The sequence below is a fragment of the Bidens hawaiensis genome, unplaced genomic scaffold (assembly GCF_021521415.1).
Source record: "Bidens hawaiensis isolate Kalapana, Puna unplaced genomic scaffold, B.hawaiensis_p1.1 tig00035436_1, whole genome shotgun sequence".
NCBI lineage: Eukaryota > Viridiplantae > Streptophyta > Magnoliopsida > Asterales > Asteraceae > Bidens > Bidens hawaiensis.
The window spans coordinates 81914-148782 of record NW_027496155.1 but is presented as its reverse complement, the minus strand read 5'-3'; the positions used below and the strand labels follow the sequence as shown (position 1 = coordinate 148782).

The following is a 66869-nucleotide window of genomic DNA, read 5'->3' as shown; positions in this document are numbered from 1 at the left end:
GCCTAAAAATGACTAAAATTATTATAGGATAGTAATGCGTCAAATAAACTTGTTGAAGGAACTGAAAGTCTAAGTGAGGGGTATGACAAGTACACAAGGAGGATATGTTTAACCTGACCCTTTATTTTAATACTTTATTAGTTTATTTGGTGACAGTATGTGACAATTAAATGGTTGTGAGTTTAATTCTCACATAAGACATGAGGGTGGGAAAAAATTTAGCTGTTAAAAAAGAAAAATATTAAACATATGATTGGTTGCTAACTAAAATAGACGGATTTATCATATTAAAAAGGGTAATATGTTTTATTATTTTTCTTCTCTTTATCATAAGTTTTTGAAAGTATAATATTTTGGGTTATTAAAGTGTAGATAGCATATAATACTTTAACGTTTCTCTCTTACGTACATAAACATAACATACATTGATTGTGTTTTTGATGAATGACATGACCCAAAGATGACAACTTTAGTTGATGATATTGTAACAATTCGGTTTCTTTTTTCTACTTTATCATTTGTAACCGTTACCAGACCCACTTTCGAGTCCAGGCTTTATCATTAATAATATCCGTATTTATCGAGTTATAAATTATTATTATTATAACTATTTAATTGTGACGGTTTTAACCCAAAGTATAAGTTCCAACCATTTTGTGTCCATCTCCAAACTTGAAGGGCCTGTATGTAAACTTTGTTATAATCCATTTCTTAAAGTGGGTATCCATCACCAAAACCCGACCCATATTCAAGATCTTTGTGACCCGAATGCAATCAATCAATTAATTGGCTGTCCAAGATCGTTTATAACAAACTTTTGATTTTGGAAATCGTTTATTTATGTTAGGCGCAACTCACCGACACTAATCGTCAACCATTGACCGCGTAAACGTTGTTATTATTCCAATTAATTGTGAGGATACATTCCTTATATCGTGACTGACAAAACTCCTATAAATAATTGAATTCTCTTGACCTGTAATTGCTCATTCAGTTCGTCTCTTTGGCCGGCCCTGTTTCCCTCTCGTTCTCCCTCTCCTGTTCATCATACCAGGTAATTAACTGTCACACCCCGACTAGGTAGTTGCGGAAGCGTAATACGGGAATGTAACAGAACACTGGTATCAACCACATTGTTTATAAAGAAAATTCAACAGCTAAATTACATCATATTACATTGGTAGGTACTATGTTTACAAACTAGGTGAAAAACACATAACCGGTTTACGAGCTTCTTATTCAGTATTATATCAGCGTCTATTCACAGCTATTCAACTTTCTTTCTAACACCAAGCATGTAAGCAAATCATTCCACTTTTGCTTTACCTGAAAAACATGTTAAAACGGGTCAACTACGTCTAGTTGGTGAGTTTCAAGTTTCACGAGTATCAATGAAATCAGTACACGAGTTCGTAAAGTTTACAGTGTGTATGTATATATGTATGTGTATGATGTATTATACTAAGCCACAAGTGAAACCGAAACGAGCTAAAACACATGGCCTCCACTGCCCATGCACTCCCGTTGGCATTTAACAGCCACTTTGCCCCAAGTATGTACTATGTCTAACACCACATAGCAGTATGTAAAAATATAATGACAATGTGCAACTGGGTTTACATATGTTCCGGCATACCCCTCCGGCTCTGTCAGTTGGGTTTGTCAAACCGATAGTACTATCCACACGTCACCGGCACGAAGTTAATCACTTGTGTTTGTGGTGACTTGTCAAGTGTTAGTACTTAGATAATCCACATCATCACACGTTTTCAAGTATATCAGTATATGTAAACATGCTTTTCACCCCAAAAGTTCGTAAAACAGTTTAGAAAGTGGGGGTCGTGAAACTCACCTTATCGTAGTTCGCACGGAAATTACGTATCAATAAGTCAGATGCCTCGTTTATAGCCTGATTCCTATAAACGGTATCGTATCGTTAATACTAGTACATTGTTCAAGCTAAGTCGGGCTGTATAGATAATCTGGGTATAGCTGTTAGGCCCAGAACATGACCATAGTCTTAGATTGTGACGTTGTATACTATGAAATGTTTAAAACTGGATTTGGCTCAGTTTCACCGTTTCCCGAGCCTAGCCCAGTTGATTGTTTATACGCTTCGGGATTAGGTAAGATCACATAAACTTAAGTAAATATATTGATTAATAAAATGATTTGATTTATGAAATAATTTTAAGGTTTCGGTGTCTGGTTTGATCGCAGGGTTCGTTTCCGTTTTCATACGGGTTTGATTATACAAAACGCGCATAATTCACCCGAATTTTCCGGAATTCTCGTAAAAAGTTCGTTTTTATCAATATCATTCAAAAATATGATATTTGACCACTTTTGACATTTTGACATACCAGTCAGTCCGTTAAACACAAAACTGCCGGTTTCGTTAAAACAATTATAATTTAAATCTTTAATTAATCATAACTAAATATGTACTTATATATAAATTATGTAAATTTTTGTAAAAATACATTAAGACATGGAGAATTTTATAAAAATATTTTCAGAAATTTTATGATTAATTATTTATTTATAAAAATTCATTTAATAGGTTATAATCGTGTAATAAATGGCCCGTTTATATCAAACGACCTCCGAAAAATCCGATAATTTTTACAAATGGCCTCAGTGTTATTACATAGCCCCTGCAAAATCTCCAGAACCTAACTCTTTTGACAAAATGCCTTTTTGTGCGTTTTTTGGCTGTTAAAATTCGGTTAAACCATGATTGCACAAACCATACTTAGGCATTTCCAATGATTCCCAAACTTTACCAGTTATCTTACCATCACATATTAAACTCCAAAACCAAGTTTCAGAATTTTTCAATATGTTTAGCTATTTTTCCAAATAAACGCTCATAAACGGAAATAAATTCACCAAATATTCTCCGTTTATCGAAAAATTACCAAATTTGAACAGGGACTCACTAATATGATCCATAATGTCCCTGAAAGTTTTCACAAGCTAACAATAAGCACGTCACAACCTAATACTAAACAGCCCCTAAACGAGTGTTACGGGTTTACCTTGTCGGTTTTCGATGAATTTTGCTAGCTTAAACGACTCTCCGGGTCTCGGGTTGCAAACTCAGTATATCTACATATCATATAACATCAAACCAAGCATAAATCATCCATGTAACAGCCTTGATAATTAGGGTTTCGGTTTTGGGTTCAAACCGAACTTTCTAACCGTAAAAACGTTGTATTCATGTTCTAATCCGCGTTTTTGACCAAAAAAGTATATGTTCCTGGTTTGTAAACATGTTTAACATCAAAACATGATTTTACTTGATTTTTAAAGGTTTTGGATAGTTAAACATGATTATCTCAAATCAAAGTATGATTTTATGATTATAACTAGCCTTAAACTTGATTAAAAACTCATTAAAAATAATAGTTTACCTTAATGTTTGGCTGGAAGAAAGAAATAACACTGCTACTTTTGAGTTGGTTTGGTTAAATTGTGATAAAGATCAAGAAAAAAAACAATATATACACAACAAAATATCTAGGGGTAATTCCCATATATGGCGGCCACAAGTTATGGGGGGCCTATGGGGCCCTCTTTTGGCCCAACTTTCCTTGTTTTGCATGCCTGATGTTCGGTCTCAGTTCCAAGTTTAGTTCGGGTTCGTTTTTTCCCGAGAAAAATAGTTCGAGTTTGATAAACAACGCGGAAACGGACGTTTTTCGACTCATTTTTGCAAAATAATAAAAATATATTAAATGGTTGTAAAAACCCAAAATATTTGCACGCATTGCTTAAAACATGCCATATAAGTGTTTTATAAATCTTTTTCGGCTTGACGGATGCTACAATGCTCGTTTTGATGTTAACGATTGCGTTTAAACACATAGCGTATCAATAAATGAAACCTTTTTCGTTTAAAGAGTTTTAAACGTACTGGGGCCTAAATATCAATATGTTAGCCTCTATAATATATATATAACTCGTATATGACCCCTCAGTATGTATACGGGTCATATTAGTATCGGTCGGTTACTCGTTTAAGCACTACGAATTAACCGATTTATCGTTTACTTGTTACGTAATGAATATAGTGTACCTCGTTTTATCGCGAATGTCACATTAACCACTTGGTTCATTTCGTGAGATCATGTTTATCAGTAACCCTATGATGGATTTGATCAATTACATCATATTAGATCAAATCCAATTCTAGGGTTTGTTTAATCAGTTTGGGGATAAACTGTGTATGTATTTCCTTGGAAACTGATTAAGTTTCCACTCGTCTAAGCTGGTCTACTGGGTAAAGCTAATGGGTTGGGACTGGAGGTTGCGGGTTTGACCCTCCTGCAACCCGTTTTGTTATTTTCTTTTTGTTATTTGTTTTATTATTTACAAGTAAATAATATTAATGTTTAAAAATGATTAAACAAGATCGTTTAACTAAAAACCGGTTCTATAATGCTCGTTAATCCATGTTTTCATCCAAGTATATATATTTTTAATACACGTGTTCACATATATATAAAGAAGATTTCTACGTAAAGATAAATATATAAAGAAGAATTTTTACTTAAAAACTAACATTTTTATATATACGCATATAAATCGAGTAGTTTTAGTTATAAAATTAAAAATAAAATTTTATTAAGTTATGTTTTCTTAAATCAAGAATATTAGTTTAATTAATAAATCCCTAAATAAAATTACAATATTAAATGGTTGTCGTTTGACTCGTATCGTGATTAAGATCCTCATTTCAAGTATATTCCTTTACTCTCTTAGGCGTTAACGTTCGCGCGTGATCCTCTTATTTCATTCTCGCTACTTTAACAATCCTCGTTCATCTTTGAGGTGAGTACCACATTCCCCCTTTTTACTCGTTTTCATACTGTTTTGGGGACATATGCGTAACTTATTATATTTTCACATTTATCTATACACAAAACTGCAATTGTTGTCTTATGTGTTAACTAATTCATGCCATATTTGCTATATGTTTACGTGCTCAATGTGAACCGCATTCGGAGAGGTCCAGCATAATCTCAGAAAATAGTATGATCATACGCTAGTCGATTTAGCTTTGTGCTTTTCGACATCTCATTTTATTTGCTCATTGGTTGATTTGTTAATCTCATTTGACGCGTTGCAGCTACGTATTTTATTATATATGTATAACCGAACTGGTGTGTTGCTCACTCAACCTCGTGTTGACAAACTATATTATTTTCAACGCATATGCAGGTTGTTTTGGACAAAAATCTGCTAAGGATCAAGTATCCAAATCTGATATGTGAGGTAAGGTGCTAACTCGATAATGACAAGTGTATAAGCGTAATATTTATGAACACAAAGGTTTGTTCACGAAGGAAAAAGCCCTTAACCAAGATAGTCTTACTTCGGTCAAAACTTATCAAGGTAATATTTGGTAAAATAACTCCGGTCAAGGATTAATAAGATAATCTTTGGTCGGATTACTTTAGTCAATGATCAACAAGGTAACCTTTGGTCGACGAGTATATGATTATCGTGATCTCCGGCACAAAAAACCCCCGGACGGTGAAAACTATCAACGTCGATTATATTGATAATAAAAGGTGGTTACAAGTGTTGTGGAGTTGTTGATCAACGAATACTATGTGTGTGAGTACAAGATATCTTAGCAGCTAGAATACGTGTGAATGTGTGTGTTCTAAATGTTAATCACAGCCTCTATTTATACAAAAACATAATCACTCAATGGAATTATTAATAATAAAGACTATTAACTAATAATCCCTAAAAATCCGCCATTGCCTTCAATATAATCGTAACTGCCATTTTGACCACGTGCTCCATCACTCAGGCTGCGAAATATGGGGTAGACCAGGTATTGGAGCCGTTATACTTGATAAATATCAGCCTTCATATAAGAAATAACCGTTAACAGCACCAAATACCGAGGATCCATGATCCTGACATAGCTCTGGAACTCTTCAGAAGGATAATAATCCAGACACGTCTTCAAGAATAACATATCCTCAGTACTCAGTTATTTGTGACACAACAAGAAGTCCTATAAATCCGCCACTTCTCCCACTAAACGTGTTACAGCCATTTGACCACTTGTTTAACAAGTCCAATAGCGAGATATCCGGTGGAATAAGTCTTGGCGCTGTTATACTTATTAAATAACAACCTACACACAAGAAACAGTTGTTAATAATACCAAGTACTGAGGACCACTGATCCTGACATGATCTGTCTAAGGATAACTGATCCTAGAACATATGTCAGGATAACGTATCCACAGTGTCAAATTTCCGTGCCCTAACACAGGTCATCGTTTAATGTGAAGTGTATGGACTTAGAAGACTTGTTTAAGGACTATGCTAGAAGATTTTGTTTTGAGACTTTAAATGTTCATTTGAATTATTTGATGATTTATTTATTTTGAATTTCTTTTTGTAATGAATAATGGTGTTACTTGAATTAAATAAATAGATATTTAAATATATAATTGTGCGTGATAGTAACCTTGCGAGCTGTGACAATCAGTCCACGCCCCGGCATTTTCGCCGTAGGTTGGGGTGTGACAGATATACTCAAAGTTGACCGCATATTAATTGTTTTTCAAAATTGTTTCAAAAAAGTGAAATTAATTCGAAGAAAATTATACTTTAGTTGATATACAAATTCAATCAACTCACAAGCTAGCAAAGCTTGAGCTTTGCATATAAAGCTCATAACGAATAGTGCTTAGATCGCGAGCTCAGGCTTAACATTGTGCCACCAATTCTTCACAATTAGACTGTAGTGTGAAATGAAGTACACTAAAGCTAGATCTTTTAATTCGAGCTTTAAAGTAACAATCTCGATCTTGTTGGACGTAATTTCCGAGTTATAGAAGTTGATTTAACTAATCAAATCAATTAGGGATAAGTTAAACAAGCTATATTTAATATATAACAACTAATTAGATTAGTAGGTCGAGTCCATCTCTAATTGTACTGAGTTATAGTCTATTTTATAAACTAATTAAAGTTGTGAATCTAGTTATAACTATGTAATTAATTTTAGAGTTATATTTTTCAGGTTTTAAGATTGAGAGTTATTCAATCCAAATTCATCATTTATTGACAAGTTATGTCAATTAATTTTTGAATTGATAGTGCATCGTAAATTTGTCAATTGTCGAAGATATACCAAAAAGATGTTAAGCATTGTTATAAATTTATTCCACACATGCTTATTCCTTCAAATGGAGATAAATACAATTATACAAACAAAAACATAGCGTAGTCTCATGGTACCAAATAGTGGTGTAGATACAGGCCAGATGAAACTTGGAAGTAGAGTGCATAAACTGGGTATTTTGAACCGGTTTCGGATATGGTCAACAAAGCAAAAAACAGGCCGGGTAGGACCCGGTTCCGGGTATAGTCGGGTATTTGACCGGGCTTTTCGGGATTTTTTTTTTCGGGTTTTAGGTAGGTTCCGGTCGGGTTTTGACACGGTAAAGGTGGAACCGGTTCCGCGAGTCCGGGTCGGATTCAGTTCCGGTTACAGGCCCGTAGAGAAATGCAATACCAAATTGTACTCACGGGTTAGGTACGGATATGAACCGTTTCCAGATATTTTGTGCACCTCTATTTGGAGGTGGTGACAGTGAAACAGTTATATAATCCTTTCCAACAAAACCAAATGTTTTAGCTCTAACGGGCTGCTTAGGCCCAGATGTATTGTCTGTGGTTAAGTCCAATAGTCTATGATGGCTAATAGACTGTAATGGGCTGCTTAGGCCCATATGTATTGTCTGTAGTTTTATTATTCGGTTTTAAAGTTAGGGCTGGGCTAATTGTTTGGATGCATCTTAGGCCCGTAGCCGAGCCCGAGCTCGTTTTAACTTACGAGGGTTCAAGCTAGAGATTGGCTAGTTTTTTCTAAAACTCAAGCCCGGCTCTTGAGTTGTTGTTTCAATCTCAATCTCAGCCTCACCTCATATATTATTTATTAATTATTTTAAATACTTGTTTTTATGACTAATTTTATATATTTTGAAAAAAAAAACCCCTTAAAACGAGCCATTGATCGGCTCGTTCATTATTTATTAATCAATTTCAATACCTTTTTATTACTTTTATGTATTTTGATAAAAACCTTAAACGAGTCTAAACTAGGCTCAAACTCCTCTAGTATCATAAACAAGGCATAGCTCGGTTTGAGCTTGAGAGCAGTGGCGGACCCATATTTTTGGTCAATGGGGTCCTATTTTTTCGGTGTGTAGATTTTTCGGGTCGGTTGTTATTCGGGTCGGCCAAACGCGATTGGGTCGGGTCGAGGCGATGGACATAATAAAAACAATATAATGAAATACGATCAATCCTCATTAGAAAACGCACAAAATTATCAACAAATACAATGTAGATAACTTCAAAATCAATGTAAAATTATTAACAAAAAGTACATGTTACATTCTATGTAAGGCCCCGAACCGGTAGCCCTACTTTAGCGTCGGATTTACTCATAAACACAGTTCTTGCAATCAAAGTTACTTAAAACTTTCGCGGAAACGTTTACTTGAAGCATTCGTTACAAAACATTCAATCTCTTCTTTGATACTATAAAACAAATCATTACATTTAAAACATCTTTTCTTCCATCTTAAGATGCCAGCCGTTCAATCCATGCCATGTGCCATCCTCATGCTAGTTCTTTGGTCTGATCACCTGCGTGCATACTAAAAGTCAGCTACGCTGAGTGAGTTATAGTTAATCAAGCAACTTATCATACAACCACTACATGCATCATATACGTATCCGAAGACACGTAGTCCACTATCTAACCTGCTTACCTTACCACTTAGCCTCATATTTACACCTACCACCTTACCACTTTGCCACTTTAATAACGTATAACGTTGTGCCACTTTGCCACTTTGCCACTTTAATAACGTTTAACGTTATGCCACTTTGCCACTTTGCCACTTTAATGACGTAGTCACGTATAGGCTTACCCTACCACGTACTATCGTCACGCCACTATCACTCATACTACACCCTTGCAACTTCTAACACGCTCTACCTCTACTTATCTACAACATGCTTCATATCATTTACATAATAAGCAAGTCACATCATAGCATACATACACACTAATAACCACTTGGCAATCACTGTCCTTGGCGATGCGTGCAATATCCGAAGATCGTTCACGCACCAACAAGTATTATATAATAGTTACCTCGTATAACAGTTATAGCATACACTTACCAATTAAGGTAAGTGTATTCACACTTCACATCGAGTATGCACACAGCCCCGAAAACATAACAAGGAAATGGGGCTAGAAACTCACCTGAACTCTGCCTCTTCCTCCGATAGTTGTAAATCCCTTCTTTAACTGAGCTCGGCTGACTGTATAAGTTACACGTATCAATACTCGCCTGATCTAATCTGGCGGCCTAGTACTAGCTTACTTTTACTTATCGCTTATAATTTATTTTCTAATCGAACTCGACTTTAGGCGAAGTTAAACCTTAGGCGAACTTAGCTTTAGGCGAAGTTAAACCTTAGGCGAACTTAGCTTTAGGCGAAGTTAACCCTTAGGCGAACTTAGCTTTTAGGCGAAGTTGTCATCAGGCGAACTTAGCTTTTAGGCGAAGTTGTCATCAGGCGAACTTAGCTTTTAGGCGAAGTTGTCATCAGGCGAACTTAAGCTTGCAGGCGTAGTTCATCAGGCGAACTTAGCTTGCAGGCGAAGTTGTCGGCTGTAGCTACTGTTCGTCCTTAATCATCTCGTTTCTTAACCAAATAACTCGATTTAGGTATCCACGTAATCGTCTGACCAGCGCCTACAAACCCCAACCATCAAATCGGCCTAACATCGATGTTTAAGGGGTGCGATTTAGGCATATAGGTTACGGGTTCTTTTAGGTTAACAATTAACCTATCAAATGCTAATCAATTCCAGTAATATTTGTTGTTTTAGGTTCGTTTATAACAAACTAACACATATCTATGATTTCCCAAATCAAACCGAACCTATACGAACGATTTCTAACTATAAACGTACCTTGAACGAGTCGAACTACGAACCCGGTTAAGCCTTGATGTTGTTTTGGTCCGTCACGACGTTCCAGCACCAACAAGCTCGGGTTTTCGCCTTCGGATCTTGGTTCGGGTTATAAGATGGTGTTGTGTGTGTTTTGGTGGTGTATGGAATATGTGAGAATGAGGATTAAATGGTGATTAATGGTATTTATATTTAGGGATCATGGGCTTAAGCCCATGGACTCTCCTTCCTTCTTTCATAACCCAAGTCCATAACCCATATCCATTACCCAACACTAGCCCGACCCATACCAACTCATACTCTATTTATTTATTTTCCGATAACCCGAGTAAACTTTCCCTCTATTATTAAGTAATACAATCAATATTATATTGAAAATTTCGGGATGTTACAAGTTTTTCCTCCTTAAAGAGGTTTCGTCCCCGAAACCTAACTTATTCCCTATAAAAGGAAAACTTCTTATATTTACACACTTTATTGAATCGCCTTTGCTTTCTGGGTTATCCCTCTTACTCCTGACTTGTAGTCATCGAGCGGTGATCATGTGTTTTAGCTATTACGGTAGCTTGTCCATGAAGCCCTCGATGTACCAAGTCTCGTATCGCCTTCCCGAGGAACCTTGTTTTATATAATAACGCTAACTCCTAAGGCGACGCTTTACCATCACACAACTATTTATCATAACCAACATGCATTCAAGATAAATTCATAGGTCGTTCATACAAAATCACAAGAAGTCACAAGTACTTCATAACATAAAAGGAAATCATTCAAGCTTGCTAAACAAACATAGGTTCAATGTAACATAAAACACTCTTCAACTACTAAACATAAAACAACTGTGACATGCCACTTATTCTTCGGCAACCTCCTCAGCAGCTAATAGACCATCCTTTCACGCGTCTCCTCTTCCTTCCCCCACTGCCACGGCTTCTCCACACTCCTTAGCTATGTGACCTGACTTACCACACTTGTAACACTTCTGGTCCTCGGTGCATTCACGGGAGATGTGCCCCTTCCTCCCACATCGGTAGCACTGATTTGGACCAGCCTTGCATTCCCCCAAGTGCATCTTCCCGCACACCTTACATGCTTACTTTCCTGTCATCTTCTGTGTTTTTCTCCCTGCACGCTCCACGACATCCCTAGCTCTTTTAGTTCCTTTCCCTTCTTCCTCATCTTCCACTTCCACATCATCCGCCGCCAGATCAACATAGACCATCTCTGCCAACTCGACCGCAGACTCAAAGGTAACAGGTTTGTTGGCCCTGACTAACATGCGGACCTTCTGGGGAAGTCCTCTAACGTAGCACTTGATCCGTTTCGCCTCGGTGTTCACCATGTCAGGACCAGCCTAGACATGCGGTTGAATTCAGTGGTGTACTCACGATGTGTCATCTTGTCCGCCTTCAGATTCAGAAATTTCATCTCGGCCCTCTCAACCTCAGCATCAGCACAGAACATTTTCATCACTAACTCCTTAAGGTCATCCCATCTCATGGCCTTAATCTCCTCTCGGGTCTTCCTTTGTTCCACAGTTTCCCACCAGTACATGGCCTCATCTTCAAATGACTGAGTGGCATAACCCACTGCTTGGTCGGGACGGCATTCGCTAATTCGGATTTTCTTGTCCATTGTGGTTATCCACTGGAGAGTAGCGATTGCGTCTCCCAACCCAGTCAGCTTTGGCGGGTCGCATCCTTTGAAGGACTTATAGTTGCACCCATCTTGGCCTCTTTTCCTGTCACCGACCTCCACAGACTTATCCTCACTCGAAGCCTCTCTTTCTCATTCCCCATCCTTCCTACCATCACCACCCGCCCCTTCAGCAGTTCGTTCACGGCTTCCAGCAGATCTTTCGGGATTCAGGTTCTTCACAGCAGCAACTACAGCTTGAACAATGGCTGCTTGAACTGCAGGGCTAAGTTGAAGCTCTTTGTTGTTGTTCTGGTCTCTTCCAGCTGCGCTTCCTTCATCTTCGGTGTTGGAAGCTTCTTCTACCGAGGGTTGCCGGACAGGACGAGGCCTGCCACGACGTCCAGTGCGACCTCCAGTTCCAACAATTTCTCCAGCTCCAGCCATTAGTATTCTAAAAGGGAAAACACAAACGTCATCACTTTAGGAATTATTTAGCACATGATTTGTAAAGTAAGTAGTTAATGACGTTGATCAAGTGTAATTAACTATTTGCGTTACTCCTCAAGTTCTACATACTTCCCTTCATGATTTCACTTGTGCTTGTTTATACTCTTAAACAGTTAATCAGTTAAGATCAATTAATCCTATCCCTAACCTGCACTCATTCTTCATTTAGCAATTAAGCCAACATTAACATACACCATTTACCATACACTTTACCTTTACTGAGCTTGTTTGAGTGACACATGGCTATCTTGAACTAGCATCTTCTTTCTTTCTCATTTTAAATCTCATTCTCTGTTCGAGTCTAAGCATGTAGGATGCTTAAATCTCTCGAACTTATGCTCTGATACCAACTTGTAAGGCCCCGAACCGGTAGCCCTACTTTAGCGTCGGATTTACTCATAAACACAGTTCTTGCAATCAGAGTTAATTAAAACTTTCGCGGAAACGTTTACTTGAAGCATTCGTTACAAAACATTCAATCTCTTCTTTGATACTATAAAACAAATCATTACATTTAAAACATCTTTTCTTCCATCTTAAGATGCCAGCCGTTCAATCCATGCCATGTGCCATCCTCATGCTAGTTCTTTGGTCTGATCACCTGCGTGCATACTAAAAGTCAGCTACGCTGAGTGAGTTCTAGTTAATCAAGCAACTTATCATACAACCACTACATGCATCATATACGTATCCGAAGGCACGTAGTCCACTATCTAACCTGCTTACCTTACCACTTAGCCTCTTATTTACACCTACCACCTTACCACTTTGCCACTTTAATAACGTATAACGTTATGCCACTTTGCCACTTTAATAACGTTTAACGTTATGCCACTTTGCCACTTTAATGACGTGGTCACGTATAGGCTTACCCTACCACGTACTATCGTCACGCCACTATCACTCATACTACACCCTTGCAACTTCTAACACGCTCTACCTCTACTTATCTACAACATGCTTCATATCATTTACATAATAAGCAAGTCACATCATAGCATACATACACACTAATAACCACTTGGCAATCACTGTCCTTGGCGATGCGTGCAATATCCGAAGATCGTTCACGCACCAACAAGTATTATATAATAGCTACCTCGTATAACATCTATAGCATACACTTACCACTTAAGGTAAGTGTATTCACACTTCACATCGAGTATGCACACAGCCCCGAAAACATAACAAGGAAATGGGGCTAGAAACTCACCTGAACTCTGCCTCTTCCTCCGATAGTTGTAAATCCCTTCTTTAACTGAGCTCGGCTGACTGTATAAGTTACACGTATCAATACTCGCCTGATCTAATCTGGCGGCCTAGTACTAGCTTACTTTTACTTATCGCTTATAATTTATTTTCTAATCGAACTCGACTTTAGGCGAAGTTAAACCTTAGGCGAACTTAGCTTTAGGCGAAGTTAACCCTTAGGCGAACTTAGCTTTAGGCGAAGTTAACCCTTAGGCGAACTTAGCTTTTAGGCGAAGTTGTCATCAGGCGAACTTAGCTTTTAGGCGAAGTTGTCATCAGGCGAACTTAGCTTGCAGGCGAAGTTCATCAGGCGAACTTAGCTTGCAGGCGAAGTTGTCGGCTGCAGCTACTGTTCGTCCTTAATCATCTTCGTTTCTTAACCAAATAACTCGATTTAGGTATCCACGTAATCGTCTGACCAGCGCCTACAAACCCCAACCATCAAATCGGCCTAACATCGATGTTTAAGGGGTGCGATTTAGGCATATAGGTTACGGGTTCTTTTAGGTTAACAATTAACCTATCAAATGCTAATCAATTCCAGTAATATTTGTTGTTTTAGGTTCGTTTATAACAAACTAACACAGATCTATGATTTCCCAAATCAAACCGAACCTATACGAACGATTTCTAACTATAAACGTACCTTGAACGAGTCGAACTACGAACCCGGTTAAGCCTTGATGTTGTTTTGGTCCGTCACGACGTTCCAGCACCAACAAGCTCGGGTTTTCGCCTTCGGATCTTGGTTCGGGTTATAAGATGGTGTTGTGTGTGTTTTGGTGGTGTATGGAATATGTGAGAATGAGATTTAGGGATCATGGGCTTAAGCCCATGGACTCTCCTTCCTTCTTTCATAACCCAAGTCCATAACCCATATCCATTACCCAACACTAGCCCGACCCATACCAACTCATACTCTATTTATTTATTTTCCGATAACCCGAGTAAACTTTCCCTCTATTATTAAGTAATACAATTAATATTATTTTGGAAATTTCGGGATGTTACATTCTACAAATCACAAACATAAATAATCAAAGAATGGACTTTGATATACTTATTTTTTTCCAAATCATCCCTTAGGATATGGATGTTAGTGCCTATTTTATTCACAGCTTTACGTTGTGTTCGCGCAACCACTTTGAGATTTGTTTTGTCTAAAACTGTGTAAAATCATACAACTCTAGTTGCTTCATAGGCCCATATATACGCAGACAATTCAATTGATAAATGCTATATGGAAGACTGCTTATGACCAACCTTCAATATCTGACACTTCTAATCTTTCTAAACTCCAAAACTCCTTTAGCAATTTCATAATACAATAACAAAAAGTGAGCTCTAAATGAAAAAAAAGGGTAAACCCCAAAGCTCATGTGCTGGATCCAACAAAAGGTCTTCTATCTCTATGTCTGAATGTTGGTTATTTTAAAACCCTAACTAGTAACTAATATTGAGTAGGATTTAAAAAAGGATGAAAAAATCACAGAAAACGGAGTGTTAAAAGGCTTGAACTAGTGACCTTTGGGATACAAAGTTACCACCACACCACATTAGTATTGATTTTATGGGTTCCAACTCTTAATTTTTATGGTGTCCATAAACAAATTAATATACAACCTCTAGAAAATTTCTAAAAAACATTGGTGTACCGGGACCCCGATTTACTCTACGTGGGTCCGCCCCTGCTCGAGAGTGAAGTGTTAACTTAATAGATAGAATTCTAAAAGAGGAAAAACTTGAAGATACACAAGGATCGTTAAGGTTTGACGAATTGACGAGTCTCGCCGTCATGTTATCAGCGAATTCGTTGGACAGGTTCAAAATTTCAAATGTCATGAATAATTTAAAAACCTAAAATATATAATTCTAATTCAAAACAGATTATGTAAATAGTTTATGGTTGTACTTATCCACTTGTAAATATTAAGTTAACGTATCATTATCTTGCACCTAAGTTTGATTTGTGGTGGGACGCAGTTGCATTATAAGTCGTTAATTAGTTGTACGATAATGACACTAACGTAACTTGATAGAAAATTTAAGGATCTTCATTTATTGAGGAAGTGTTTAAATATTTACATAAAAGTTATTAATCTAAGTTATATTTATAACTTTAAATCATTATTTTGTATCAAGTGTGGCCCGACTGTATATAAAATAAACTATCATTGAGACGTATTTATTATATCTACGTGCCAACATAAAGCTTGTTTAAAACGGAGCTTGGTCAGTCTGAAGAAAACCCTAAGAGGAAGCTCTTACATCAGTGCAATCGTCACCATCAAGTCACCAAGTTTGGGAGGAAAACCACACAACCATGATAAGAACCCCCGGAGTTGGCATCAAACATGACAACATGTGACCACAAAGGCCGCAAGCTCTACCCTTCATTCCCCAAACCCCGAGTTTTACTGTTAAATTTGTGAATAGTTAAGCAGGCTGTAAAATACGATTAAAACATATTTTTACGAATCATAATTCAATTTAACCTTTTACTATTGAAGATTATAATCATACACACACTCAAACCACAACTTTTTCCATTGGGCCACTATGTTTATAGTTGATTGTTTGTGTTTGTTTAACTCTACCTTTGCAACACCAAACCATAAAGGAAAAGACTCTCCAACTAATGTTTTTTGGTTCTAAGTACATAATTAATCTCGTATATATTTGTCCTGGTACGTCTTTAATAACATGTTCGTTGTGACTAGTTAAATCAGATACAGTAAGTGTGTACGTACGTAATTAATAAGTTTCTGTAGCTTGTAGCAATGTTTTAATTATCAAAACATGACAGCTTGTAATTAGACCTTGCAACTAAACTTGTATAAATTTAGGCATAGATTGGGATATACATTTCCTATAATTTAACTTTTATACAATATATATATATAATTTGATAATTAGTTAAAAAGAAGCTGACAAATTAACACCCGCAAGATTGAGACTTTCTAACAAGACTTAATTCACTCTTATCAAATGATATACACGAAGACAATTACTATTTGTGCATGTATAATTATATATATTTTTATTATGAATACTTTTAGTGATTTATTTTCTTTTTAAATAACATTTCATTGTAATAAATTAACAGTCATAAAGTAAAGCTTTTGAATTTGATAATATCTAGTTTTTGAACCTTTCAAACTGCACATAATTATTCTAATGGCTCAAGATATGTATATATATGTTTAATTTATATATTCATATATATCTATTCTAATAAAAGACTATCTATTTTTGTCACTTGTCAATCTCAAAGCCCTCATATTCTTTTCACTTATTTCAATATTTGGTCTTTATCTTTTAGTCATTTCAATATATGAATTTAAGTTTGTTTTTATTATATGTAATCCTAATCGATTCATTCATTAATATTAATGGTGAATAAGAAAATAAGGAAATGTTAAAATTAAAGTTGTATGTTTGTTAGAATAAAATTTTAAAATTAATTTTCTCTAAACGTTTTGTATAAATATTGCAAACATGGAGAATACCTATTATATATATCTTGGTGTTTAACATTAAATTATTGAAGCTGAATATTATAATTATAATCTATATCGTTTACTATATGAAGTATATGTCATTTATTTATATGACTTTTTTTTGTGTAGTATAAAGTTTTTATTTTTAATATTACTTCTATAACTCAGACTGAAATGCTTCAGAAACATATATTTTCACATTTATTTAAAAAAAATAGTTAATCCGGTTAAAAAGTCATTTACCATGCTTCTAACAAATCCGAAATCTTTGCTTTTTTTAATATATAAGTTGTTAATATATATATATATATATATATATATCGATTAATTAAATATTCCAACAACTCCGGAAATATTAACTAATAACACGAGATTAGTATTCAAAATTTAAACACTCCTTATCCAAAGTATTATAAATAAGAATCACTACCTTCACTTTATTATATTTTAAATCTTTTTATATTCTGTTAACTCAGAATAATCACTTTTATTTGAATATGGCTTTAAGGTTGGTATGTCTTTGTCATTTTTCATTAATATGAAATGAAAAAAAATCATTTTGTTATATTCTAATTTCCGGTTTTATATGTTGCTTGATTATACAATTGTTAATTACAAAATATAAAATCAAGTAAAAATTTGTCATACACAGAAGATTAATGACACCAAATTTATAATCAATCAATTTTAAACTCTAAAGATTATAAGGATGACTATATCATCAAAGTTCAGGTAATCTGATTTTTTGGATAATTATGTTTTTTGGACAAACATGAGCAGATGATCTCAAATGACATTATATTAATTGATTAAAATGTATGATATTTTATGTGTGTGAATATTTTTTTGTTAATTTCATGGATATATTATCATTTATCTAAGGTTGGTATGTACTTGAAAAATCTTATTTGTCACACGGATAACTATACGTGGCTATAACAAGAGTTATAAACATACCTATTTGTTACATTATCAGGAGTTACAAGCAGGCATGAACTAAATATTTTGATTTGTGATAAATAATGTGTACCAACCAATACAATAAAAAATGTAGTGTAAAAGGAAAGTTTTATTTATTTGTAACATATTTGTGTAATCTTAGTTATGTAATTTCTGTAATTTTAATATAAGTTGTAACTGTATAAAATATATTATCATTTCTTTAATAACTATATTTCGTTTAATGGTTAAAGTATAAAATTTTCATCAATTACCCGTGTAATACACGGGACTCAAACTAGTATCATAATATAGTAAATTAAGATGTAATATTAATTAATAAAAAAATTAGAGAGTTATTTTGTGTGATCTGCAAATTCAGTGGACATGACGACATAAAATAACGTCGTATTCAACTCGAATGTAATTGCGTAAAAAGTCAAATATTTTACAATATATAATAATATATATTTTCTGTTTGCTTTATTTAATTTTGACAATTAAATCCACTAGCTAGCTAGAACATAATATCATGCAAAAAGGTTATATTTCGGCACCATTATGACGACTTATGAAATTACGTGCATGGTTCCCTTTAATTCACATAAAAAAACAATCAAAATATAACGTATATTTTGAATAATAATAATATATAATTACAATTTATTACATATATGTTAATGAGCTTTATGTCAAATGATATTGTATGGGAAGTGACGGCTTGAGCTAGATGAGAATGTGAGTTCAAATCCGATCTTAATAAGGTTTTATCGCAGTGAACTTTCAAAAGACGGGTTTTCCTGGAACAAAATATAACGAACTTGGGCTACACGCGCTCAGCATTTAATCGTGGACGTATGATGTTGCATGTATACAATTAAGTATGACTGAATAACTTATGAAAATAATATAAAAAGAATCGTCAACTTGCATTAAAATGCTTACAAAGTTCAAATTCTCTTTTTCATTACTTTAAAACATATATTATAATGAATTTATATAATGGCTTTTGTTATAAATGGTAAGTTGTCATGTCTTGTTTTAGGCTTAAACAGTTGATTACATATGAAAGTACCAGGTGATGCACCCCTTAATTGGTTGGATTTCACTACTATATAAACCAACCTTTGCATGCAAACACTCACAACAACCAAATTAAAAAACCAACTTTCTAAACAAAATAATTTGTTTTGTACAAATGACAACCTTTCAATTTTTTGCAAAAACCCTAGTTTCATATCTGATCCTTCTCCTACTTCCGATCGTGTATGGATCTGGATCATATACGACGTATAAGCCGGAGGTAGCTTCATGGTGTAGCCAAACACCACACCCGGAGTCATGCAATTATTTCTTAGCCAATAATCAATATTCCGGTCCAGTTAAACAAAAATCCGACTTCATTAAGGCTTTGTTAAAAGCAACCCTCGATAGGGCACGACACGCTGAGTCAAACACTCGTGGGCTAGGCCTAAAATGTCGTAACAAGCTTGAAAAGGCCGCATGGGAAGACTGCATTGAGCTTTATGAAAGCACTGTTCAAAGGCTCAACATGACTGTTGACCCTAGTAAACCGTGTAACCAATTTGAAATGCAAACCTGGCTCAGCACAGCTCTCACCAATCTTGAGACGTGCCGAGCCGGGTTCCAAGAGCTAGGTGTTGGTGGCTACATGTTGCCACTAATGAATAATAATGTGTCTTCTTTAATTAGCAATACATTAGCAATGAACAAAGGAAGTTCTCCATCTCAAAGTAACCAAATAGGGTTCCCTACATGGGTTAAGCCAGGCGATCGCAAGCTCTTGCAATCTTCGAACCCTGCGGCTCAGGCTAATGTTGTGGTGGCTCAAGATGGATCGGGTAATTATAAAACCGTGGGAGAAGCTGTAGCCGCTGCGGGGAAAAGGTCCGGTAAAGGTAGGTTTGTGATATATGTGAAGGCAGGTACTTACAAGGAGAATGTTGAAATAGGTAGAAAGTTGAAGAACATAATGCTAGTTGGAGATGGTATAGGAAAAACAATAATAACCGGTAGCAAAAGTGTTGGAGGAGGTGTTACAACTTTCAAATCAGCTACTGTTGGTAAGTAAAATCAATAATAACTCAAATTATGTTTCCTTTAATAACATGCATGGCATAACTCAATGATCAAACTTTGTGCTAACCAATAGATAAGATAAAACCGAAAATATCAAGAAAATATCTATTTAATCAGTTTTTTCTCATAACGTCCACCGTCAAATCTTCAATCATATCGATCAACACATTTTTTAATTATTACTCGACAAGATTTTTAACCAACCAGATTTTGCTACTTGTTCAAAAAATCTCATTGAAAAACGAGAAAAATCCTGTCGGGAAGCAAAAAAAAATGTCATCGGAAGACGAGATAAATCTCATCAGACACAGAGAAAATTCTGTCGGCTCTGACGATTTTTTTAAGAAAAACTAAGTTTTGTGATGCTTTGAAGGAATCATGTTGGTTTAAAAATTGTGTTAGCCTATGATTAAAAAGTGTGACAGTAGATATTAGGGAAAAAAAACCAAACTTATTAAAATAGACATTTTATTTCCTTTAACTTTTTTAAATAGACATTTTGGTTATTTTCAAGATTAATCACAAAGTTATATTTTTTACCAATTAAATCTATCAAATAACCATTTTTCTAAGATGTTTAGTACTTGTGGGATATCAGTGAACTTCCTTTCTTCCAACACAAGTCATGTGATTAATGTCACGTTGACTTTTAACATGCATTTGTAAAAAAAAAAAAGTAATATTGTCACAGGAGAAATGGTTGGCAAAATTATATATTACTATTCATATTGCAAACTAAAAATGAATATAGACTTATAATTATATCTTTCTTTCATGAACTCAGCTGTCGAGGGAGACGGATTCATCGGTCGTGGCATCACCTTTAGAAACACCGCCGGACCGCAAAACCACCAGGCGGTGGCACTCTGATCTCTCGGTTTTCTACCAATGCAGCTTCGAAGGCTACCAAGACACACTTTCTGTCCACTCCAACAGACAGTTTTATAAAGAATGTAACATATATGGCACGATCGATTTTATTTTTGGCAACGCGGCAGTAGTGTTTCAAAATTGCAACATTTACGCACGTAACCCGCCTAACAAGACCAACACGGTGACTGCACAAGGTCGGACCGATCCAAATCAGAACACGGGAATCTCAATCCAACATTGTCGTGTCATGGTAGCCTCATACCTCACGGGGTCCACTAAGACATATCTTGGTAGGCCTTGGCAACAATATCCAAGGACCGTGTTGTTTCTCAACACGTTCCTTGATAGTCTAGTGGACCCCGCTGGCTGGTTGCCTTGGAGTGGGAACTTTGCGCTTAATACATTGTATTATGGGGAGTACATAAACACGGGACCAGGTTCATCAACCGCGAGACGGGTTAGCTGGAAGGGGTACCGTGTGATCACTAGCGCCACCGAGGCGGCAAAGTTCACTGTTGGAAACTTCATTGCTGGTGGTTCGTGGTTGCCTGCTACCAATGTACCCTTCACTTCTGGCCTTTAATTCAATAAATAAATATATATAGGTGATGTGTTTTGAATTCTATTATTTGTTTGCATTTGTTTTGTAAAAGAATTAGCGTAATAATTCTATATGGATTATTAATAAACAAAAGGGTGAATATTATAGTATGTATAATGTCTCAATATTGTATAATAAAATCATTCAATTTGTATAATGTCTCAATGTAACTTGTGATGATAAAAGGTTTAAAACTAGATTTTATAATACCAACTACAATTGTAGTTTTTTTTTTCCTTTTTGTTATTTAAAAATATATCTGATACAAAATATTTAACAAACCAAATAAATTTTGCATTTATAATATATTCTAGGTGTTAAAACTTTAAGTTTAATTGATCATCTCCTTGCTTACGATATTTTTTATTGCTATTTTATCTTCCCAAAACTTTAAAAATAAAATAAAAAGTTAAGTGCTATTTTAGTACATGTAGTTTGGCCAACTACTCAACTTTAGTAGTTATTATTTATTTTGTGTAAATGGCTACCCCTGTTTTAAAAAATACTTGCATTTTTAGTATATTTTTTCTAACCCCGTCTATTTTGCGTTATGAATAATTTGATAACTTTGTTATTTTCTTTTCTTTTTAACGCTTATATCTTGTAAACCTTAAATCCTCAAATCATAACATCAAAATCTGAATCCTAAATCCCCAAATATCGTAAAAATTCAAACCCTATGATGATATGGAGAAAGGGTTGGGGATTTAGGATTTGGATATTGATGTTATGATTTGTGAATTTCGTGTTTACAAGATATAAGCGTTTAGAAGAAAAGAAAATAACGAAGTTACCAAATTATCCCTAACTTAACGGAAAAAATATATGGGGTTAGAAAAAAGTACTAAAAATGCAAGTTTTTTGAAACTGGGGTAGCCATTTGCACAAAATAAAGAATAGGTACTAAAGTTACATAGTTGGTTAAACCACATATACTAAAATGGCACTTTAACTCTAAAATAAATTGTAAAAGAATCATGTCATAATGGGCCAGGAAAAAAAGCCTAAGTGCTGGGCCTGAATCTTATCCAAACAAATTCAAATGTAAACTTAACTCAAGTTCAGAACGTTAGATTACTATTTAGATTTTTTTAACAACCAACAAACACTTCAAAAATTCATCAACTCCGACTTTGTGAGACTTGTACCCGCACCTATTTGGCGGGTTTATACACATGAGGCTACTAAGCTAAGAGACCATCGGTAGTTATGCCTTAGATATTCATGTATTAAAATTTATTATTATTTTTTGAAATCGATTTATATATTCATTTAACTAAAAAAAGGATCCAATTACAACAGAGAGGCAGGTAAGCGGGCAATAAGCTGCGTCGCCTTTTGAATGGGAAAACCGATCCTACTGAAAACAAAGTTATCGTTCTTCACTTCTTTGGCGTCGTTGAGTTACTGCTCCGCCACCCCTCTTTTTTTTTAAATCGACTTATATTTTCATGTATTATAGAGTTGAAGGTTAATTCGTGTGAAGTAACTTTGTTCAAATGTGAATCACACTATTAGCTAGTTTACACTAGCTCACATGGGAATTATTGTGAATTCGCCCTTCAGATTTTTGGAAGATTTTATATATATTCACATGTAATTATGGATCAAGTACTCACTGATAGTTTAGAAATGGTTTGTTTGATAAAAGGAGGTGGATTTATAAAATGTAGGTCAACAAAATGCTTCCATATATAGTTGGTGGATTATAGTAAATTGTTTTACTATATAGCCTAAGTAGTATCGCTGTATAGGGTCTAGCCGGGCTTCACAATTAATTGTTAGGTCCAGTTATATGCTTGCTGCATGCGTTTAATACAATGCCGCCTTGAAAAAGGTCCACTTATGTGCTACGACGTGTGTTTTGTGCCACTTGTTGGTCCATATTCTCATTATAGTTGCTCACAAAATATTAAACGAAGAGCACGTGACATTGAACACACAATCTGGTAAGTGGCTGACACTTTATTAACTAAATTGTTCGAGTTTTTCCTTCAACTTTCACTTTCATTTAAAAAGGACTTGTTAATTTTTTTGGTAACCCATTTCAGGGTTAACTTCCAATATCACCTATGGATATTCTTAGTTTGGGGGTCCCTTATATAAACAGACAGACATGTGTGAATATATGCTACGATGTGTCTAGTGTCACTTATATATGTTCTCACTTTTATTGGTCTCTTGTATATACCAATGTGCATAGCACATTGTTGTAAAAATCGCTAGTCGGGCGGTGGGGTGGGGACTAGCGATTAATCGGGATTAGTCGAGATTAATCGGGATTAATCAGATCAGACTTTAATGTGTGATTTTCAGTTTTATATATACATGCACACATTTTTATATGTTGTCACTACTAGAAAAAAGGCTTTCCTTGACATGCGCACAATGACATGCGTTGATTTATGACGCGCAATTGTGCAAGTCATTATAATGAAGTCATAATTTTTGAAAATTTGAAGATTTATGACACTCATTTTTGTGTGTCACCGAACAAGTGTCGTATATAGAAAAAGGTATGCGTGTCACATATGCGAGTCATTGTTCACTAAAAAAAATACAATATATCCCTCAAAATATGCAGGTCATATATTTGACCTAATTAGAATAACCCACGCTTCTATCTAACATACGACCTGCTACTCTCAAAACCCAAAACCACCACCGGCCATCACCACCACGAACACTAACACCACCATGAACGCCATCACCACCACAACATTGACACCACTACAGGCCACAAACGCCATCACCGCCACGACATTCCGACACCACCACCGAAATTTTGAAGGATTGAAGCAAAATTTTGAGTCTATTGAAGGATTTTTCTAAGGATTTCAAATTTTTTGAGGTATATGCCTTCAATTTTACCTTACTCTACTTTTAATTGGCTAGGATTTAATGGAGTGTTATATAATTCGAACGTAATTGAACTGTTATTTCTTGCAAAAACCTGAAACATAATTGAAGTGTTATATAATAATAGTTTGAAACATAATCTGAACTGACTTACAAAACTATTTTAAGTTTTTTTATCGAATCGATACAAAAATTCAAGACGAGCTGACACCGAGCTTCAAATAAAGCTTATTTACTTATCGAGCCCGAGCTAAATGGGAAGCTTGTTGAGGCTTTACGATCCATGTGTATTAATTACTGAGCTCGAGTCAAGCTTTGGCTCGTTTATGGTACTACGCAAGCGTGAGTCGAGCTTAGGCTCGTTTATGTTTTTCTTAAAATATAATATATGAATTAATTACTAAATAATAAATGACCCGAGCCCGAGCTTGAAAAAACAACCCACTAGCCGAGATTTAGAAAAATAGCTTGAGCATAGTCAAGTTCGAGCTCTGGTAACTCAAAACGAAGCTAATGACTTTGTGCTTGCTTCTTAGGCTATTCTTCATTGCTATTCTGGATTTTGTTACCGTTTTAAACCAACCAATACAGCTTAAAAAGCTTTACTATTCTTCTATTGTTACTACACTATCTAGTAATAAAACTAGGGGTGCAAGCGAGCCAAGCCGGCTTGTGAGTTACTCTTGAGCGGCTTGTTAAAAACTCGAATTGAGCCAAGTTTAAACGAGCTCGAGCATTAAAAATAGCTTGTTTTATAAACGAGCCCTAGCCCTAGCCCTAGCCCTAGCCCAAGCTTCACATATCGAGCTCGAACTGACTCACGAATCTAAATGAGCCTATTATTTACATAACATATATTTAATGTATTAAATACATATATAATAATATTTATTATATATGAAAGTGTGATAAAAATTGCTAAACTGTGTGTGTAATGTTGTATATAAAAATTATATTTAAAAATATATAAATAAACTAAAAATGTTTATAAATTAATTAAAAAAGAATAATTGAGCCGAGCTTTAGTTTAAAAAAAGTCTCTCACAAGCCAAGCTCGAGCTTGAAAATATGTATCACGAGCCGAGCTCAAGCTCTCGTAAGTCGTAACTCAAAACGAGCCAAGCTTGAGTTGTGTATGTAGACAATGTTGATTCAAGAAATATGATGCAGTTATGCCTCAATGTTGATTTGTGTATGCAGACATGACTCAAGTACACTTAACTGATTGCAGAAGTTGATAGATTGCTGTCAAAAGTCATTTTCGGAATTCGCTTGAAAATTGTTGTGTGTTAATTGGGGAACTTACTTTTTTTATATGTAGTTTTCAGTTTTATACATATACAAACATATTTTGGTTGGAATTTCGCTTGAAACCAGGGGTTTTTGCTGAATCTCTCGTGGAAAACGGCTGATTTTGGTCGGAATCACACCGGAAAACGTTGTTTTTGGTCGGAATCTTGCCGGAAGCCGCCACTTTTGGCCTAATTTGACCGGAAACCGCCGATTTTGGCCGGATTTTACCATTGACCGATTAATTGGCCGACTATTCCGAAATTAATCAGTGAAGTGGGGACTAGCGATTAATCGGGGATTAATCGGTGACTAGTCGGGATTTTTGCAACACTGCCAATATGCATGTTGATACATATATACTAGCATGCTACGACGTATGTAGTACATACCACTTACGTATATTCTCAGTCTTAGAATGTAACTTGATCATATCACTTGTGTTTTAACGTTCATCGTTATAACTCTATATGATAGTTTCTTTTATAAACAAAGTTATAGTTCTAGCAAGAATGAGGCATGTTTGTCAACCGACAACCCGTATAAAATATGACACCCAAAATATGTAATTATTGTCAAACAACTAATGGTTCAAAAAATGTAATTGTCAACTAAAAAAGTGTATAATCTATGATATATTTTCGTATCAAAATAATGTATGTGCATGTGACATTGCTGGCTGCAATTGACTATGCATTAATCTTAACATAACGTTAAATGGACCCCAAAATTTATACCATATAACCTAACTTTTTGCTAAAGGTGCATTAATAGTGATTGCCAATTTATTAACTCGCATTTTTATATATTAAAATATATCAAGGTCTTTTCATTGAGAATTGCTTGTAGGTTAGGTTATACTACAAGTGTAAACAAGTCGAGTCGAGTCTAAACTCGTTTAAGCTCAAGCTCGGCTCAAACTCTATTATTAAAGTGTGGCTCAGGTTCGTTTATTAATTGATTAAATAAATTATATACATTTTAAATTATTTTACATGTATATATAACTAAAAGTTTTATATATAACATAATAAACTATTTAGTGTATCATGGTATTATAACATATATCTCGCTTAGGCTCATGAGTTAATTTGGGGTCAATATTATAACTCGGACTCGGTTATCAAACAAGCTTATTTATAGGCAAGCATCTTTAAGATTTGATATTCATTTTCTGGTTCTTAATAGATGTAAATACGCGTTTCGATATACTTCAAATATATCATGACTTTATTTTCTGGATTATACAAGACTTCTTTAGTGTAAGTAAACCATAGTAATATTTAAAAAAAATTATAATACACAAAATTTAAAAACAAAAACAATTTTAGTTTTATGGGTTTGTTTTGATTCAAGTTGATTTCGAGATATTTTTTACTACTTTGTAACTTATAACTTTTATTTAATTAGGTATGATATTGTAATTAAATTCTTTTATTGTACCGAATTCCTGTAACTCACGAAACTTCATAAATAAAAGTAGTTGGTTCAAAATATATTACATCAAATAAAGAAGGTTTTGCATTTTCTTAGATATATTACAATTATACTATAATACAATAATAATGGCATAGCTTTCCTAGCCTTGTGACATAATTTACTTTTTGAGCTTTAAACATGCAAATAATAGTTGGTTCAATATATGTCACGATATATATTATGTGTCGTGTGAATTAAAGGCTAGCGGTCCAGGGCACGCCTGTTTCCGGCAACCAAGATCCGCCGACAATGAAGTTCCCCGGTGTGAACTTTGCCGCCTCAGCATCACTAGTGATCACGTGGTATCCTTTCCAATTAACCCTCTTAGCCGTTGATGAACCCGGCCCTGTGTTCATGTACTCACCATAATACAATGTATCAAGGGCAAAATCACCATCCCATGGCAACCAACCCGCCGGGTTGACTATGTCATCGAGATACGTTTTTAAATAAACGGTCCGAGAATATTCCTTCCACGGTCGACCAAGATATGTTTTAACCCCTTTTAAGGTTGTTGCGGCCGTGACCCGACAATTTTGGATTGAGATCCCCGTGTTTTGGTTCGGGTCAGTTCGACCTTGTGCCGTCAACGTGTTGGTCTTATTAGGCGGGTCACGTGCAATAATGTTGCAGTTTTGTAGCACTACAGCCGCATTGCCAAAAATAAAATCAACGGTGCCAAAAATGTCACAATTTTTATAAAATTATCTATTTGAAAGAGCGTAGAGTGTGTCTTGGTAGCCTTCGAAGCCGCATTGGTAGAAAACTGACAAGTCAGACCCACTCTGGACCGCAACCGCTTGTTCGTTTTGCGGTCCAGCTGTGTTTCTAACTGTGAAGTTACTTCCTATAAATCCATCACCTGACACCGCTAGAGTTCATGAAAAAATAACATTAAGAAAATGTAAATATTTTTTGTTTAGATTGTGTAAAAATTGTGATTTGTTACACCTTACCCATAGTAGCTGACCCGAAAGTGGTTGAGCCGCCCCCAACGCTTTTACTACCCGTTATGATTGTTTTCCCCATTCCATCTCCAACTATCATTATATAATCCGATTTAATCTCAACGTGTTCATTGTAAATGCCTTCTTTCACATATATCACATACCTCCCTACCGCCTGATTTTGCAGTTGCAATGGCGTCTCGAATAGTCTTGTAGTCACCCGTACCGTCTTGAGCCACTACAACATCAGCCAAAGAATAAGGGTCTGAAGATTGCAATAGCTTCCGATCAGCGCGTTTCACCCAAATAGGAAAACCTTTATGATAAGGCTCATTAAATGAATATCCTCCTTTGTTCATTGCCAATAAATTGCTAATTAAAGATGAAACATTGTTCTTCATTAGTGGCAACATGTAACCACCAACCCCTAGCTCCTCAAACCCATACTTACACGTCTCAAGGTTCGTGAAAGCTGTGCTTAGCCAGGTTTGCATATCAACCTGGCTACACGTCTTTTTAGGATCAACAGTAATCTTGATCATTTTCACAGTATTTTTATAAAGTTGTACACAGTCATTCCATGCTAACTTTTCAAGATTGCTACGACATTTTGGACCAAGCCCTCGTGTGCTGGATTCGGCTTCTTCTGCTCGCTCTTGGGTGACTTTTAGTAGTGCGTTGATGAAGTCTGGTTTTTGTTTCATAGGGCCGTGATTTGGTTTACTGGCTAAGACATACTCACATGGTTCCGGATAAGGTGTTTGCTTGCACCATGACCTAATTTCGGATACCGGGTAACCATAAACCTCTAGAGAGAGATGAAGGATCAAACAAGAAATCAGGGTTGCTAAAAATGAAAATGTTGACATTGTGAAAGCAAATTATTAAGATCAATACATAAAAATTGTTTATAACTAGTGTTTGTAGTGGATAGCTTTCCACACAAAAGGGTAGCTTTATAGAAACCTTTGGACTTGATGGTGTTCATTAATGATTTTAATACCATAATGTTTAAACTATTTTATTTTTCACAATAATTATTTTTCTCATTTTAAATTTTCAATATCATAAATAAAACCTTATTTGAAAAAAAAAAGAGACAAAATTACACATGTTATTCTTTATTATTACAAATAACTTCTCGATAATTTGAATATTAATTCTAATATTTTGGAAAGTAGGTTTTAATCTTATATTAATATGCATACACGTTAACTTCTCGATATTTCATGAACACATTTTTGTCCTAATTTTTCTTGAATTAAATACTAATAAAAATATAAAATTTAAAATGGAGTTAAATAAATCAATGGACAAACTTAGAACTAGTATTTAATTAATGTAATGTAACTTTTTGATCATATGATTAACGCTTTTGGACGGTTCTCCACTACACCTAGTCTTTGCAATGTTACGTCTTGGGCGTTTCTTGACAACACACGGTCTGAATAGAATATTACGTGGTAAACGTTTATCATAATTTACAATGAAATTTTGGGAGTATGAATATAATATTTTATATCTTTCTCAAAACTTTATATTAACATATTACATTGACAATTACATGTATATAACTTCAACAAACAAATAACAACAAATTAATTAACAAGCACACAAACTAAATTAACATCACACCGGGTTATTACAACACAAATTATATTACATGACTCGATCTTAAGGGTTCTTGATGGCCCGAGAAGCACGATGCCTTGCGGTATAACGATTAAGCAACGCTAGAGAATTGCTAGCAAGTTCTTTCACGTTCAAAAACCTTGCTTTGATTATACTTTTTGTCTTGCTTCCGATTTTATCCCCTAAAATACCATCCATGCACCCGGTGGCATCCGTTAAGGCGGTACTGAGCCAACTTTCAATGTTACTCTCATGCCACCCGAAATTCTCCTCCCCGTCTTTGCCCATTTTTTGCAACTCCTTGACCGATTGCGTTATTTGGTCCACACCATTGTTGATTTGTTGCAAGCATTGATCCAAGGCTTGGTACTCACCCGGGTACTTCTTTTGGTTTAATTGTTTTGCAACCGTGTTCACATAAGCCTTTGTGACCCGCGCTTTGGCTAGACATGTGGTTAGTGAAATTTGAGCTATTTGTTGTGGGCTTGGTACCTTGTTTTTGGTAGTGTATGGTAAAAGTGTTCTGACACATAGATCAGTGTATAATGCCGTTCGACACTGTGTCTCAAGGTATGTTCTTGCCCTTGAGCGTGGCACGATCCGTGACTCGATCGTGCCTAGAAGACCTAGGATTGTGAGAGAGAGGATCAAGAACTTGAAAGTCATTTGTGCCATTTGTTGATATTGTATGTGTTTTTTTAAGGTTGTGAAAACATGAAGAGGTGATAAGGGGTTATATAGAAAGGTTGTCACATGCAATCCAAGTGTATTGCACATGCAACTTTGCTAACAAACTAAGTGAATTATTTTGTTATTAAGAATATATTGGATACTATTGAGATTGAGTGATTAAGAAATCTAAGTAATCTTTTTGTTTTATCACACCACGACCGTCCACTTGTATAAACTAATATGTGAGAATATCTCAAGGTTGACTTTTGAACTTTTCATAAAATTTTATTGTAAGAGCATCCACAATGAGGGCCAAGCCCCAAGGTCTTTACACACATAGCAAGCCACAAACAAAGGATGATGCAAATACAACCGATGTGGAGGCGATGGTTTTGTTGCAGGTCCGGACCTTCAACCCTGCAACGGACGACGAAATATATAAAATTTTCCTAGTAAACGTATAAAAAAGATATACTCTATTGTTTTGAACTTATGTAATTATATTACAAAAATGAAAAAGAAAAAGTTAGAGTAATTATATTCTATAGTTTTGAACTTATGTAGTCATATTACAAAAATGAAGTAGAGTCATAATAATCACTAATTCAAAATTGTAGTGTAATAACAGTTACACTACCGAAAGTCACAAACCCAGTTTTATGTGTGTGGGTGTGGGTTGGGGTTGTGGGGGGGGGGGGGGCCGGGGTTGATGAACTGGGATCCTTAGGTACCTTCGAGCTTCGTCCTTGATTGTTAGCATAAAAAATGTAGTTATTTTTAGTTTTTACGAATCTCAATGACATCTCATGTTAAAAATTATTGGTATTTAATCATAACACTATAATAACAGCCCCATATTCTTTTCCTATAAATTAAATGAAAAATAAATATCCACAATCTGCAAAATAATATTTGATCAATTTGTAATCCGTTTAAAGTATAAAATAAAATTGTAATAATTTCAAAATTGTCTTCCTTATATCAAATTATAACTTAAATTTATTTAGGTATAAATTGAGTAAGCCATAAGGTTTGACCATGCAATTGTGCAAGCAATAGCAAAAGATTTCCATGAGACAAGGTGCTGGTCTTTAGCTAATCAAACCAACACATTACTTAACCAACATAAACATATTAAATAAATAAACTCATGTAATTAGTAATATTCTTGATTTTTAAACTAACAAACCACCATCATTTCCAGTATTGTTACCCTAGTCTTTAGTTTGAAGAATGTTTCTCTTCCTTCCACAATAATTATGTGTCATTTTTTTTTTAATTTTACTAGTGGTAGATTAAACAAACAGATAGTTGATATTGCTTAATTCTCCTTTATTTCTTTTACAAATTAAAAAAAAAATTGAAATAAACTACCCAAATTGTCATTTAAATACCATTTATTATAAATTACCTTCAAATCTTCAATATATGGACATTAGAATAAATATTAAAACTATAGTTTTGAATCCGTCCATGACTATTTAATTATTATACCCCTCAAGATTCATTTAATTACATACTTGAACCTCAAGCTTTTTTAATCACACAATTAATCGCACAACTTTAATTATGTACGTAACCTATGTTTCATTAAGTTAAACAAACAAACTCGAAATTTTATGAATATGATACGAACCGAGATTATAACAAACTGAACTGATACCGACTGAGTTCCCGCCATCTTCTCGACATAACGAGCATGTTTAAAGCACAAAGTTTAATACACTTTGTCGGTTTACCTTCTTCAATAACCCATAAAAAAAGAATGTTGTGGCCCCAAGGTTATGGCCTATGGGGCTATAATGCTATATTCTCAAATGGGCCTAAGGTCAAGTTTCAAAGTTGAACCGATAATACATTGGGTTTTTAACTTTTTATTCGTAAGTAAAGCTGTCAAGTAACAACAACGGCCCATAAGGCTAGACCGGTAAGGCGGTAATTACTCAATAAAAAAAGAGAATTATATATAAAAAAAGACTTAAAACGGGTTTTCACATCGGTTTGCCCCGTTTGATTTTTAAACAGGTTTGCATCTTCAAAGGTTAAATCGATATACGAACATACAAACAGGGTCGTCTCCAATAATATGAATGTCTAAGACGAGTACTAAAAATGACCCTTATATAAAAATTTTAGTTAAGTGTCATTTTAGTACATGTGATTTGACCAACACAACTTTAGTACATATTCTTTATACCAACTACCAAAATTTGAGTTAAACCGATTTACGGGCTTGAAATGGTTTCTCTAGACACCTCTACTAGGTAGACTCTCACTACTTCTTATACCAACCGCCAAAATGAAACATTTCCACCGTACAATCCACAACCCCCACTCACCACCACCCTTCGCGCAACCAGGTTCATAACCCAACCCACTTTACCAAAAAACGGCTTGGGCCAAACCTGTATGGACCTGACCCATCTCACCGGTTCGTAGTCTCGTTCCCTTTTTTATAACGACGACTTCCTTTTTCTGTTTAGGCCACTGTACTCTCCAATATAGTGAACTTCATTGTCCCACTCTGGCCAAATTACGTTCTCTTAATCAAGCTTACACTAGCTTTAAAGTTTCCCTTGGGCGTTCCTTCGGAAAAATCATACTGCCGGCTGCCACTTGGCTGTCGTTGTGCCTCTACAAGATCAGAACTCTCCGACGTAACATACGATGGACGAAAGCCCGAGCGAACTCGAGATCCGAACTAATCGAAAAACATGCCAAAAAAAACACCCATGACACCATCTAGTAGAACATAGAACATTCTAATTACTTCTTGCATTCACCAAAATGAAATCTTTCCACCGTACAATCCACAACACACACCACCACCTCCTCCAACCACCACCCACCACCCTCCTCCGGCCACCACCACCGCCACGTGTCACCATGTCAACCACCACATCCACACCACACCAAAACCAAGAACCACTGACCCAAGTCCTAACATACCACAACCAAACCAAACACTCATTCACCAACTACTCCAAAGGGCCCCACAACCTCGACTGGGATAACCAACCCAACCCCTTCCGCCGCTACATCTCCGCCGCACTCCACCATCTCCGGCAACACTCCGGCGACCACCACTCACCACTTTACGATTCACTCCACCATTCATTCCCAAACCCAAAACCCATATCCAATTCCACTATATTTCAATTCTTGTACGATTCTTTAGCATTATCAGCTTGGAAATCAACTGGGTTTTCCACATGGTCGCTCAGAGTAAACCCTAGCTCAGGCAATTTACACCCGACTGAAGCGTACGTCATATGCCCACCAATTGAGCCAGTTTCTGATGTGGGTTTTGTTGCTCATTACGCACCAAAGGAACATGCTTTGGAGATTAGGGCTCAAATTTCATCTGGGTTTTTCAATAATTTGTTCCCAGATGGTTCTTTTTTAATCGGGCTTTCTTCGGTTTTTTGGCGGGAAGCGTGGAAGTATGGTGAGAGGGCTTTCAGGTACGGGTGTGCACGTGTCGGTTTTGGGCAAAACGGAACAGAAAATCGAAAGTTGGGTTTGAGTTTTTGATCCTAACCGTTGGGTTTCAGTTTTTTCGGTATTGTCATTTGAGCTTGAAAATTTTGGCACAAAATAGTGCATTTGATTTCGGTTTTTTAGTATTGCGTTTTGAGCTTGGAAATTTTAGGTTGAAAATAAAAATTGGCACAAAGTAGTGAATTTGGGCCGAAATCATTTGAGATGGCTTTCAGGTACGGGTGTGCATGGGACGGTTTTGGTCTAAAATAAAACCAAAAAACAAAACTTTGATTTTACTTTTTGATAATAACCGTTCAGTTTCGGTTTTTTAGTATTGTCATTTGAGCTTGAAAATTTTGGCACAAAATAGTGCATTTGGCCAAAATCATTTGAGAGGGCTTTCAGGTACGGGTGTGCATGGGACGGTTTTGGGCTAAAATAGAACCAAAAAACGAAACTTTGGTTTGAGTTTTTGATAATAACTGTTCGGTTTCGGTTTTTTAGTATTGTCATTTGAGCTTGAAAATTTTGGGCTGAAAATAAAAACTGGCACAAAATAGTGAATTTGGCCAAAATCATTTGAGAGGCTTTTAGGTACGGGTGTGCGTGGTTCGGTTTGGGTCAGTTTTTGGGCTAAAACCGAACCAATAACCGGAGCGTCGGGTTTGAAATTTTGAAAACCATTCTGTTTCGGTCTTTTTTTGGTACTGCCAGAAAAATTTTGGTCAGCTAAGCACAAAATAATGAATTTTGGCCCAAGTCAGTTTGTTAATCATTAACTAAAGTAGTTGTTTTTTATACATTTGGGCTAAACTATTAGACTTACATATTTACTAATTTCTTATAAACTAGCTAAAATAGAAAATGAAAGTTTATAAATTAGGTTTAATTTTTTCAGATTTTATTACACGTAAAGTTCGGGTTTTACAAAAACATAAAAGCAAACCATCAGTTTTTGTGTCAGTTTGGTTTTTTCAGATTTTATTACACGTAAAGTTCGGGTTTTACAAAAACATAAAAGCAAACCATCCGTTTTTGTGTCAGTTTGGTTTTTTGGGTTTCAGGTACAGGTGTGTGCATGGGTCAGTTTTGCACTAAAACCGAACCAAAAACCGAAACTTCAGTTTGAATTTTTTATAATAACCGTTCGGTTTCCTTTTTTAAGTATTGCCATTTAAGCTTGAAAATTTTGGGCCCAAAAAAGAATAAAATGGCACAAAATAGTGAATTTAGCCTAAATCATTTTGTTAATTAACTAGTTGAAGATATACATTTGGGCTAAACTATTAGAGTTACATATTTATTATATTCTTATAAATTAGTTAAAATAAAATTTGAAATCTATAAATATGGTTCGGTTCTGTTCCGTTCTTTGGTGTTTATTAGTTTCAAAACCAAAACCAAAGTGTAAGTTCGGTTTTCACAAAAACATGAAACAAAATTAAAGTTTTCGTTTTGGTATGGTTTTTTCGGTTTTGGATTTGTTTTATCGGTTTCATGCACACCCCTCCTTTCAGGTACTGTAACCATGACGTGGGTCATGCGATTGCAGCGGTTACGATGGCGGCTGCTGGTCAAGGGTGGGATGTGAAGATACTAGATGGTTTAGGGCATGATGAGTTAAAGAAAATAATGGGACTTGAAGTTTATCCAGAGTTCAAGATTCCTTCAAGAACAGTTAAAGGTAAGTTTGAAGATATGGAATTCGAGCATCCCGATTGTTTACTTCTTGTTTTTCCTAACGGGATCGATAAAATTGATATCAATTATAAAGATTTGAGCTTTGAGATTTCAAAGTTTTCTAATTTGGATTGGAAAGGTGAGCCTAATTCACTTAGTAAAGAACATGTATGTTGGGATATAATATACAAAACCGCAGAGGTAGTGAAAAAGCCATTAACTTTAGAGAAAGGTTTTGTTATTGACCCGTTCATAAAGAGTGTGACTTGTTGCGAGGATGCTTACCATAATATAACGTTAACCGAACTCGTGAGAAAGCGTAGGAGTGCGGTTGATATGGACGGAGTTACGTCGATTGAAAGAAACACATTTTATCAGATTTTACTTCGTTGTCTTCCTTCGGGTTTTCAAGAAAAGCAAAAACGACAAGTGGCGTTACCGTTCCGAGCAATGGATTGGGACAGTGAAGTGCATTGTGTGTTGTTTGTGCATAGAGTTGCCGGTTTGCCAAAAGGGTTGTACTTTCTTGTCAGAAATGAAGAGCATTTTGACGAAATTAAAAAAGCCACGAGGTCGGATTTTAAGTGGGAGAAACCCGAGGGGTGCCCACCCGAGTTGCCATTATATGAACTTGCAAGAATGGATTGTATGAAGCTCTCAAAACATCTTTCGTGTCATCAGGTACTCGTTGGTAATGTGACCCGTTGGGTTGAATGGGTTGTACTAAAATGTATATAATATGTCAGAATGGGTCAAACTAAAAAAAGAAAATGATTGAAACGGGTTAAAACGAGTTGACATTCTTGAGCTTTTTTTTTGTATGGAACGAGAAAACCGGAGGAAACTTTTTAGTACTTTTACTTTTTTAGTTTTTGATTTATATTTCGAGTTATGATTTTTTAATTATTTTTTTGTATTTTTTAATGAAGGGTTTTTGAAATGGGTCAAAATGGGTTGAGATTTCAAAAACCCCTCATTAAAAAATTCAAAAAAATAATTAAAAAATCGCAACTCAAAATATAAATCAAAAACTAATAAAATAAAAGTACTAAAAAGTTTCCTCCGGTTTTCTCGTTCCATACAAAAAAAAAAACTCAAGAAATGTCAACGTTTTGACCCGTTTCAATCATTTTCTTTTTTTTAGTTTGACCCATTATATACGTTTTAATACAACGGTCACATAACGCATTTGCCACCCCTAGTTTTCTAGTTCTAAATACATTTTTTCGAAACCTCTTTGTTTAATAATTGTTGTTACTCGTGTAGGATATTGCAAGTGATGGTTGCTTTAGCCTGGGCATGGTGGCGCGTGTTGAGCCGACGTTACGTGACAAGGGTGTTTGGATGTATCCAAGGTTGTTTTGGGAAACAGGAGTTGTCGGTCAGGTTTTGTACCTTGAATCACACGCGGTTGGTATTTCTGCAACCGGCATTGGTTGTTTTTTTGATGATCCTGGTATGCAATCAATATTCTTACTCCGTGTTGGTAGTTTCCGGTTTTAATAAGTTTTTTTAAAGTTAAAATATTAACATAATTATGAATTTATTAAAATTATAATATTGATTTGCAGTTCATGAGGTTCTTGGGTTGACCGGATCAAAGTTTCAAAGCCTTTATCATTTTACAGTTGGCGGGCCTGTTTTGGACAAGCGGATAATGAGCCTCCCTGCGTATCCAGGCCCGGGTGTTGATGCATAAATCATAATGGGCTGAAGACTGGTTAGTTTCAGTTTACAAAAGTATATAATAACATACTGATAGGAATCATATTCTAGTTTTAGTCCTAATTGTCAGTATAATGTCGTTCGACACTGTCCCTCAAGGTATGTTCTTGCCCGTGAGCGTGGCACGGTCGAAGACCTAGGATTGTGAGAGAGAGGATCAAGAACTTGAAAGTCATTTGTGCCATTTGTTGATATTGTATGTGTTTTTTTAAGGTTGTGAAAACATGAAGAGGTGATAAGGGGTTATATAGAAAGGTTGTCACATGCAATCCATGTGTATTGCACATGCAACTTTGCTAACAAACTAAGTGAATTATTTTGTTATTAAGAATATATTGGATACTATGAGATTGAGTGATTAAGAAATCTAAGTAATCTTTTTGTTTTATCACACCAGTACCGTCCACTTGAATAAAATAATATGTAAGAATATCTCAAGGTTGACTTTCAAACTTATTCACAAATTTTACTATGTAATTATATTACAAAAATGTAGAGTAATTATACTCTATAGTTTTGAACTTATGTTATAAAAATGAAATAGAGTAATAATAAAAATTACTTTAATTTAAAATTGTAGTGTAGTAACAGTTACACTATCAAAAGTCACAGGTCCTGTTTTTTGGTGTGTGTGTGAGGAGGGGGGGGGGGGGGGGGGGTTGTTATTGGGATCCCTAGGTACCTTCTAGCTTTGTCCTTGACTGTTAGCATAAAAAAGATAGTTATTTTTACGGATATCAATGACATCTCATGTTAAAAATTATTTGTATTTAATCATAACACTATAATAACGGCATCATATTCTTTTACTATTGATCAAATGAACAATAAATATCCAGGATCTGTAAAAGAATATTTGATCAATTGGTAATCCATTTTAAGCATAAAATAAAATTGTAATAATTTCAAAATTGTTTTCTCTATCAAATTGTAAAAACATTTGCTTAAATTTAGGTATAAATTGAGTAAGCCATAAGGTTTGACCATGCAATTGTGTAAGCAATAGCAAAAGATTTCCATGAGACAAGGTGCTGGTCTTTAGCTAATCAAACCACACATTGCTTAACCAACATAAACATGTTAAATAAAATAATAAATAAACTCATGTAATATTCTTGTTTTTTAAACTAACAAACCACCATCATTTCCAATATTGTTACCCTTGTCTTTAGTTTGAAGAATGTTTCTCTTCCTTCCACAATAAATATGTGTCAATTTTTAATTTTACTAGCGGTAGATTAAACAAACAGATAGTTGATATTGCTATTCTCTTTTATTTCTTTTACAAATTAAAAAAAATGTAATAAACTACCCAAATTGTCATTTAAATACCATTTAATTAATATAATTTACCTTCAAATCTTCAATATATGGACATTATATAATATATATTAAAAATATAGTATTGAATCCGTCCATGACTATTTAATTATTATACCCCTCAAGATTCGTTTAATCACACAATTAATCTCACAACTTTTTATTATGGTAACCTATGTTTCAATTTATGAAAGAAAATTGAAGAGAAAGAGAAAGAAAACTTTCTTTTTTTATAAATGAACTCGGAAACATAGCGAAAACAACTAGCGAGTGTTCGTACCGGTACCAAAATTATAAAAACAAGTACAAAAATTACCATCATCATTATCCACCTTTAACAATATGCTTCTTCAAGTTTCAGCTTCTTCTCTCCCACCAAACACAAACACAAACACAAACACAAACACAAACCTAAACCTGTACCCCTTCCAAATCTACAGAAAGCCATTAATCGAAGCAGCTCAACTCCACGCAATCTCACTCAAAACCTCAACTTTCAACCACCCATTAATCTCTTCCCGCCTTATATCTCTCTACGCCCACTCCAAATCCAAATCCAAATCCACCACTCTTGACTCAGTCTTCAACCAACTTCAAACACCCACTTTGCATTCTTGGAACACCCTCATCAGAATCCACCTCCAAAACCACCGCTCACAACAAGCCCTTGTTATCTTTCTTGATTTCATCACACGCTCCGGTTTATTACCCGATGCTTTCACTTTACCTTGTGTGCTTAAAGCCTGCGGGAGGTTAATCGCGGTTAAAGAAGGGCTACAGCTTCATGGGTTGGCTTTCAAACTTGGGTTTCGGTTGGATTTGTTTGTGTTGAGTAGTTTGGTTACCATGTATTCCAAGTTTGGGGACCTCGGGTCTGCACGGAAGGTGTTCGACGAAATGCCTGAGAGAGATTTGGTGTCTTGGAACGCACTATTAGACGGGTATGTCAAGGCGGGTGAGATCGACCTTGCGGAGGAGTTGTTTGCTGAAATGACTGACAGAGATGTTGTGACGTGGACAGTCATGGTTGATGGGTTGTGTAAATGTGGGAGAGTGGATGATGCGCGCAAGGTGTTCGATGAAATGCCAAGTAGAAACGTGGCTTCATGGAACGCGATTATTAACGGCTATATGAAAGCGGGTGATTATGTTTCTGCACGTGGCTTGTTTAACGTAATGGAAGATAAAGATATAATTACATGGAACTCAATGATAGCAGGGTATGAACTTAACGGAAGGTGTTTAGAGGCTCTAAAGTTGTTCACCGAGCTCCTAAATTTGGGGTACGTCCCGTCGGATAGTACTTTGGTTAGCACATTATCAGCTATTTCCTGGTTAACGCTTCTTAGCAAAGGAAGGTGGGTTCATTCGTATATGGTTAAAAATGGTCATAAACTAGATACCATACTCGGTACTTCACTGATTGAAATGTATTCCAAATGTGGGAGCATTGATACTGCTTTAACGGTTTTTGAAACCATACCAAACAAAAAGCTAGGCCATTGGACTGCCATGATAACCGGATTGGGAACACACGGACGAGCTAAACAGGCTCTCGATCTATTTCTCAAAATGCTTAAAACGAACATTGTTCCCAATTCTATCACCTTCATTGGTGTGTTGAATGCTTGTAATCATGCAGGTTTAGTTGAAGATGGGAGACGATACTTTAACTTGATGATAAACGAGTATAAAGTAGGACCAACAATCGAACATTACGGTTGTTTTATTGACCTTCTTTCCCGATCGGGTTATCTTGAAGAAGCGAAGAATGTGATAGAACACATGCCCATGAAACCAAACAAAGTTATTTGGATGAGTTTACTCAGTGGTTCAAGAATCTATAAAAAGTTAGAAATTGGTGAATATGCTGCACTAAATGTGATAAAAATCGACCCTAATTTTATAGAAAGTTATGTGCTTTTGTCTAATATATATGCTGCCAATGGAAATTGGGACAAAGTGTCACATATTAGGGATACAATGAGAAGAACCGGGGTTAAAAAAGATCCCGGATGCAGTTTCATTGAGTATGAAAACGAGGTTCATGAGTTCATTGCGGGTGACAAATCACACCCTCAGAATAACGAGATTTACCATAAGCTGAGTGAGATTAAGGAACGACTTAAATCTTTAGGGTATGTAGCTGATAAGTCACAAGTTTTGCTTAATATTGAAGGGGACGATGAGAAAGAAAGTGAACTGGAAACTCATAGTGAGAGGTTAGCTATTGCTTTTGGGTTACTGAGTTTGAAGCCCGGGATCCCGATTCGGGTAGTGAAGAATCTTCGGGTGTGTAACGATTGCCATTCGGTTACAAAACTTTTGTCCAAGATTTATGATCGGGAGATTATTGTTAGGGATAATAGTCGTTTTCACCATTTTAAAAATGGGTCGTGTTCGTGCATGGATTATTGGTGATGTGGTGGAAATTACATTCACACCCCTGGACCGGCTATGGGTTGGTAATGAAGTTAAATCCTTATTGATTATTCAGTTTGAAACCGAATAAAAAGAAAAATGAACCAGACCGAAATGGAAATAAACTGAACTGTATTCTTATTGATTATTCGGTTTAGTTTTGAACCTCATATAAAATCATACAAAGCGGTTGTTTGTGTAAAACTGGGCAAACGGGTAAAGCTGGTGAGTTATTTGAGAACATGTTGGATCAAGAATGGGATGCTGACGTGGATACATGGAACATAATTCTTAATTGTCAGACGTACGCAATGGTTTACATGCTTTATTGATATATCAGCTGGTGACCTGCTGAATGGTAATGCGGATGTTAAAACTTAAATGATGACGTCTCATGAGTCATGCCACATCAGCTGCCAACGGGTAGGATGTGATGACTTGACAAGTCAGCATTAAACACCTATGGCACCATTTTGTAGACATGTATGTAAACGAACGAACACGAACGGAGGCATGTTCTTGTTCCTTCATTTAACTTTAACCGAACACGAACAACTAATCGAACGGATTTTTATTGTTCATGTTCGCTCGTTAAGAAAATGAATTTGTTCGTGTCCGCTCGTGTTCGTTTGTTAAAAATCTAAACTAACAGCTCATGAACGTAATGAACACAAACGAATGAGCACAAATAAACATAACTAAGCAAACATATACGAAGATAAATGAACAGGTCAAATACATTAAATATCCAATAATGTTAATAGCTAACAAGCACATTCAAATTAGTGGTTCGAATGTATGATTCATCCAAATTTGTAATAAACGAACGTAAATAAACTAACATAAGCGAACCTTCATAAACGTAAGTGAGCGAACAAAACATGTGTTTATGTTCGATCATTAGTTAAATGAACAAAAAATTTGTTTGTGTTAGTTCGTTATTAAATTAATGAACATAAACGAACTTTCCGCTGAAAGGTTCACGAATGATTAACCTAGCATTTACTTTGTTTACTGACCTAACATTCAGCGTGTCACCAGATAATTATTAGCTAAGTACCAGATCAACCAACGATCAAAATCGAGTTAGATCTGTTACAAGATAAAAAAATATCCCGCTTTGGTCCACTTATCTACAATTTCATCATTTCCTTTTTTATCATTAGCAGGATTAAAAGATTCGACAAAAAGGTTGCTTAAATAATAGAGGAAAAACTCGGTGTTGAATCTGTAATTACTGATAAACCTCTTCGGTTCCATTTTTGCAGCAAGATAGTATGTTTCTTGCTACCTGCACAGACAATACATGTTCTTTTAATACAGGTTTTGTACCTTGAAGCGCACGCGGTTGGCATTTCTGCAACCGGCATTGGTTGTTTTTTTGATGATCCTGGTATGCAATCAATATTCTTACTCCGTGTTGGTAGTTTCCAGTTTTTTTTTTTTTTTTAAATCTATATATCAACATAATTATGAAAACTGTATTTATTAAAATTATAATATTGATTTGCAGTTCATGAGATTCTAGGGTTGACTGGATCAAAGTTCCAGAGTCTTTATCATTTCACAGTTGGCGGGCCTGTTTTGGACAAGCGCATAATGAGCCTCCCTGCGTATCCAGGCCCGGGTGTTGATGCATAATGGGCTGAAGACGGGTTAGTTTCAGTTTACAAAAGTATATAATAACATACATTATGAAGTATAATCAAGTAGGAGTTTTTGTTTGTTGATGAACCTAATAAATTTTTGATGATGTATTTACTATGTAATTTACGCGTAGAGTTAGAGACTGTATAAGTCGTATTACCAAATGTGTTTATGCACTCAAAGAAACTGGATCTATATATGTCACACATGACAAAATAGAGTATGGTTGCCTCAATGACAATTTAAAGAATTTTATAATTTTATTTGTTAGTTGTCTAGTATTTTATCTTTAAAATATAATTTTATACTGCTAGTTTTGCCACCCCTTGTATTGTTCAAAAGCCAACTATGGTACATGTAAGTTTTGGGTAATATTTGATAGATTTCTGAATTGTGTATGATCTTGTAATAATCATATTAAAGTATATAAAGTGCACAGATTTTTAATTGAATAACTGAATAAGACAGAAAGATAATGCAAGAACAAGAATGTATTCTATTGTTGAACACAAAAAGGTGTTCAAAATTTATATCACCTTTTACTATAATTATTTTACGCATTGCGACACAAGTACATTGTATTACAATGCAACTATACGTGGTAATATATCACACCAACAACAATGCCGTTGGTAGAGTATGAGGAGAGCGAGTGTATAAAAATACACACGTCAATATACTTCCTATGAGAATATAAGTATATGATGCCTTAGATGCCTTATACCATATTATGTGCCATTTACTTCTCTTTTGCTTATGGCCTCTCATTATTTAAAAGGTCATTTTGGATTTGGACTCTTAAATTTGACATTAGCATCATGATTATTATTTTATCTAAGCCTCTTATATACAGTTTTAAAACAAATTTATATTTACAAAATTCGTAAGTGTACCTGACTTAATGAGGTTTTTCCACAGTGATGAATTTCTTCCTCGATAGTGTTCCTGGGTGGGTCATCATCATCATCGTACTCAGTATATCCCACCAATAGCAAAGCTATGTTAGGGTCTGAGGAGGGTAAGATGTAGACAGCCTTACCTCTACCACATAGGGATAGAGAGGCTGCTTCCGGTGAGACCCCCGGCTCGATAGTAGTTTTGCATCAAGCCTTGGACATAAAGCACATAGCACTCAATCATCGGGATACCGGCTGATTGGTGCATGTACCCTCGTCTTTCGGCTATCAACGCCACCACATGATGCCTGATTAACCTTCCGCCACTTTTAACGTTATTTTCACGAGATTAGTAAAATAACGTCAAAATTAGTGCAATTTCACTTTTGCCCACCCGAGGGTTTACACATATATACATAATATGCGCGCACCTCAAGCAGGGCGTCCTGGGTGGGTGAGGTGTCAAAAAGTTGTATGGACTAGAGGTGCACAAATCGGGTATTATGAAAAAACCGGGTTCGGGTATGGAACCGGGTTCAGGTATGATCGGGTATTGAAAAATCGGGTATTAACAATAATCGGGCCGAGTTCGGGTTGGGTATTGGCTTGAAAAACCATACCTTGTGTACCGGGTTCGGGTAGGGTATTGAACCGGGTCTTCAATACCCGTTTGTTTGAAGACCCTATTTTCGGGTATTGAAAAAACCTGTTTTGTGGGTTTTGAATACCTTATTTTCCGGGTATTAATAAAAACCCATTTTCTACAGTTTTCTTCTATTAACGGGCCTGCTTCATTTTTTTTATCCCAACTCCATTTTTTTGCATACAAACTTCAAAGTTCATTCAAACACACATAAACAACTAAACAATAATATAAAAAACATATATTTTATGTGTTTTCAGTTGTTGTTTGATATATTAAAAGATATTGCTATAAACAAGTATTTATATCATATACGTGCTCCAAAAAAGATCCGTTGGAGAACGACTATAGATCTCTTGGCAGCCACACAAAAACATGTGTACAAACATTAATATCCTAGCATGCAAAAAATCCGGTTCGGGTATGCAAAAAACCCGGGTTTCGGGTATAACTAGAACCGGATTTCAGATATATTTTAAGCCGGGTTTCGGGTATACCTAGAACCGGGTTTTGGGTATTATCAGGTTTAGATCGGGTACGGGTTCGGGTTCGGGTTTCAACATTGAAAGTCATACCCTATCCGTACCCTACGGGTAGGGTCGGGTTCGGGTATTAAAAACCCGGGTTTTTTTTTCGGGTCCGGTTCCGGGTTCAGGTTTTTTTTGCACCTCTAGTGTGGACGGTTAACAATTGGTCACAAGAAGGTTTACTTGGGTATTGAGGGTACTTCAAAATGTTGTTCAAAAAAAGAGTTAACACATTAATGCCTTGAATGCAAAATCCGGTGGGGCTCATATGCACCAATCAAAGTTTTTTTTTTACCCACAACGTGATAACTAAAGGGTCGGGTTATAGTTAAAACTTATTGTCTAAGTGACAACAAAATAAGTGACGAGCAGTCAAGTACTTTTTAGTTAGCTCACAACACATAAACTAACCAAACAACACGAGATGATAATGTCCCCGGATAAAAATTAAACTAAAAAGTATAATTTTTTAGAAGTTGACTAAAAGATGCCTGACATGATATTAACAGTCATTTAATTCTCTAACCCTACCACCCTTTATAAAATCAATGTTTATATTCTCTCATATTTACATTACACCGCCGTTTGATCCCTATGGAGTCCAATAACCACCAACATCCATCACAAACTGCCACATCAGCCGTCACAAAGTTAAAAGACAATTTGGTTTTTCGGTCTAAATGGGCGGAACTTAACGGTGCAATGGGTGACTTAGGCACGTACATACCAATAGTCTTGGCATTGACACTTGCTACTAGCAAGTTGCTAGTGACTTAAATTTAGGTACCACATTCATATTCACTGGAATATACAACTTTATAACGGGTGCAATCTATGGTGTCCCCATGCCGGTCCAACCGATGAAATCCATTGCTGCGGTGGCTATATCCGATAAAGATTTCGGGATCCCAGAGGCCATGGCAGCCGGTATATGCACCGATGTGATATTATTTGTATTAGGTGTCACGGGACTTATGCGGTTGGCTTATCGAATAATCCCGCTACCGGTCGTTAGGGGAATTCAACTAGCGCAAGGTCTATCGTTTGCTATGACCGCGGTTAAGTATATACGAAAAGTTCAAGACTTTTCGACGTCGAAGGTGAAGGGGAATCGAGATTGGTTAGGTCTTGACGGATTGTGAAGAAACACTAATCGACCCCGGCAGATTATGGATAATCTGGGGGTTAAATAGATGTTTCCCACGAGGGTTAGGTCCGGCAAAGATGGTTGTTCTTCTGGTGACCTGCAAAACAGACACCGTGAGCTCGTCACTGAGAAGGGGGGGTACCTCCTTGTGACCACCCTCCGGCGTGAGAATCAGACTAGATTGCTCTTGAATATAAGTGTATATTAAGAGAAATAGCTAGAGAGAAGATGATCATACCGTTCCAAGGTGTTGGAGTATTTATAGCCGAAGGTAGGTGTCCAAGAAGGTACAGCCGGCTGTATTATATTCCTTTTCTACCAACTGTGGGCTACGTACGTGCCGTGCTGGTGGTTGGTGGGTAGGCAGCGGCTGATAGTGACATGGCCGGCTGTGTACTATTCCTTTTCCACCAACTGCAGGCTATGCACGTGCCACGACAAGGGTTGGTGAGTAGGCAGCGGCTGATAGTGACATTAAGTACTAGAGCGTGCTGCTCGTCGTACTGTTGTCAGTGAGCTGTCGCAGCTTTGGTCAGATCTTTTGTCCATACCTTGGCAGGTATAGTACAAAAGGTCCTCCAGTAGCGTACGGACTGGCTCATTTGGGCGGGAGAATTCCCGGCTTTGGGCGGGAGTATTCCCGGCTTGCTCATTCCCTCTTCAGGTGACATTACTGAATTATTTGAGAGTTAGTGCCTTGTGCGTGTAGCCTTGCTGTGCGGGTAGCCTTCCCTGATGGCTAGTATCCGTAGCTGCGGGAACAGGCGGAGTACGTCACCATTGGGAGGCTTTTCCTGCGGGAACAGCTTGCGTACTGCGCGTAAGGACGTCGCGTCTCTGAGCATGGTTGGTCCTGCGGATCCAGTTGGTCTTTGCGCAGACGTCCCTCAGGAGTCTTGCGAGTTCAACTGCGCAGACGTCTCTCTTCGAGGTGAGTCTTGCGGGTCCAACTGCGCAGACGCCCCTGTTTAAGGTGAGTCTTGCGGGTCCAACCGCGCAGACGTCCCTGTTCAAGGTGAGTCTTGCGGGTCCAACTGGGCTCTGCTGGGACCTACCTCTTCATATTGGTTTTAGCGACTTTTTGCATTTGTTTTATTACAATTGTGAATGGCGCGGGTGCGTGTGAGGAAGATGAAAATGAAGATGTTAATGATGTTGAAACCGCAGTCATAAATACCCAGTTTTCTAGTGGTGAAAATAATGATAAAGGTAAAAGATGGAGAAGAATTATGACGGGTTTACCCTCGGCGTTTATGGTGTTTTTGTTAGGGGTAATATTGGCAATTATAAGAGAGCCCAAAGTGATTAAAGGGTTTAAATTTGGGCCATCTTTTATACAAGTTATTAAAATTTCCAAAAGTGCTTGGAAAAAAGGATTTGTTAAGGGGACAATTCCACAACTACCCTTGTCGATTCTCAACTCGGTTATCGCGGTGTGCAAGTTGTCAACGGATTTGTTTCCGGACAAGAACGTAACCGTGACGTCGGTTTCCATGACGGTTGGGTTGATGAACTTGATAGGATGTTGGTTCGGTGCAATGCCGTGTTGTCATGGGGCCGGTGGGCTGGCGGGTCAATACAAGTTTGGAGGGAGGAGTGGTGGGTGTGTGGCTCTACTCGGTGTGACGAAATTGGTGCTAGGGTTGGTACTAGGTGGGTCTATAGTTAAGATATTGAGTGCATTTCCGGTTGGGGTTTTAGGGGTTTTGTTGTTGTTTGCGGGTGTTGAGCTAGCCATGTGTGCTAGGGACATGAAGTCAAAAGAAGTTGTTTGTCGTGCTTGTGTGCACTGCGGTCTCACTTGTGGGCTCGAGCGCAGCCCTAGGGTTTGTGATGGGTTTGGTAGCGCACCTAATTCTTAGGGTTCGGGAACTTGGTGGCCTGAAAAAGGTTCAATCCATTTCGTCATTTTGGATGCACAACCAATAAAAATTGTCATGTATTTCTTTTGGGATTAAATCATACTTTGTGATGTACCTAGTAATAATCTTGATGGTGTAAAAATAATAGGATTTAATGTAAAGTTGAATATCGAAATAAGAAATGTGTTCTTGTTACCGGTTTATTTGCTCACATTTTAATTTACTTTGGGCTCTTAAGACTTTTGAATTAGTCAAAATCTAATTCAATACTTTCACATTTCAAAATGTTTATTTTACAAAAGTTTCATATTTTCAAACACATGTCATCTAGAAATTATTTACTTCGTGGTAGCTAGCATACAAAAATTCAAACACATACGTGATATCTTAAATTTTCTTCACGTAATCACGTGCAACAGTGTCAGAAATGACAACACAATATTTTAAGTAGAAAACTACAAGACCCTTGTATTCCGGTGCATACCAGATATAGTAACGGTTGTATATTATAACATGCATGCCACATCATCGTTTATCTGGTTTTCATCTAAAACGTTTTATCACTTTATGTTAATTGAATTTCAAGCTAGGTTACAATTGTAGCATTTTTTGCCACTTATTTAACTTCCTCTTCCTTTTATATATACCGTATTTATTTTCACACAATATATGCTTCCATAAAAAAAAATAACCTGTTTATGATTATACTATTTCAATGGTGTAAAAAGTAAAAAAGCAATCCTCCTCCTAATTAGGCTCAAAATCTCACCCATACCATATCACCTCCCTATTGCCACCAGCCATCACACACTTGCAAATCCCAAAATAAACAAACAATCAATCATCAAAATAAAGACCTCTAAATTAAACCCCCCCAATCACACCTCCCAATTATGCATCTTAATCTTGTTTCCATTCATTTTTACTTATTTACTTTTTTTTTTTTAAAGAACAAATAGAATCTAGACACACAAAAACCTACTTTTAGTAACAGTTTTCCTTTTTTACAGAGATAGATTAATTAATTAATTAACCATATCTTTTTGACTTATTACCTTTTCTTGATTTTGTTCCTGTGTAATGAATCCACCTTCACCTTCACCTTCACCTTCACCTTCAATATCCATTATTATTATTATTTTTATTTTTATTATTATTCCATTATTATTATCATTTTCATTTTATTAAAAAAAACCTTCAAATCCATTCTTCTTCCCATCTTCATCTAGTCCACCACTTTCTCTCTCTCTCTCTCTCTCTCTCTCTCTCTCCAATCACACATTTCTTTCTTTCTGCAATCAATCAAGAAAACCCACAATTTCAAGAAACCCAAGATTCCATCTTTATTCAATTTATTCAACATATTAAACAATACCCTTTTGTTCTTCTTCATCAATCATCATTTTCTTCATAACATTTGGGCATTTTGGTCTTCCTTCAACCCCTCAAAATTTCATCTTCATCCCACAAATTTAACAATTCCAACAATACCCTTTTATTCTTTTTCATCAATTATCAATTTCTTGAAACAATTTGGGCATTTGGGTCATCCTTGAAACCCTAAAAAATTCAATCTTTTTTCATTTTCTTGAAAATATGAAGTTATCCCATCTGGATAAACCCAATTACAATCACAGAATCAGATGGCATTATTCATACCTAGCAAAGCTCACATTTTGGAGCTTCGTTTTCTTGATATTAATCTTCAACTTCTTCTTCAAATCCTCACCGTCCGTTAACCCATCATCAGATCTCTCTCGCAGATCCTTAAAAGCCAGATCTTGGGGCGGACCCGACTGGGAAAAACGGGTCAAATCATCCTCCAAGATCCGATCAAAATCCGGGTTTTCCGTCTTAGTCACCGGCGCCGCCGGCTTCGTCGGAACCCACGTCAGCGCCGCCCTGAAACGCCGTGGCGACGGCGTATTAGGGTTGGATAATTTTAACGATTATTACGATATTACCCTTAAACGAGCAAGGCAAAGTTTATTAGAAAGAAGTGGTGTGTTTATTGTTGAAGGTGACTTAAACGACGCCGTTTTGTTGAAGAAGCTTTTTGAGGTTTTACACTTTACTCATGTTATGCATTTAGCAGCTCAAGCTGGTGTTAGATATGCAATGCAAAACCCTAGTTCTTATGTTCATAGTAATATTGCTGGCTTTGTTAATTTGTTAGAAGTTTGTAAGAATGCAAACCCGCAGCCCGCGGTTGTTTGGGCGTCGTCTAGTTCGGTCTACGGGTTAAATACCAAAGTACCCTTTTCGGAAAAAGACCGAACGGACCAACCCGCGAGCTTATACGCCGCGACAAAGAAAGCGGGCGAGGAAATCGCGCATACGTATAATCATATTTACGGGTTGTCGTTGACGGGTTTGAGATTCTTCACGGTTTATGGGCCGTGGGGAAGGCCGGACATGGCGTATTTTTTCTTTACTAAGGATATTTTGAAAGGGAAAGCGATTAATATTTTCGAGTCGGTGAATCATGGGACGGTGGCGCGTGATTTTACGTATATTGATGATGTTGTGAAGGGTTGTTTGGGTGCTTTGGATACTGCGGAGAAGAGTACCGGAAGTGGTGGGAAGAAAAAGGGTGCGGCGCAGTTGAGGGTTTTTAATTTGGGGAATACTTTGCCTGTTGCGGTTTCGGATCTTGTTAGTATATTGGAGAAGTTGTTGAAGGTGAAGGCGAAGCGGCGTGTGATGAAATTGCCGAGGAATGGGGATGTGCCGTTTACGCATGCGAATATAAGTTTTGCGCAACGGGAGTTTGGGTATAAGCCGACGACGGATTTGCATACGGGGTTGAAGAAGTTTGTAAGATGGTATGTTAGTTATTACGGTTCGGGGAAGAAGAGTGATCATTGATGGTAAACTTCTTCTTGAATTGTTATTTGTTTTGATATATGAACATGATTGTTTTGTTAACCTTGTGCTGCTTCCGGTCATATTATCTTGTTTTCGAGTATATTGGTATAAAGGAAGACGGAAGCGAGGAATGGTAACACGATGAACGAGTTTTTGTTTCGGTTTTTTGTGTTTCTTTGTGGTTCAAGAGGTTATGGATGAACTCATGGGGATGTAATTTGTTGTAGCATTATTATTATTATTATTATTATTATTATTATTATTATTATTATTATTATTATTGTTATTGTTATTGTAGGATTCATGACTGGTAGAGCAAATTTGCTTTCATTAGTGAAGTTGTATGATCATTTCATGGAATTCAAATAAATAGTACACATTAGTTTGAATGTTATTATGTTTCTTGATTTTAGTTTGGCTTTCTATGAATATGAGTTTGATTTTTGTGATTTGTTTTGTTATATTACCTTATTAGTATCAAAACAAAGATCATAGTCGGAATGACAAAAATGTAATTTTTTTTTAATACTTGATTGTAAAATCATCTCTCATAATATTGAGTGCCTATTACTTATTATCGTCGTGTTCGCAAGGTTTCAAGTTTCTAACTTCAAAAATAGTGTTTACTACGTTTTTTAAAACTATGATATGTTAAATATATTCAGTTTCGATACATGTAAAAATATGTGATTCATTTCAGCCTTTCAGGTAATTTCACGCATGTAATCTAATATCATATTAATGTTTATGGTTTCAAGTTTTCCCATCAAGTTCGAATTTTCTATCGTCCCTAAATCATACTGAAGCCAATGCAAAGCCTTGCCTTATAACCTTATTGAACACTAAAAGTTATCAAAGGCGCTAGACACACTTAAGGTGCATAGGCCGCCCCTGGGGCCTAAGCGCGAGGCGCAAACTAAGTGAGGGCCTAAGACAAAATAAACGCACTTAAATTAAAAAAATATAAATATATTCTGTATTAGAAAAATAATACTATTCTACATATATAATAAACAAATGCTATTAGTACCAAAAGCTCTAAAAGAGTCGAGATTCAAATGTAATTCCGAAACTTGAATAACAAATTGTTCAAAGTAAAGTACCAAAATGTTCAAAACATAAAAACCAAAAGGTCAAAAAGTAATAAATAGTAAACGTTCAAATGACTATTGTTCTTGATCCGTCATCAATGCCAGTAGAGGCGTTGTCACCTTCAAGAAGCGAGGGCCTAAAAACTAGAAGCGCAGCGCAGATATTGGGCTTGGCCTGGAAAATGGGCCTAGGCGCAAGAGGCAAGGGCTTTTAATAACTATGCTACACAGAAATGGATTTATTTGGGTAAAATGAAAGTTGGTTATGGGTTGATTCGGGTCTACTCTAATGATACAAAGAGCTAATTCGGGTCTAATTAATATTTTGCAACAGGTTAAAACAGGCCGATCTTATAAAACTTGTTACCTTTAAATGAGTACAAATGGTTGACCGCCATCCACTACCATGTTTGTTATCACACCAACCGCCCCCAGGGCAGCCGCTGCTGCCGCCCCTGCCTGCCTTTCTGCTGACATCATCCAATTTTAATATAGCATGATATTGCAGTATATATTTTAGACTCCAACTGGTTTAACGTGCGATTATCTCAGTTAATAGTTTTGATTAAACTAAAAACCTATATAATACTAAATAATAACATATGACCGCCGCCACAGAAGAAATTTACACAGAAGAAAACTATTACCAAAACAGGTCCGGTGACACTGACCGCCGCCACCATCTGTCAACGTAAAAGCAAATATAGGTAAACTTTGGCCCGTTTTGACCCCCATCCGTTTTTACTTGTTACCCAACCCGACCCGGTTTTGCCAGGGTTAAAAACAACACAACTTTGAGCAAACACAAGCTTGAATATGATAAACAGATTTATGCATAACTATAAACTTCAAGAATTGAGCCACTAGATTTAAAGCTTTTGCGGTATGGATATAGAAAATTATAAAAACCAGTAAAATTCAAAATTTCAGTCACATTAAAACTTTCGATAGAGAGTACATTGCAGTAGCTACATTTGCAAAAGCTTTTGTTGCAGTACCTTAAACCACTGGTGGGAAAATACGCGAACATGGAGAAACAATCGACTCTTGTATATACTTCCCCGAGTTATTCGGATCCGGGACCCACAAAATCTCACTCATATTTGGTGATTCCACAAAATTCATCGTAAACTCTCCTACCTTCTCTACCTTGCCTCTTTTCCCGGCCCTCAAAACCAAATGATTACTGCGGTTATAAGAAAATATTCCATTAGCCAAACTTACAATATCTCCGGGCTGAAACGCCTCACACTCCTCGTTCCAGAACTGAAAGTGAACCGACGCTGACTCGTCTGCCACGAGCCCCAAACATGTCTTGTTTTGACCTTCTAATGTTATCCTGCCTTTTTCCAAAACTATGAATTGTGTGTCTATGTTGTTTCGTGCTGCGGGAATGATGTCTTTTAAAGATTGCATATTTCTTGTTACTTTGATCCTGTCATAAGTCAAGGTTATATTTTTGTAACACCATAACTAAGTTGTTACTAAATTATATTAAATAAAAACTAAAAAGTAACATAGACATTTGCATAAAGTGGTCAAAGTTAAGGAAATACATGCAAAGTAATTTGCTACGTTTTGACCCGCTTTAAAAAATAACCCACTTGGAGCCTCGTAAAAATTACCCGATTAGACCCATGCTAGAAAATAGGCCGCTTTGACCCGCGTTACTACGTTAGAGAAAAACTAGTCTTTGTCTGCATAAAAAAAAACCTTTTACCCGTTTAGACCCATTCCTGATTGAAAAATAAACCCGCTTTTGGCCCGTTTTAAAAAATAACCTGCATGAAGAAGCATACCAAAATTACCCGTTTTTACCTGCGTTAGAGAAATAGTCCGGGTTCAGGGAATTGTGAATTTCTAAAGCTGGTTATAAGGGGTCATGTTGATATGCAAACTGTCGGGTTTTATTTCTTTTCTATTTAATTCAAAAATTAAAAATGATTAATATGCAAAAGATAATAACATAAAACTATGTAATCAGTTCAATCTACGATATGTAACAACCTAATTGACCCGCGCAGAGCGACTACCTAGTTTATAATTATTATCGGCTAAAGGGACCGAAAAACATTCTTTATAATCATACACATGTTACCTTAATCTGTAATCGCTTAAATCTTTAGCAGGATACTACGGGCTGCAATTAAACCTACAAAATCATCAGAACTGATGAACGTTTACAATCTCTTGAATAGCAAACAGCAAACCACAATTACTAATTTTGAAAGGTATGCTGCAACACAGGCTACTAAAACAACAGCAACGTGCATTTGAATGACAATCACTACTAAATACTAATAAAATGATAAATTTTCATGTTAAGATTAAACTAATAAAGATTATTATAATTTTAGCTTTAAACCATAAATAATAAATCATCCATGTATAATTATTATTCAGGTAAGATTAAACTGTTTAATTAACATGTAGATGAAGATGCAAAAAATCTAATTATAATTATTTTTGCAAATCATCTGATAAACTAACAGTAGCAATTCATTCCATTTGGTTTTGATAATGTCACAAAGATTCAACTCAAACAAGCAAAAAAACGTACCTAAAATCAACGAAATTTGGAACTAACGAAGCTCGCAAGAGGAATTTCGATAACAAAATACCCAAAAAAATTGAAACTTAAAGAAATTAAAGTCGAATGATTTGAGAATTTTAGATCTGTAATCATTTAAACTTAGAAGAAATCACAGAAGGATTCATCGATTATCACTAATAATCAACTAAACTCGTACGGATATCAGATAGTATTGGAAAATCCGGGATTAGCAATACCTGGGTCGGGTTCAGGTATTGCCTTTAAAAAGTATATCCTCGGGTCCGGGTCGGATATAGAACCGGATATTCTAAAAACCGGCTATTTGAATACCAAACCATATTTTCGGGTTGATTGGAATTTTTTAGGGTTGCACATTTTAGGGTATTTTTCAGGTATTTTGCAGTTATTTTTTGGGTAATTTCGGGTATCAATAGGGTATTGGAAAAACCCGGTTCGGGTTTTCGGGTATTACCGGGTACAAATCGGGTTCGGTCCGGGTACAGGTTTTTGTACTAAAATGCATACCATATCCGTACCCTATGGGTAAAGTCAGGTACAGGGTCGGATATTATAAAATCCGGGTATAAAAAAATTGGTTATGAGTTTTTCTTTTTTCAGGTTCGGTTTCGTATTTTTTGTGCACCTCTACGTGGGACAGACTTTTACTCAAAGACAGAAGAATTAGAAGTGCAAGTTCTGAAAGCCCAATAGATCTCATTGATGGTGGTGGGCTTAGAGATAAGGTCCTAAAATATCTTATTTTTACAGATTTAAATATTTCGGTATCTAAGTCTGTCGATAACTTACGTAACACGTCCCTTCTGGATTCTGACGATTTGGCTCTGCTGATATCAAGGGTTCCAACTTCCCGTGAATGGTTGTTCAGGTGTGGGCGATGTCAACCCTGATTGGTCGGGTTTTTTATTGAATGGGGAAATGCAGGAGACGATCCGAGGTGGGGCAATCCTAAGGGTCAACTAGAAAAATCGTAGAGAACTGGTGAATATGGTTGTTGTGGGTGAGGGTGGTCATATTAGTTCCCTAGTTATGTACGGTGGGGCTGTCTTGGGTTGTTCGGTGTAGTTTTTAGGTGTAATTTGGTGGGCGGTTTGATTTAGTGACTACGGTCTTGGATGTATCTTGGTGGTTAACCGTGTGTTTATTTATTGGTGGATGTATTGGTGTGTCTAGCTTATTGCTAGAGTGTTTTAATGGAATTTTGTTGGTCGTTTAAAAGCAAAAAAAATAATATTGGTATGTATTGAAGGAGTAATATGATATCAGTTAGACAATTATGATACTCCGTATAATTTTCTTTATTTGTCTTATAATAACATTACGCTTTAGGAAACTTACACTGAGTGAATTATATATGTTTATTTAATTTAATTGCAATTTTATCATGACTGTTAAAAAAATTTTTATAAAGAAACATAACTAAAATATATATTTGTATTCAACCAAACAACCAAGTGCTATCTTATTCACACAACAGGTCACTATTTGAATTTTTCAGAAACTTTTCATGGTGCTTTTCAAGCTGTAAATACTAGAGCATAGTATTCCATTTTTATAAAAGGTTTAAAACACAAAAGACAAAACAAAAAACCAAAAGAAATTGACTTGTATGTATAAAGTAAAAACTTAATAAACTATTAATAAACCGAAAATAATATAAGCATGAAAGCATTGTATTTCACATTGGTCACACATTTAAAATTAATATAATAAAAAGTTAATTTTAAAAATCCAAGCCATGACATGTTGGTTGACAATAATCTATATTATCAATGTAAACACTCAATCTTAAGTTTCACTACCGTTGTTACGAGCAATCTCAATAGTATAATCTTCATTAACTTACATTTATTTTTTATTCGATTCCGCTCAATATGATGATTATGCACTAAACGAGCAACATGCAAGCGAAAATAAGGTGTAAATGAGTAAATCAAATATGATGTGATTGTAGATTTATGACTATTATGCTACTGTGATTGTACTTATTAGCTACAAAAGTGAAAGTTATGACCGTCAGTGATCACATTGATAGTTTTTTAAAAATTTAGATTATTTACAACCAATATTTGGAAAATAAAACGATACCATCAATATTCTAAACTTTAAGACCCACATTGGTAGACACAATATTGCCATGTTCCAAAAGGAAAACATAAGAGTAAAGAACAAACAATACATGTTCGCTGAACGTTTGGTTGGTTCGAATGTTCATTAAACTTTTGATTCATTTACAACCCTAGTTAAACGTAAGGCCCCGTTACCGGTGCCTCACATTGGACGTTGGATTTACTCATAAACACAGTTCTTTATATCAGAGTTAATTAAAACCTCACGCGGAATATAAAACTTTCATAAAACGTTACATATCAAATCATAAACATGTCTTAAAACATTCTTCTTGTCTTTCAAAATCAAAACATAGCAGGTCTTCAGATGTCGGGCTTCTATCCTTCTGCCATATGTCCCGCTCACGCCAGCTGTCGCATCTTACTCGCCTGTGTGCATACTAAAAGTCAGCTACGCTGAGTGAGTTCTAGTTAATCATACATCATGCAATACATTTACTTACCTTCAATTACGCATCCGAAGATACATAATAATTTCTTACTCATTTACTTTCATTACATAATTTCATACATACGTCCATACTTTATATTACTTTCATACTATATAATTACTGTTCATTCTATCTCAGATATTATTAGGGTCTGATCCCTCTTTCCTTTGTCTATCTCAGATATTATTAGGGTCTGATCCCTCTTTCCTTTGTCTATCTCAGATATTTTAGGGTCTGATCCCTCTTTCCTTTGTCTATCTCAGATATTTTAGGGTCTGATCCCTCTTTCCTTTGTCTATCTCATATATTTTAGGGTCTGATCCCTTTCTTGTCTATCTCAGATATTATTAGGGTCTGATCCCTTTTTACTTCTCTATCTTAGATATTATTAGGGTCTGATCTCTTTCTTTTCTATCTCAGATATTATTAGGGTTTAATCTCTCTTTCTTCATCTTCGTACATACTGTCTTTACATACCCATAACATACATATACTTTATTTAGTCATTTATACATATTCATATGTTGTACATATATATTTATATATCATACACATTCATCTTTCATATACATACCTCCCTTGTCTATACGCGTAATATCCGAAGATCGTTCACGTACCAACAAGCTTTCATTCATGATCATGACATATATTTATCACTTAAATCATACAAGGCATACACTTACCATTTAAGGTAAGTGTATTAACTATCACATCGAGTATGCACACAGCCCCGAAAACATAACAAGGAAATTGGGCTAGAAACTCACCTGAATGCGGTTACGTTCACCGTTAATAGTTATTCCCTTCTTGAGCTGTGTACGGCTAAGTGTATAATATTTACATGTATTAATTAACTATTGCTACTCATATTGTATTTCTACATTCATAAAACCCACAACGAACAGGGGTCCGGGGGCAGCGCCCCTGGCAGCGGGGTTCTAGGGGCGGCAGCCCCTAGCGGGGTCCAAGGGGCAGAGCCCCTGGCTGGGGTTAAGCTGCCAGGTCAGCTTGGAAAAATTTTATTTCCATTAGCTGTCTTAACACATTTTCCATTAACATTTTAAGTTATCTTCTAGGTTGGGCTTATTTACTAAGCCTAAGATAATGGGCTTAACATTTGTGGATTTAGTTAATTCAGGCCCAACTATTCACTATATGGGCCCAACTGGATTTAGGCCCAACACCCAACCGAGAACTGGCCAGCCAAGAACCCAGCTCATGACCGAGACCTATGGTCTGACCGAGAACTCAGGTTTGACCGAGATCTCGCGTTGACCGATAACCCCAGCCACCGAGAACCCAGGTCACCGAGAACTCTCGTTGGCCGAGAACTCTCGTTGACCGAGAACCCTCAATCTTGGCCGAGAACACCCAGTTCAGCTCATCATTCCATTTTTATGTTTCTATCAGGCTCAGTTACTGTTCTAAGGTTCAAATCATGAGCTTTTAACCCCTTTCACCATCATTCATAATTGTTTTACACCCATTACCATCACGTCTTCAAGATCTAACCCATTTTAGACATAAAGCTTAACCCTTTATGGGGTTAAAACGTTCTAGGCTAGATCTAGGGTTTCCTTTATGAACCGTTTATACCAATGAGTCCATTTTAATCATCAAGTTTGTATTTTTATGAAACATCTAGACCCGATCTACTCTCTAGGGTCAAGTTTCATGGCAAAACGTTCATACAAATGTAACCTTTAAGCTTAAAACGTACCTTTAGAATTCTCTCCGAACCGTGTTGTGCTTGGTGCGTGATCTAGGACTTCTTAGCTTACTTGTATGATCGAAGATCCAATATTACAAAGCTTGATTTTGGGTTTGGATGGTGGCCGGCGGCTAAGGAGGGATTGTTTGGCTTAAGTGTGTGCTTTTAAGGTGTAATATGGATAAGAATGGATGCAAATGGAAAGATTTAGGGTTTAAGGGGTATTTATACTCCCTTAAGCTCATGGACCTAAGGCTCATCTTTCCTTTTTAGTCAATTTTTAATTCCATCTAATCTAGCCTACTTATCTTTCCTCTATTATTATTTTATTTACCATCTTAAGTAAACTTGTCCATTTTAAGAAATAATATATAAAATATTATTATTCGAAATTTTGGGATGTTACATAAACATTTTTTTTATCTATTCTTGACCTAAAGGTAACCAAACGCTTTTATTTCCTCCATCAAACTATGCAAATGCACCAGAGACCCTTTATGTTCTAAAGTATTCCGTTTCTTTCAAAGACATCACATCATAAACAAGCATGTAAGCTTTAGCCTTATCTATCAGAGGCGGTGATAACCTATGCAATTGACCAAATCCCGAACACACAAAGCATAAATTTAGCTATTACAAAAATATTATCAATGTGACCACTCGTTTTTTACTTAACGGGGCTATCGACGACTCATGGGATTACTAAGAAGTTTATTTCAATCGACCTTCAGTATTTTGAACAATAGCTAAATTTTCGCATTTTCAAAAATTTTCACTTTATTTGAATAATGTGTATAAGTGCCCCAATTGAGACAAAAAATTAATAAATAAATAAATATTTTTTGGATTTTTTAATACTACGCTTAGTAGGGACTCGTGGAATGATTAAAATGGTGGGTCTCTTATTCAAATTTTGTTTGACTCGACGGGTCTTCATTTATTCATTTTAGGCTTCCATTTCATCATTTTATAAGTGTCGATTTTATTTTCACTATGCGGGGCAAGCATCAACTGATAGGCTTTTGTATTTACTTAACGGGGATATCGACGAATCATGGGATCACTAACTGGTTATTTCAATCGACCCTAAATATTTTGAATAATAGTTAAATTTTTGCATTTTTAAAACTTTTTATTGAACAATGTGTATGTGAGCCCATAATTATGAGAAAAACAAAATAAATATTTTTTGGATTTTTAAATACTGCGTCATAGTAGGGACTCGTGGGATGATTAAAATGTTGGGTATCTTATTCAAATTTTATTTGACTCAACGGGTCTTCATTTCTTCATTTTAGGCTTCCATTTCTTCATTTTATGAGTGTCGATTTTATTTTCACTATGCGGGGCAAGCATCAACTGGTAGGCTTTTGTATTTACTTAACGGGGATATTGACGAATCATGGGATGACTAACTGGTTATTTTAATCGACCCTCAATATTTTGAACAATAGTTAAATTTTCGCATTTTCAAACATTTTTACTTTATTTGAACAATGTGTATGTGAGCCCATAATTATGAGAAAAACAAAATAAGTATTTTTTTGGATTTTTAAATACTGCGTCCTAGTAGGGGCTCGTGGGATGAATAAAATGGTGGGTCTCTTATTCAAATTTTATTTGACTCGACGAGTCTTCATTTCTTCATTTTAGGCTTCCATTTCTTCATTTTATGAGCGTCCATTTTATTTTCACTATGCGGGGCAAGCATCAACTGGTAGGCTTTTGTATTTACTTAACGGGGATATCGAGAATCATGGGATGACTAACTGGTTATTTCAATCGACCCTCAATATTTTGAACAATAGTTAAATGTCGCATTTTCAAACATTTTTACTTTATTTGAACAATGTGTATATAAGCCCACAATTATGAGAAAAAACAAATAAATAATTTTTGGATTTTTAAATACTGCGCCCTATTAGGGACTCGTGGGATGATTAAAATGGTGGGTCTCTTATTCAAATTTTATTTGACTCGACGGGTCTTCATTTCTTCATTTTAGGCTTCCATTTCTTCATTTTAAAAGTGTCGTTTTATTTTCACTATGCGGGACAAGCATCAACTGGTAGGCTTTTGTATTAACTTAACGGGGATATCGATGAATCATGGGATGACTAACTGGTTATTTCAATCGATCCTCAATACTTTGAACAATAGTTAAATTTTTGCATTTTCAAAAATTTTTACTTTATTTGAACAACGTGTGCATGAGCCTACAATTATGAGAAAAATAAATAAATATTTTTTGGATTTTTAAATACTGCGCCCTAGTAGGGACTCGTGGGATGAGTAAAACGGTGGGTCTCCTATTCAATTTTATTTGACTCGACGGGTCTTCATTTCTTTATTTTAGGCTTCCATTTCTTCGTTTTATGAGTGTCGATTTTATTTTCACTATGCGGGGCAAGCATCAACTGGTAGGCTTTTGTATTTACTTAACGGGGATATCGACGACTCATGGGATGACTAACTGGTTCAATCAACCCTCAATATTTTGAACAATAGTTAAATTTTCGCATTTTCAAAAATTTTTACTTTATTTGAACAATGTTTATATGAGCTCACAATTATGAGAAAAAAAATATATATATTTTGGATTTTAAATACTAAATACTGCGCTCTAGTAGGGCGTGGGATGATTAAAATGGTAGGTCTCTTATTCAAATTTTATTTGACTCGATGGGTCTTCATTTCTTCATTTTAGGGTTCCATTTCTTCATTTTAAGAGTGTCGATTTTTTTTTTCACTATGCGGGGCAAGCAGCAACCAGTATGCTTTTATATTACTTAACGGGGCTATCGATGACTCATGGGATGATTAAAAAGCTGGATATTTCAATCGACCATCAATATTTTAAAATATAGTTAAATTTTCACATTTTCAAAAATTTTCACTTTATTTGAATAATGTGTATAAGAGCTCACGATTGTGGCAGAAAAATAATAAATAAATAAATATTTTTTGGATTATTTAATACTGCGTTAGTAGGGACTTGTGGGATGATTAAAATGGTTGGTCTCTTATTCAAATTTTATTTGACTCGACGGTTTTCATTTCTTCATTTTAGACTTCCATCTTTTCATTTTATGAGTGTCGATTTTATTTTCACTATGTGGGGCAAGCGGCAGCCGGTAGTATTTTATTTTTATTTAACGGGGCTATCGACAACTCATGGGATTACTAAGAATCTTTTTATTTCAATCGACCCTCAATATTTTAAAATATAGTTAAATTTTTAAATTTTCAAAAATTTTCACTTTATTTGAATAATGTGTATAGCCACCAACCATGACAAAAAAATAATAAATAAATAAATGAATATTTTAATACTGCGCCTAGTAGGGAATTTTGGGATGACTAAAATGGTGTGTCTCTTATTCAAATTTTATTTGACTCGGCGGGTCTTCATTTCTTCATTTTAGGCTTCCATTTCTTCATTTTATGAGTGTCGATTTTATTTTCTCTATGCGGGGCAAGCAGCAACCGATATGCTTTTGTATTTACTTAACGGGGCTATCGACGACTAATGAGATGACTAAGAAGCTGGTTATTTCAATCGACCCTCAATATTTTGAACAATAGTTAAATTTTCGCATTTTCAAAGTTTTTTACTTTATTTGAAAAATGTGTATAAGAACCCACAATTGTGAGAAAAATAAATAAATAAATAAATATTTTTTAGATTTATTAATAGTGCGCCTAGTAGGGACTCGTGGGTTGATTAAGATGGTGGGTCTCTTATTCAAGTTTTATTTGACTCGACGTGTCTTCATTTCTTCATTTTAGGCTTCCATTTCTTCATTTTATGAGTATCGATTTTATTTTCATTATGCAGGGCAAGCAACAACGGATATCCGGTTTTGAACAGCCCTAATCCATATTATCAATGTGATCACTCGCGATCTTAAGTTTCACTTTCGTTGCTACGAGCAATCCCAATAGTATAATCTTCATTAACTTACATTTATTGTTGACTCGATTCCGCTCACAATAATGATTATGCACTAAACGAGCAACGTGCAAGCAAAAATAGGGTGGAAATCAAATACGATGTGATTGTAAATTTATGACTATTTTGCTACTGTGATTGTACTTATTAGCAACAAAAGTGAAAGTTAGAACCGCCAATGATCACATTGATAATTTTTTTAATATTATCGACCAGTGTTTCATAGTTTTAGATTATTTACATCCAATTTTCCGAAAATAAAAACAATACCATCAGTATTCTAAACTTTTTAAGACCCACATTGGTAGACACAATATTGCCATGCTCCAAAAGGAAAACATAAGAGTAAAGAACAAACAATACATGTTGGCAGAAAAGTTGAAATAAACACTTGATTTTTCCACTAAAACATATGATTGTGACATTGGTGAATTCATTTGTCATTTGCTACCCCAATTCACATAGGTAATGGGTTGAAAGCAAAGCTGCCATCATCATGCTCAAAAAGTATTTAACATGTCTCTATCCACCGTTGTAAAGTGTTTTTTCCCTGCATCTTAACAATTACTATGTCCAACAAATGATTAGAAACAAAAACTATATATACATAAATTTTATATTTATAAATTTGGTATACGTGAAGCCGTGAACAAATTTCATTCATATCATACGTGCTCATATAGGAATTTCTAAATATCATATAACCCGTATAACATGTTAACGATGTGTGGAGTGTCAACAGAGTTCTGTATAGGTGTAATCTTTTAATCCAAGAATTAAAAAAGATAGGAAACATAATTTATAACCTAAAAATCAATATATTCTTACTAAAATTTGACATTATATTAGTATTTTATCTTTTTCACATTTATCTTTAATTGTAATATTTGTTTAAATCTCATTATAGATAGTTTTTTGTTCGATAGTTAAGTTTATAAAAGCTGAATAGTATTAAAACGTTTAGATTTCTATTAAATCATAGCGAGTATACCTGCTTATTTAAATTTCTGAATTTTGAAGTATTATATTCATACCAATCCGTGTGTATGCATATAATTTTGAAAAACTACATATTATTTCATCCGGTTAATCTTTAGTCCTATTCTATCGTCTCACTAGCGCCTAACTCTATTATATAATTATAAATTAAATAGGATGCATATTTAACAAAACCATATTTAAATGCAGTTTAAAAGTAAATAATAATTGGTTTTTATATATATTTATATATTGAAGTATGAGTTAAAGATCTATAAATTTTGAATTCGAAAACAGGAAGGAATAAATGTTGCATTGAATGTGCGAGGAACAATAATCGTTGTCCTGTAAAGGTACTGTTTATTAGCAGTTATTACTCTTCCTATTGGGTATGTAAAACCAACATTTTGAAAGTATGTCTTTAAATTGTATTCTTTTTATAACTAAAGATAGATATGTTTGTCAATTGGTTTACTAAGCACCCTTTTTTTTATTATTGTATTATTTGTTTTAAACAAGCTCTCCCTTTATTTGAGAAGATGTGGGTGTGTTTTTTAATTTCAACAATGCTTCACGTACTTGACTTGTCGTTGTGGCGTTGTGGCTCTAAAACGCCGGGGATACACCGCCCCCTGGTTTTTTCCTTCGGCGTTTTTGAAGCTGCGTTTGTGCATAACGCTAGGTCCGCTCGAGTTTTAATAAAATTGTGTGTGAGAAGGGGAGAGATGAAAAAATATAAAAATATTGTAGGAGGGCTGTGACATTTTGCCTACTGCATCACTTTTTGCAAAATTCTTCATTGCTGACGGGGATGCCATATGGCGCAAAATGCCGAACATTTTAACTACACATGGTCTTAGACAGTGTGTTTTGGTTGGGGGCACCATACCGCAACACCTCCCCAATATTAAACCCTTTTGCCCCATGCTTGCCATTACCTTAACGCCCAAGACGGCTAAAATGGGTGGGGTCAGTCCCATTTCAACAATTATTTTTTTTAAACTTCAGGGTAAACAATATTACCCATGTTAAAGAGTGTTTTAGTTGAAAGTTGAAACTCACTATCTACATAACAGTGACATGACACTTTAACTAACCAAACCATTCAGTCATATAGTAAAGGTTAAAGATGAATCCTATGGATGATAGGCTTTGCAATCTTGTATTATTAACTGTGAAGAAACACTAACCGGACCCCGGGCAGATTACGGGTAACCTGGGGGTTAGATAGATGTTTCCCACGAGGGGTTAGACCCGGTAAAGATGGTTCTTCTGATAACCTGCAAAACAGACACCGTGAGCTTGTCACTGAGAAGGGGGGGGGGGTTCCTCCTTGTGACCACCCTCCGGCGTGAGAATCAGACTAGATTGCTCTTTAAATATAAATGTATATTAAGAGATTGCTAGAGCAGATATCAGGTATAATATGATAAGATATGATAAGATCAGATGGTCATACCATTTGTGGTATTTATAGCCGAAGGTAGGTTTCCAAGGAGGTGTGGCCGGCTGCAATAGTATTCCTGTTCCACCAACAGTGGCCTACGCACGTGCCCTGCTGGTAGTTGGTGGGTAGGCAGCGGCTGATAGTGACCAGGTCTGCTGTGTACTATTCCTTTTCCATCAACTGCCGGCTATGCACGTGGTATGACAGGAGTTGGTGAGTAGGCAGCGGCTAATAGTGACATACAGTACAGGAGCATGCTGCTCGCCATACTGTTGTCAATAAGCTGTCGTATCTTTAGTCAGATCTTTTGCCCATACCTCGTCAGGTACAGTACAGAAGATCTTCCCGTATCGTACGGACTGGCTTATTTGGGCGGGAGTATTCCCCCTCCCGCCCTTGTGCAGGATTGTTCCCGGCTTTGCTCATTCCTTCAGGTGACACTGAGTGATTGAGAGCTAAGTGCCTTGTGCGTGTAGCCTTGCTGCGCGGGTGGCCTTCCCTGATGGCTTGTATCCGCAACTGCGGGAACAGGCAGAGTCCACCATTGGGAGGCATTTCCTGCGGGAACAGCTTGCGTACTGCGCGTAAGGACGTCACGTCTCTGAGCATGGTTGGTCCTGCGGATCCAGTTGGTTTCTGCGCAGATGTCCCTTTTCAAGGTGAGTCTTGCGGGTCCAACTGGGCTCTGCTGGGACCTACCTCTTCAAGTCCCCCCAGTCCAATGTTCTTCTCATGAGTGTTTAATAAAGTGAGGTGAACTTTTGGACTTGAGCAAAGGGTTTTGAAAAGGGGTTTTTAAGGTTTTCCATGGGGATTCTTCCCGCGGAAGTCCTTGTCACTTGCAGAAATTCCCGACTTTCCTGCTTGATCTTTGGGTATGATGCGGGTAGGTCTGTAACCTCCTCGCAAGTCAGGAGCGTTGAGTCCCACTTGTGTGGATTCTCCATGAGGTTTTGGTAGTTTTGAACATAGTGATCAATTATGTTAAAACCACCAATTCCATCCTGAAGCTTCAAACAACGTAGTTCTCGACGTTCCCGCTATGCGGGGATGTTATTTCCGTTTCCGCAAGCATTGCCCAGAAGATCCTTCTTGGTTTCAATTCTCTGCGGAGCGCTAGGTATGTGAAGGGTTTTGCCTTAACACTATACCCGCGCTCGTCTTACGGTTACTTCCAAGGTATTCCTGGCGTCCATTCCCTGCGGGTGCTAGGTATGTGAAGGGTTTTGCCTTAACACTGTACCCGCACCCGTCTTATAGTTACTTGGTTGCCGAGGTATTCTTGGCTTCAATTCCCTGCGGGTGCTAGGTATGTGAAGGGTTTTGCCTTAACACTGTACCCGCATCCGTCTTACGGTTACTTGGTTGCCAAGGTATTCTTGGCTTCAATTCCCTGCGGGTGCTAGGTATGTGAAGGGTTTTGCCTTAACACTGTACCCGCATCCGTCTTACGGTTACTTGGTTGCCAAGGTAAGGGGTATTTTCCCGCTTACTTTTGAATCTTTTTGAATTTTTTTGAAATTCGAAGAGTTGGTGAAAGGATAAGAACAGTCCAAACCTCTGAAACGTCGTGCGACGGTTTCTTCTGACTGTGTCAGGACGTGCAGGAAGTTATGGTGACGTGACAGTACATGGTCATTCCAGACGCTTTTTCAGGCGCGTGGGCGCGATTTTTCGGGCGCGTGGCCGCGAAATTAATGGTACGCGTCCTGTCAACAGCTGTTGCCAGCTTGCTTTTTGCCACGTGTCATAGTTTCATTGCACCTTCGTTTTCTCTCTCTTCCGCATTAAATTCATCGCATTAATTGCGATTAGTATATAAAGGGGGAGAGGGTTCTTTGTAATCCACACTTTCACTCTTCTCTTCATCTTCAAAACGATTTCCGGCGAATACTCATCTTTTCAGTCGAGCATTCCCTTGAAATCGTTTTCTTCTTTCATCTGCAAGATGTCTTCACGTGATCTCGAATCTACAGCCGATGACAAGAGTACTGCTGGCGAGTGCCAGTGTGC

General features: G+C 36.1%; 3 protein-coding genes and 5 pseudogenes across 6 annotated transcripts; 5 read left to right on the top strand and 3 right to left on the bottom strand.

Moving 5' to 3' along the window:
- Positions 1 to 18905: 18905 nt before the first annotated feature.
- On the top strand, positions 18906 to 21429 carry LOC143587277 (pectinesterase 2-like; annotated as a pseudogene). Its single transcript, XR_013144852.1, has 2 exons — positions 18906 to 19957; positions 20758 to 21429. The product of XR_013144852.1 is annotated as a pectinesterase 2-like (transcript).
- Positions 21430 to 27117: 5688 nt separating this feature from the next.
- On the bottom strand, positions 27118 to 29023 carry LOC143587269 (pectinesterase 2-like; annotated as a pseudogene).
- Positions 29024 to 29684: 661 nt separating this feature from the next.
- On the bottom strand, positions 29685 to 30516 carry LOC143587268 (pectinesterase inhibitor 9-like). The gene has a single exon (XM_077068604.1). It carries the CDS (start codon positions 30429 to 30431, stop codon positions 29697 to 29699), a length of 735 nt encoding a protein of 244 aa, XP_076924719.1. The 5' UTR covers positions 30432 to 30516; the 3' UTR covers positions 29685 to 29696.
- Positions 30517 to 33087: 2571 nt separating this feature from the next.
- Positions 33088 to 37469, top strand: LOC143587266 (uncharacterized). The gene is made up of 4 exons (XM_077068603.1): positions 33088 to 33790; positions 35327 to 36170; positions 36756 to 36945; positions 37061 to 37469. Exons 1-4 carry the CDS (start codon positions 33114 to 33116, stop codon positions 37186 to 37188), a joined length of 1839 nt encoding a protein of 612 aa, XP_076924718.1. The 5' UTR covers positions 33088 to 33113; the 3' UTR covers positions 37189 to 37469.
- Positions 37470 to 38876: 1407 nt separating this feature from the next.
- LOC143587276 (pentatricopeptide repeat-containing protein At5g66520 pseudogene) lies at positions 38877 to 42681 on the top strand (annotated as a pseudogene). Of its 2 annotated transcripts, XR_013144851.1 has the most exons (3): positions 38877 to 41259; positions 42125 to 42348; positions 42469 to 42681. The product of XR_013144851.1 is annotated as a pentatricopeptide repeat-containing protein At5g66520 pseudogene, transcript variant X2 (transcript). The 2 variants fall into 2 exon arrangements; XR_013144850.1 differs by having other exon boundaries at positions 42125 to 42681.
- A 2571-nt stretch (positions 42682 to 45252) lies between these two features.
- LOC143587280 (molybdate transporter 1 pseudogene) lies at positions 45253 to 47744 on the top strand (annotated as a pseudogene).
- Positions 47745 to 48931: 1187 nt separating this feature from the next.
- On the top strand, positions 48932 to 50792 carry LOC143587265 (UDP-glucuronate 4-epimerase 3 pseudogene; annotated as a pseudogene).
- A 1829-nt stretch (positions 50793 to 52621) lies between these two features.
- Positions 52622 to 53790, bottom strand: LOC143587275 (uncharacterized). The gene is made up of 2 exons (XM_077068610.1): positions 53735 to 53790; positions 52622 to 53071 (listed from the first exon to the last, which is right to left on the bottom strand). Exon 2 carries the CDS (start codon positions 53050 to 53052, stop codon positions 52636 to 52638), a length of 417 nt encoding a protein of 138 aa, XP_076924725.1. The 5' UTR covers positions 53053 to 53071; positions 53735 to 53790; the 3' UTR covers positions 52622 to 52635.
- Positions 53791 to 66869: the final 13079 nt, after the last annotated feature.

Coding starts and splice junctions, on each gene's coding strand:
- LOC143587275 (XM_077068610.1), bottom strand. CDS start 53,052: ATGCAATCTTTAAAAGACATCATTCCCGCAGCACGAAACAACATAGAC.
- LOC143587268 (XM_077068604.1), bottom strand. CDS start 30,431: ATGTGCAATACACTTGGATTGCATGTGACAACCTTTCTATATAACCCC.
- LOC143587266 (XM_077068603.1), top strand. CDS start 33,114: ATGAAATCTTTCCACCGTACAATCCACAACACACACCACCACCTCCTC. Junction 33,791..35,326: donor TATGGTGAGAGGGCTTTCAG/GTACGGGTGTGC, acceptor CCCTCCTTTCAG/GTACTGTAACCATGACGTGG. Junction 36,946..37,060: donor TTGTTTTTTTGATGATCCTG/GTATGCAATCAA, acceptor ATTGATTTGCAG/TTCATGAGGTTCTTGGGTTG.